Below are 67,672 nucleotides of genomic sequence, written 5' to 3' on the forward strand. Positions count from 1 at the left end.
GTACCAGTGCAGCAATGTTTATTTTTGGGAGGGAGTGAGCAGAGCTGGGTTAGGGTAATGCTATCCTGAGTGCCCGGCTGCCTCTGCTGTGGCCTCTCTCAGCTGGACCAGCTTCTTTGCTGGCTTCTCTGTTTGTCTGTGTTCTTGCTGTTGATCTCCTGTTCTTGCTGCCAGGCTCTCTGGGGTTGGGAGTTTCAGCAGTCAAGTGTGGCACTGAACTTCTGATTCCTCCCATGCAGGTGTGTCCGTGGGAATGCAGTGTCCAAGCTTTCGTCTCACCCATGGGGCTGTGGGCAGAGCAGTCTGAGTCGTTCCCTGAGGAAAGAGCTGACTCTTGCTTACTGAACCACCACCATTAGGATACTCGGATTGTTCCATGAGGGTTCTTTCCTAGCTGTGAGCTTCCCTCATGGATATAAATCTCTGCTATCACAACTTGGTGCTACCTGGATGACCGTGGAGAAATACAGAGATGCTACAGCCAAGGGAATGCTTCTGGGTTTGTGAAATGAGCCGTGTGTGTCCTGGGCTGACAGTGGGGTGCTGAGACCTTACAGAAGGGTGAGACATTGAGTGGTGTGAGGTGGATCCCTCTGTGCTCAGAAGGGTGAGGTGGCTTTTGAAGGTAACAAGGGAGAGTGATCCCCCTCCATCTCAGAAAGGTGCAAGCCCAGAGCTGCTGGGGACAAGAGCAAAGTAGAGGGCAGCACCCCTCCCTCTGCACTAAGCCACAGGTAATGCTCTCCCTGAGTGCAGCAGGGATGCTGAGGGTTTCTGACATCCAAGAACACTGTCCGGGGTGGGAGCAAGAGTGGTAAAGGCCCAAACCTCTCTGCCTTCCTTCTACCCTCTCAGTTCCTCATCCCTGGAGGTGCAGATGCTGACAAGCCCTTTTGCACCAGGAGCAGTTCCACAGGACAAAGCTGAACCCCAGCAGTGTCCCCTGTGCCCAGCGTCCCCATGACCCCCAGCTGCAGAGCAGGGCTGACCCCTCGCAGCCAGCGGGCAGAGGCCCTGCTCCTCCCGGCACATTCAGCCGGCACCGAGCAGGGCTCCAGGCATGGAGCTGGCGGAAGGGCTGCAACTGGAAATGGAAAAGCAGTGGCAACTGTGCAGTGTGAGAACTGGCTTTGATTTTACTCAAAGAAGTCTCCTGTAACTTCTCACACTATTTTGGCTTTGATCCAGAGGCAGCAGATGTCCAACAGCAGCTCCATCACCCAGTTCCTCCTCCTGGCATTCGCAGACACACGGGAGCTGCAGCTCCTGCACTTCTGGCTCTTCCTGGGCATCTACCTGGCTGTCCTCCTGAGCAACGGCCTCATCATCACCACCATCGCCTGCGACCACCACCTCCACACCCCCATGTACTTCTTCCTCCTCAACCTCGCCCTCCCCGATATTGGTTCCATCTGCACCACTGTCCCTAAATCCATAGCCAACTCCCTCTGGGACACCAGGGCCATCTCCTACTCAGGATGTGTTGCCCAGGTCTTCTTTGTGTTGTTCTTGTTGAGTGCAGAATATTATCTTCTCACAGACATGTCCTACGACCGCTGCGTTGCCATCTGCAAACCCCTGCACTACGGGACCCTCCTGGGCAGCAGAGCTTGTGTCCACATGGCAGCAGCTGCCTGGGGCGCTGGGTTTCTCACTGCTCTGCTGCACACGGCCAATACATTTTCCCTGCCCCTGTGCCAGGGCAATGCTGTGGAGCAGTTCTTCTGTGAAATCCCGCAGATTCTCAAGCTCTCCTGCTCACACTCCTACCTCTGGGAAGTTCAGTAAAGCCTGAGTGCTCTGAGTTTGGTCACATTGCCAGTGCTTTGCACCATGTCACCATTGCGGATGGTTTGCTTCATGGCTGGGTGTTCAAAAATGTGATTATTGCACTAATTTAAACTAAAGGATGTGGTCGACCTGGACTTCTGTAAAGCCTTTGACGTGGTACCCCACAACATCCTTCTCTCTTCCCCCAGCTTTCTCTCTCCTTCCCCAGCTTTGTGGGGGTTTTGTGGGGTCCTGGGTCCCTTTTGGCGGTTTGTGGGGGGCGGCCCTGGATCCCGTTTGGGGGGATTTTGGAGGGGCGTGGGTTCCTTCTGGGGGGATTTGGGGGGCTCCTGAGTCCCTCTTGGGGGGCTTTGAGTCTCTCTTGAGAGAATTCAGAGGGTTCCAGATCCCTCTCGGGGGGTTGGGGGAAAGTAGTGGATCCCTTTAGGGGATTTGGGGGGATCCCGGGTCCCATTTGTGGGTTTGGTGGGTCCTGGGTGCCATTTGGGGGATTTAGGGGGGTCCTGTGTCCCTTTTGGGCAGTTTTGGTGGGTCCTGGGTCCCATTTGGAGACTTCTGGGGGTTTTGGATCCTTTTTCAGGGTTTGTGAGGGTCTTGAATCCCTTTTGGGGAGCTGTGGGTTTCTTTTGGGGGAATTCAGAGGGTCCCAGATCGCTTTGGGAGTTTGGGGAAGGGGTGTCTTGGATCCCTTTTGGGGGGGTATTGGGGGGTCCTGGGTTCCATTTGGGGGCATGTAGGGTGGTTTCTGTGTCCCTTTTGGGAGGTTTGGTGGGTCCTGGGTCCCTTTTGGAGGTTGAGGCTCCTGGGACCCATTTGCAGGGATTGGGGAGGTTCTGGGTAAATTTGGGTGGGGGTTGGGGGAGCCTTGGGTCCTTTTGGGAGACTCCTGATTCCCTTTTGGGGGACTCCTGGTTCCCTTTTGGGGGCTTGGAGTTTCATGGATCCCTTTTGAGGGGCATGTTTTGGGTCCCATTAGGTGTTTTAGGAGGGGTTCTCCTTCCAATTGGGGGGGGGGTGTGGGTTGTGGGGTCTTGGGTCCTTTTGAGGAGGTTCTGAATCCAGTGCAGGGTGGGGGGGAGTGGGGTGTGTCCTGGATCCCTTTTGGGAGTTTGGGAAGAATCCTGGATCCCTTTAGGGGGGATTAGGCATGCCCTGGATCCAATTTGGGAGTTTGTGGGGGTCCTGAGTCCCGTTTTGGGGGTTTTGATGGTTCCTGGTTCCCATGTGGGAGGTTGAGGGGGTCGTGGAACTCTTTTGAGGGGTCTGGGGGGGTCTTGGGTCACTTTTGGGGGGCTTTGGATTTCTTTTGAGGGAATTAAAGGGGACCCAGATCCCTTTAGGGGGTTTGGGGTTGGAGTTCTGAGGTCCCTTTAAGGAAGGTTTGGGGGGGTCCTGGGTTCCTTTTTGTGGATTTTGTGGGTCCTGGGTCCAATTTTGGGGGGTTGGGGGAGTCTTGGGTTCCTTTTGGGGAGTTCTGGGTCTCTTCTGAAGGAATTCAGGGGGTCCTGGATCCCTTTTGGGGGTTGGGGGAGGTCCTGGGTCCCTCTTCACCACCCTCCATGCTGCTCCTGGGGTTGGGGTGGGCAGAGGAATTGGGAGCCATGGAGCCACTTCAGACTGGGAGAAAGTGGGAGGAGAATGGCTTTAATATTTGGCCCTTGTTGCTCCCAATCCAAAGCTTTCTGAACTGTCAATAAAGTAAATCGAACTTCAGCAAGTCCACACCTCTGTGCCCGTGACAGTCATTGGTCTCTGAACCTCCTTTGCTTTCTCTTGACCCCTGAGCCGTTCTGGTTCATTTTCTCCCTCTGTCCCGTTGGTTCTGGGCTTGGAGGGAGCAGCTGCGGGGGGTCCGGCTGCTGGCCAAGGTTAACCCACCACAGGACACATCAGGGCTGCCGTGTCCAGTACGGGGCTCCCCGCACAAGGAAGACCCTGCCCAGCCTGGAGAGAGTCCTGCTGAGGCCAGAAGGATGGCTGGGGCTGGAGCACATCATGGACAAGGAGAGGCTTGTGAGATGGGTTCTGAGAAACCTTTCAGGGTACAACACTGAGCAAGGACCCAGGGCAGCTGGGGGATCCCAATGCAAGGACTTTCTCGGTGTTTGATGAGACAAAGCCATGAGCCCCTGATGGGTTTGGAGCTGTGTGAGAAAGGGCTTGGCTGAGAGACCTGCAGCGGCAAGAGCTGGGGACTGGTGTATAAGAAATTTCAGTAGGAAAAGGGTTCTCTTTTTATTGATAATGGTTGTAGAGTTGGATATCAGGCCTGCAGCAAGGCAAGGGGTGAGGAGGGGAGTGTGCAAGTGGAGAGAGAACAGCTCTGGGAGATCAAGCGCTTGTGCCCGGCAGCACTGCCGTGCTGGGATTCTTTTCCCCTCCACCCACGACCACAGGAACTGTCCCTGCAAGTCCAGAAATGTCTCGCAGGAAATATATCAGGAAACAGAAGTCGTTGAGCATCCCTTTATTTTGTTTAAACACACAGAGAGCACAGCTCCTCATTTACACAGACAATGAGCAAGAAAAGAGAAGAAAACAGTGAATTAAAAACAGGATGACAAGATTATAAAGGGGGGATGAAAGGGGGTTTGGGGGGTGCTAGAGGGGTTTTGAGGGGGAATAAAGGGGGTTTGGAGGGAACAAAGGGAGTTTGGGGGGCATAAAAGGGGTTTTGGGGGGATAATAGAGGGTTTGGGGTGATATAGGGGGTTAAAGGGGGTTAAAGGGGTTTTGGGGTGATATAAGGGAGTTTAGGGGGAATAAAGGCGTTTGGGGAGAGAAAAGGGGATGTGGGGTCAAAAGAGAGGATTTGGGGGAAATAAAAGGGGAATAAAGAAGGATAAAGGGGACTGGGAGTATAAAAGGGGGTTTTGGGGGGATAAAAGGGAGTTTGGGGAGCGATAAAGGGAGTTTAGGGGACTAAAAAGGGGGTTTTATCCTTTTATCCCCCCAAAACCTCTTTAATGCCTTCAGACTCCATATATTGCCCCCAAAGGAGGCTTGGGAGGGATCCATATGGGAAAATCCATTCACCATCGCACAAATCAAGGAACAGACCCGACTCCAGGAGCCAAGGATGAGGCTGAATGAGGTAGAAAGCCTCAGCCCTGGTCGAGGACCCGAAGCAGGAGGGGCACCGGCCCCCACGATCAATCTTGGACCCCAGGCTCGTGCACGTCCACCTCACAGGGAGGTGATCCAGGTGGCACTAGAAACAGGTTTGCTGTTGCTGGGACGATGGCTGCGGGCAGGGTGAGGCCTCTGGTTTTCCTGCCACGAACAGTGGCTGCAGGAGTTGGGTCTGGCTCCACAGAGCCCTCTCTGCAGAGAGAAAAGGTGTGTCTGAGGCCTCAGCTGCAGATGTAGGATGGGGAATCTCCTGCACGACACGGAGCTGGCTCGGCTCTGCACCCCAGGCTCAGAGCTGCCGGCACAGCGTGACCGAGGGGGACACCGGCACCTGATGGCACCTCCGAGCAGGGGGATTCCTGCAGGCACGTTCCCTGTCAGGAGCGGGTGCTGGTGCGCGTCTCGCTTTCCAGGGGAAGCTCAGCCCCTGCTCTTTCCCATCCTGACCTGGCTTTGCCCACGCCGGTCACTCATGTCCAGGCAGGATCTGCTTGAGCCGACCTCGGCTCTGGTCAGAGGAGGCTCCCGGGAAGAAGGCCCAGGAGTTCAGAGGCCAATTAAAGCACCCAACAGCGGCTGAAATCTCAGCAGAGTGTTTTGGCCAAGACGTCATTCACCGCTGCCCAGCAGCCTGAGTAGAAACGCTTTGTGGCTACGAGCAGCCCTTGCAGGAAGCCGTGGGGGCAATCAGTGACTCACCGTGTTCTCTTCCTCCACATCCAGATCACGACACTGCACACCAGGATCACAATCACGAGGGAATGCAGGGCTCCTACTGCACCCATCATGAAGTGCAGTTGCACATCTGGGGGCCCTCTGACACTCTTGGTCGTCTGAGACTTGACAACACTTGGGGTTGTCTCACCGAGCACACCTGGAGGAGCCATTGGGAATGTCAGTCCGTGCTGTGACCCTCTGGAGAGCTCACCCAACAAAACTCAGGTGGCCAGGAGAGCACATGGGGAGCACCGATCCTTGTCCAGTTTTCCTTTCAGCTACATGGACAAAAGCCGTCCCTGCAGCAGGGAGGGCCACCCCAACGCTCTCTCCTCCCTGATGGGTGACACCGGGTCACTACGGGACAGCAGCTACCGGGCGTGCCAGTGGCCGGCATCGCCTCTGCTCCTTTGGCAGGGACGGGCACTGAGCCACTGCTCCCTGTTCGAAAGACAACCTTCTGAACAGCCTCTGTGTCCATCTCTAGAGAAAGAAAGCAGGAGCTGGATCAGATGGAACTGTTCCCCTCAGGGAGGTGGCATTTTCAGCAGGCGATGTATCTCAGGACAGACACCAGGCTCCACACGTCCAGTTTGCAGGACTTGTCTTCAACTTATGCTCCCCTGTAAGACTGCTCAGGACCTGGATTCTCTTGGAAAGAATAATCTGATCAGTATGGTGGGCTTCCCCGGGCTGGGACAACACTGCCAGGAGTCCGAGAAAGGCAAAGCCTCAGCACAGCTCCAGCACAAGGCGACAGTAAACACCTTCCTTCAAAGGGGACACGGAGATCCTGCAGCCACTTCTGCTGCGAAAGAGCCCTTCGCAGAAGCACGTCCCATCCTGCCACCTCCATCCCACGGAGGGGTCACAAACACACGCAGTGGACTGAACCCCATCTCTGTCACCATATCCAGGGCACTTTCACCATCAAGACCCCACTGATCCCCAAGCCAGAGGGAAACCAGTTCTGTAAAACACATCCAGGAACAGAGAGAAAAGCCACCTGAGACCAAATCCACAGCCCTTCATGGTCACTGCCCTCAAGGCAGCTGTGCGGCCTCAAGCTGGGTGTCCAGCTTCCATCTGTCCCTGACCCTGAGGTGTCACCCAGAGTTCTCAGCCACCAAGGAGAAGAGGGGCTGGACCCGTTGGTGAAGCTGGGGCTGCTCCGATCCTGACCAGCTCTGGCCAGCTCTGCCAGACTCAGTACCCTCAAGCTGCCTGTGTGTCCTCTCGGCCACCCAGGGCTTCTCTCCCCTCCGGTGACCAACAGCAAGGGCTGAGCACCCACAGCTTCTGCAGGCTGGATGTCAGCCTCTGGCCAGGACAGCTCTGGCCAGGGTCAGCTCAGCTGGGGCTCTTTTATCCCCCAAACCCCTTTTACGCCCCCAATCCCCCTCTATTGCCCCCCAAGCCCCCTCTATTGCGGATCAGATGGAACAGTTCCCCTCAGGGAGGTGACATCTTTAAGAGGAGATCCTCAAAGACACTGGCCAGGTCGACGAACAAGGGCTGGGCTTTTGGGGCTGCACCCACCACTGCTCCAAGCAGCAGCCACGCCTGCCCTGTTGGAGACCAAGCCATGGCACGTGATCTTCTGGCCCGAGATCTTCTGGCCCGAGCTGCACGAGGTGGGTTTGGTAGAGATGCACCACGATGCCACAGCCCGTCCTTCCCAGGGCAGGGGAAGCGGCTGCAGCCAGGCCAGCGGGGAAACAGCCCTTGGGAGAACACTCCTCTGCTCAGGCTCCGAGGGTCCCGCAGAGACAGCTTTGAAAGGCAAAGCGCCCCAGGGCCATCACCGAGCCGTTCCCTCTCTGCCCTTCCAGCTGCCTGCACATTGGCCACAGAAAGAGCGACTCCCATTGCACAAGGCAAGAAGATGAAAAGGGAAAGGCTCCTTCCTCTCACTGACTGACCCCAGGGGTCGCTCACAGGCTCGAGGGCGGGATCAGGCCAAGCAGTCAGGAAGCCGTCATCTGTGAGAGGATCTGAAGGGAAATTGCAGAGGAATGAGCTCTCGTTTCAGTGTCCACATGTTCTTCCAGGGCAAGGGTCCTCAGGAACTCACCCCCAGGCTGCGCTACGGGCTCCAAACCAACTTCCAGCTGAGCAGCTGGAAAACCATTGAAACCGCCCTCACCTAGAAGAGAGCACAGAGGAGAGAAACATGGTGTGAGTTCGAGGGAGTCGTGCCCAGCAGGAAGGGCTCAGTCAGCGCCTGGCAGCAGCGGTGCTGGGTCTCACACCTTGCGGAGGCTGCGAGCGATGGTGCAGCCGCTGCTGCTGGTTGTAGTTCCAGTCGAGAGCTGGGGCAGCTGCTGCCCCAGTGCTACTGGTACGGCTCAGAGCTGGTCTGTGCAGACCTCGGGGCACAGATCGGATGGGTGGGCACGTGCTCTTCTCCACGTGTGCGCATCGGCCACAGAAGAAGAACTTTGCATTGCACACGGAAAGGGCCAGCTCCCACCTTTCTGATGGGTGACACCAGGCGACCACGGGACAGCAATTACCTGGCTGCTGGTGGCTGGCACCAAACTCAGCGCAGCTGTTACCACAACGGCAGCAGAGACTCTGGACCATCCCCGTCGCTCAGAAGCTCCTGCAAGGCCTGACAGTGCGTGTAGGTGCAGCGAGGCTCTGGCTGATCCCTTCCTGCTAGCGCAGGATCTGACTTGTCCATCCAGCTCTCTAACCCTCCACTTCCCAAGCCCTCTGGTTACGAGGGCTGCATACTCACTGTGTCCTGCTTTCTTCATCTTTGCCAGGAGTTCCTCCAGGATTTCTGATGCCTGCTGCAAAGATTTCCCTTGTTTGGCTTTGTACTTTGCTCTTTGAAGACCCGAACAGAAAGGATCCGGTTAGGTTTCTCACTAATAAAAACACCCCTGAGAATTTCCCATCACACCCTGTGATCACTCACAGCTGAACCAAAGGGCGTGAGCCAACGTGAAGCCTGCCTCCCTCTCCTCCCCATGCCTGGATCTCGTTGTGTCATTTCTGTACTCAGTGGTGCCTCCAGCATTGAACCCCCTCATCTACAGCTTGAGGAACCAGCAGCTCAAGGATGCAGTGTGGAAACTGAAATCTGGATGGTTCTCTGAATCAATGAACCTCTCATCACCTTCTGCATAGCCGTTATCGTGCATCTCACGGCAGGCCCAGACTGGTTTCTGTATTTGTTGGTGGTGTTGCTGGTTTCTTCCGTTGTGATCATCTTGTCATCCGGTTTTTAATTCACTGTTTTCTTCTCTTTTCTTGCTCATTGTCTGTGTAAATGAGGAGCTGTGCTCTCTGTGTGTTTAAACAAAATAAAGGGATGCTCAACGACTTCTGTTTCCTGATATATTTCCTGCGAGACATTTCTGGACTTGCAGGGACAGTTCCTGTGGTCGTGGGTGGAGGGGAAAAGAATCCCAGCACGGCAGCGCTGCCGGGCACAAGCGCTTGATCTCCCAGAGCTGTTCTCTCTCCACTTGCACACTCCCCTCCTCACCCCTTGCCTTGCTGCAGGCCTGATATCCAACTCTACAACCATTATCAATAAAAAGAGAACCCTTTTCCTACTGAAATTTCTTATACACCAGTCCCCCGCTCTTGCCACTGCAGGTCTCTCAGCCAAGCCCTTTCTCACACAGCTCCAAACCCATCAGGGGCTCATGGCTTTGTCTCATCAAACACTGAGAAAGTCCTTGCATTGGGATCCCCCAGCTGCCCTGGGTCCTTGCTCAGTGTTGTACCCTGAAAGGTTTCTCAGAACCCATCTCACAAGACTCTCCTTGTCCATGATGTGCTCCAGCCCCAGCCATCCTGCTGGCCTCAGCAGGACTCTCTCCAGGCTGGGCAGGGTCTTCCTTGTGCGGGGAGCCCCGTACTGGACACGGCAGCCCTGATGTGTCCTGTGGTGGGTTAACCTTGGCCAGCAGCCGGACCCCCCGCAGCTGCTCCCTCCAAGCCCCGAACCAACGGGACAGAGGGAGAAAATGAACCAGAACGGCTCAGGGGTCAAGAGAAAGCAAAGGAGGTTCAGAGACCAATGACTGTCACGGGCACAGAGGTGTGGACTTGCTGAAGTTCGATTTACTTTATTGACAGTTCAGAAAGCTTTGGATTGGGAGCAACAAGGGCCAAATATTAAAGCCATTCTCCTCCCACTTTCTCCCAGTCTGAAATGGCTCCCTGGCTCCCAATTCCTCTGCCCGCCCCAACCCCAGGAGCAGCATGGAGGGTGGTGAAGAGGGAGTTAGCAGTCAGTGAAGAACATCTCTGCAGCTCCTTCCTCCTCGCACTTCTCCCCTATCCCAGCGTGGCTCCTCTAGATGGGATCCCACCGTATTTGCGGTCGGGGCTCCGTGTGGTTCATTCCTTTCTCTCTACTCATGGGGCAGTATGAGAGCCCTGAGAGCATCCGTGGACCTTCATGGCCCTGACCAGCATCTCCTGGGCCTCCACCCACCCCTCTGTCCATGGACCAGGAGACACTGAAGCCAGGCCTGATTTTCAGCCCCAGCTTGATCTGAGCTGTAGGTATGCGGGTCTCCAGACACAGACACGGCCTTGGACCTTGTTGAGTCCATGGACCTTGTTGAGTCAGACCTGCAGAGTCACTTCCCAGCCTGGTTCCTTATGGGGTGAGCAACGGAGTGACACTGTGGCCCTCCCTGTTCCAGAGCCCAGCTGTTTTGTGGAGGCCCAGGGCCATACTTCTGCCTTTCTTCCCATCCCTTGGTCAGGTTTTTAGAAGGGAGGAAGGAAAAGCAGGTGAAGTTGGAGGCCCCCAGTGACTGCAAAGGGAGCAGAGCCATCAAACCAGAAATCATGTAAAGGCAATGCTTGTCTAAAACTGTTCTCTTCCTTTCTTGGAGGCCTTGTGTCTTCCGCAGGAACCTTGAGGTGTTGTGTTCCATCCGCCTCTTTTTCTTTTAGCGTTTCCTTTGACCATACCCAAGCCATTGTGTTTGAATTCTCTTTCCAGCCTGATGTAATCCATGATCTGGAGATGGGACAGACGACTGGAAGGAGAATCCCACTCCTCTGGAGAAGAAGGTGGATATTCCCAGGAATCTGAGGAACCACGGCTGACCAGTAGCTGCGTCCATGGAACTGGTCAAGTGCCTCATCTCTTTTTTTGTATTTGGGGCTTAGACGCGTGGTTCCTGTGTGAACGTAATAACACCTCCAGCTCAGCTCTCCACAGTTTCCCTGTATCCAGGCATTTTGGTCTATGGCTTTGCATACATTGAATATTATTGATATAGGGCTTTTGGAACTGATAATTGCTGTCTTTTCTATTAAAATCCCTTTTCCTCCCCTAATTTCCAAGTGCCATTTGCTGGGATTCGTCCAGGGATCATAACACACAATTGATCCACTAATATTACACCGGTGATAAACAGTCAAATTCAATTTACAACTTTCAGTTTTGGTGCCTGTACAAATATAATGGGTATGGTAAACCAATGTCTGGGTAATTACATTTCTCTGTCTGGTTTCCTCGTTAGTGGGTAAACTGGTTTTAGTTCCTTACCAGTCTTGTAACTGTAAATTCAGAAATGTCTGCTTGCCTCACAAATCAATACCCTCTGGCCAAATATGACCTGCGTCACCCTTATGGCCACAACGTGCTATCACATATCCACAGAATTTACACACTTCAATATTTGCTGTCCTGTTCCATGCAAATACAAGTTTAATTGTGCACTTGGGGCACAACAACCCTGTGCAGCTACAGACTAGGGGAAGTCTGGCTGGAAAGCTGCCTGGAGGAGAGGGACCTGGGGGTGTTGGTTGACAGCCAACTGACCATGAGCCAGCAGTGGCCCAGGTGGCCAAGAAGGCCAATGGCATCTTGGCTTGGATCAGAAATGGTGTGGCCAGCAGGTCCAGGGAGGTTCTTCTCCCTCTGGACTCGGCACTGGTGAGACCGCTCCTCGAATCCTTTGTTCAGTTCTGGGCCCCTCACCACAAGAAGGACGTTGAGGCTCTGGAGAGAGTCCAGAGAAGAGCGACAAAGCTGGTGAAAGGGCTGGAGAACAGGCCTTATGAGGAGCGGCTGAGAGAGCTGGGGGTGTTTAGCCTGGAGAAGAAGAGGCTGAGGGGAGACCTCATTGCTCTCTACAACTACCTGAAAGGAGGTTGTGGAGAGGAGGCAGCTGGGCTCTTTTCCCAAGTGACAGGGGACAGGACGAGAGGGAATTACACATGAGGATGAATTACTCATCAGTGTCTTCCGTAAGGTTATTGGTGTGTCCCCTGGCGATGACCATAGAATCATAGAATCATAGAATCACCAGGTTGGAAGAGACCCTCCAGATCATCGAGTCCAACCATTCCCACTGATCTCTAAACCATGCCCCTGAGTACCTCATCCACCTCCAGGGAAGGCGAGTCAACCACCTCCCTGGGCAGACCGTTCCATTGCCTAATGACCCTTGCCGTGAAGAATTTTTTCCTTATGTTAAGCGTGAACCTCCCCTGGCAGAGCTTGAGGCCATTCCCTCTTGTCCTGTCCCCTGTCACTTGGGAGAAGAGGCCAGCACCCTCCTCTCCACAGCCTCCCTTCAGGTAGTTGTAGAGAGCAATGAGGTCTCCCCTCAGCCTCCTCTTCTCCAGGCTAAACACCCCCAGCTCTCTCAGCCGCTCCTCGTAAGACTTGTTCTCCAGCCCCCTCACCAGCTTTGTCACTCTCCTCTGGACTCACTCCAGATCCTCAACATCCTTCTTGTGGTGAGGGGCCCAGAACTGAACCCAGGATTCGAGGAGCGGTCTCACCAGTGCCGAGTCCAGAGGGAGAAGAACCTCCCTGGACCTGCTGGTCACACCATCTCTGATACAGGCCGAGATGCCATTGGTTACATGATGTCACAGTCCATTCAGTGGGTGGCTCCTTTATTCTAGTAGCGTGGGTCACCCCCGTTCAGCCGTGCGGACGGCTGTTTCTGTAACTAAAAAACAAGAAAAGCACCTTCCCACTTTGGGGTCAGGCTCTCTCCTTTCCAACACTTTACTAACACCAGTCCTCAGGTTTCTCTTACGAATGCTCATCCCTAATGGTGTTGATTGAGCAATCCACCCCAGTTTGTGCATCTCGTTCAAGCGTCTCGCGATGACTGAGATGTATTTTTGTAGCATCATCTCCTCAATACCTGGAGTCGTAATCGGCCCCAGACACAAACAAGGCAATCCAGACAACATTTCATAGGCAGGTAGGCCTGTATCCCTACGGGGTGGAGTTTGAATATTTAGTAGTGCGAACGGTAAGCATTTTACCCAAGACATCTGCGTTTCAATCATCAATTTAGTTAATTGTTGTTTAAGAGTTCGATTCATTCTCTCAGCTTGTCCTGAACTTTGGGCTATGGAAGTTCCATCTTATCCCCACCGCTCGCGTTGCTTCTTGCAACACTTTTGACGTGAAACGGGTGCCTCTATCAGAATTGATTGCATGCACCAACCCCAAACGAGGAATTATTGATTCTAATAGTGTTTTTGCAACAAATTGGGCTGTTGCTCAGGTGGCTGGAAAGGCTTCAACCCAATGAGTTAGTTGATCCACTGTAACTAATACATATTTCCATTTACGTTGGGTAATTCAGGACAGTCAATCTGAACCCTTTCAAATGGTCTATAAGCCAGGTCCCAACCACCCAAGGGTGTTTTCCTCATTGCACCTTTATTTATTTTTTGGCACATAGGGCACCCTTGGGTTATCTGTTTTGCTATTTCAAAAATCTCTGTGCTTCCAAAAGATTTTAAATACCGATCGCACAATGCCCTCGCTCCCCAATGGGTTTGCTCATGCCATCTCTTTAGTAATTTTTGAGCTACCGATTTTGGCAATATTTCTCTCCCATCTGGCAAAATCCACTTGTTTTCCCGTAACATTGCCCCTAAATCTTGCATTCTCCTCATTCCCTCTGATGTAAAGGAGAAGACGTTAGTTATTTCCATGGTTTTGGTTAATTCAAGAGGATTTATCTGAATGGGAGATTCAGCCCTTCTCGCTGCTTCTCTTGCTTTTTGATCAGCTAAATTATTCCCTCATATTTGAGCTGAAAATCCCTGCTGAAGTCCTGGGAGGTAGACAATGGTGATCCCTTGGGGGCCTTTTAACGCTTCTAAAATTAAGTTGATCGATTCTTCATGGATCAAATTCTTCCCTCGGGTGTTCATAAATCCCCTTTCTTTCCAGATCTTTCCGAAGGTATGTGCCACTCCATATGCATATTTCGAATCAGCATATCATAGAACCATAGAATAACCAGGTTGGGAAAGACCCACTGGATCATTCAGTCCAACCATTCCCATCAATCACTAACCCATGGCCCTCAGCACCTCGTCCACCCGTCCCTTAAACCCCTCCAGGGAAGGTGACTCAACCCCCTCCCTGGGCAGCCTCTGCCAGTGCCCAGTGACCCTTTCTGTGAAAGATTTTTTCCTGATGTCCAAGAAAGGAACATTTTAGTTTACAGACATTTCCATTTGGGGATTAAATAGGGCAGTTGGCCCAGGATGGGGATCTGCAGCCCTTCAAAGCAGACAGGGCTCTCTGTGGACCTTGATTCTTTGTTTGGGACCTGTCTTTTTTCCAACAAGACCAGGTGGATGTGCCTGGGCGGCTTGAATTCCGTTGATGGAATCATGGGTTGGATTGGGTTGTGTTGAGTTGTGTTGAGTTGAGTTGGAAACCCATGCAGGTCCCACCACAGGCAGGGACACCTTTCGCTGGATAAAGTTGCTCCAGGAATGGAGGGGATGAGGGGGACGGGGAGGAGAGAGATGGGGAAGGGAGGGGAGGGGAGAGAAAAGAGGGGGAGCAACCTGATCCGGTGGGAGGTGCCCCTGCCCGTGGCAAGGGATTGCAACTGGATGGGCTTTGAGGTCCCTTCCAACCCAATCATTCCATGATTCTAAGGTTCTTGGCTCCAGCTTTCCTGAAACGGAGCCGTGTTCCCGTGGAACGCTGCCCCTGGGCCTGGCTCAGCCCCAGCAGCAGAAGATCCTTCGCAGAAGGCTTTCTGTTTCTTGGTTCCTCTGTCGAGGGATCAGCAGGAGCATGGTCTTTTTTGTTATGTCCCGCATTGCGGGGGAGGCACCTTTTCTGAGGGGTTCAAGGCCTGTGATGGAGAAAGCCAGAGCTGAGATGAAGCCCCATGTCTACGGAGACCTCCGAGCATCCCCTCCAGACCCCACCAGCCCCATCCAGAGAACAGCTGTGGGGCAGGAGTGCCCCACACAGCCCTCCCGAGAGCAGGACCTGGCATGGTAGAACCCCAGCCCCTGTCCCACTGGCCAACCCAACCCTGCCCCTCCTCACCTCTGCAGATCTCTAACATCTTCTCTGGGTTTCGGTCCTTCAAGGGCTGAGCAGCAACCGCTAGGGACAGAAGCTCCATCAGATCCCCCTTGCTCCCCAGCACCATGGTGGCAACGGGGACAAGGGTGTCCCCACAGAGGGACCAAGGGCTGGTGTCTCACCAAGGAAAATCAGAGCTGCCTTTCGCACTACATTCTCGGGAGCGTAGATGTACTGCAGGCTCTGGTTTACGTAGTCCTCGGCCCTCTTCTTGTCCTGCTTCAGCTGGAGAGACCACAAGGGTCAGGGCACGTCCCAGTGTCCCCCCGCTGGCCACCCCAGTCCCTCCTGCCAGTCTCCCCCGTGGCCGGGAGCTCTCCATCCCACCAAGCGTGGAGAAGAACCCTTGGGGGCTCTGTTCTTGAGGCCAGGGAGCAAGGACGCGGCTCCAGGCTGGAGCGAGGTGGGTGAGACCCACAGCCCAGACGTGGGGGGCAGCCCTCGTCCAGCCTGGGCCCTGGGGTCTGGGGGATCTTCTCACCAAGTAGTATGTGATGACCCACGTCTGCCGTGTCTTCACGCGACGTTCGGGCAGTTTCCAGCCCAGGAACTTTGCCGCAGCCAGGAGACCTTCCTCAGAAGCCTGTGGAGCAGCAGAAGGTGGGAGATGGCACCACAGCCCGGGCAAGGAGACTTGGGGTCCTCCTCCTCTCGGCTTTGTTGGTGGGGCCATGGTGGCCTTAGGAAGGTGGCACCTGCCCTGGCCCAGGTGCCTGGGAGCCTCCTCCCTGCGTCACAGCTCAGCTTTGAGATCCGTACCTCGGCCACGCTCGGCGTTGTGTCCTGTATGCAAACGATGAGCGGGAACAGGGCCATTCGCACTTTGTCCTGCATGCTCCCCTTGTGGCTCCACACCACGCTCTTCAGCTGCTCGGCGAAGAACCTGATGGCTCGTTCTCTCACCTGGTTTTGCCCCTGGCAGGGAGAAGGACAGCAGCACTTCAGAACCAAGATCTCTTTGCCCGTGGTGAGCAGGATGCTCCAGGCTTGGATTTGGTCACTGGAGGCGTGGGACAACTCGGTGGGTGCAGCTGAATGGCCCCAAACTTGTCCAAGGTCCCTCCGTGGGCTCTCCTGACCACCCAGTGCTCCCCACCAGCTCCACCAGCCACGTTAAGGACAAGTTCCCACCAAAAGGGGCCGAGGAGGAGACGGGCTGGTCCTCGGCAATGCCTGTGGGACACGCACCCCTGGCCACGCTGCCTGGGGACAAGATCTGGTCCTGTTCCCCAGAGCAGCTAGGGAAGGAGGAGCCCTCAGGGCTCTCAGAGCAGCTCTCAGGGAGAACCTGGGCTGCAAAACCCAGGGGAGAAAGGTGAGCAGAAGCCCCTGCTCCAGGTGCTGCCGTTGCCCATGCCCAGTGCGCATCTGTGGGGCTCGGGCTCTCCCGTAGCCTTACGTGAAGGAAGAGGGGCAGCAGCTTCTCCATCAGCTGCACGGTGATGGAGCTGGCCTTCTTCTTCTTTAGGTGACCTGTCATGTTTTGGAGGGTCACCAGGGCCTTCACAACAACATCTGCGTTGCTGTGCTCCAGGTCCTCAGTCAGGTCCAGCAGGAGGATCTCCATTCTTCTGGCCTGCGTGAAGAAGAGAATTTCCTTGTTGGGAAAAGCTCCATACCTGGAAAGCTCCCCAGGTGGCCACCCTGGCGGGGATGGCGCTTGGGGCCATCACCCACCGCCTGACTCCAGCCAAGACCAAGCCACCACCTTCCCCACCAGCCCAGCCGCCCTCGGCCAGGCCGCGCTCACCGTCTTGGGTCTCTGAGAGAGCGTGAGGAGACCCTGCAGAACTGCTGGGCGCAAGGCTGGGCTTGGGCGCCTCAGGGATCTCCAGAATTTGTAGAGCCCCTCAAAGTTCTCATTTTCAAAGTCCTTGCAGGCCAGGACCTGGAAGAAAGGCAGCAGCGATCGAGCGGCGGAGCAGGTGGGGCTCCCCGCTCCGTGCAGCTCTGGGTTCCACCAGCAGCTGAAGCCGAGGCCACCGGGGCTTTGGATGCGAACTCACCAGCAACTGAAGGATCCCGGTGTCCTCAGGCAAAGTGCAGAGGAGCCGAGCGTGTTGCGCCTGATGCCGGTTGAACAGCCCCAGCAAGACTCTCTCCATCACTTGGGGCACGGAGAACAGGAGCTGCCACACGGGCACGGCCGAGCTGCAAGGCAGAGCGCTCCGTCAGCAGGGCCACCTCGGCCACCGCGGCCTGACCTGGGGCAGCCCTGCAGGACAGGGACCCTGGACCCCAGCTGGGGTGGCCTGGGCAGCAGGAGAGGAGCGAGGGGAGGTTCATTGTGGGGCTGGGAGGAGCGTGGTGAGTCATGGAATGCCCAGACTTGGAAGGCACCGACAAGGGCCACCAAGTCCAGCTCCCTGCACACGACAACCCTAAAACCCACGCCGGGTGTCTGAGGGCCTTGACCAAAGGCTTCTTGAACACTGCCAGGCTTGGTGCCATGACCTCTTCCCTGGGGAGCTGTTCCAGTGCTCCACCACCCTCTGGGTGAAGGACCTTGTCCTAATGTCCAACCTAACCCTCCTCTGAGGCATCTTCCTGCCATTCCCTTGGGTCAGGGAGAAGAGCTCAGCCGCTGCTCCTCCTGCTCCCCGTGGGAGGAGCCTGCAGAGCGCGATGAGGTCTCCCTTCAGTCTTCTCCAGGCTGAACAGAACAAGAGACTTCAGCCGCTCCTCACATGGCTTCCCCTCTAAACCCTTGGCCAACTTGGTGGCCCTCAACTCTGGGCTGGCTTGGCCGCCTCTGGCTGCCGCAGGGCTTTCGTGGGGCTGGAAAGTGTGGTGGGAAGGAGGGCCCTGCTCCTCGGGCATGTCCTTCACGATCCCTTGGCTCTGGCAACCAAAGAGTCTCCGTGTCCCCCTCCCCGCAGGGGACCCCCCTCCAGGCTCTCCGGGGCAGGACCTGTCTCTGGGTGGAGCAATCTCCATGAGCGCTGAGACCACTTCCGTGAGGTGATGCTCGGTCATGAGGAGCAGAAGGGCCTCCACTTTCTGCCGAGCCAATTCCACCTTGATGCCTTTGATGTTTTCATGGATGCATCTTATAACATGGGGCACCTGGAGGAGAAACAGGTGAGGATGGAGCTGGCCCTGGAGAGCAGCCACCTCCTCGGCTCCATCCCTCTCTACTGGTTTCAGGTGGGTTCAGGTGCCCGAGACACCTGGGTTAGGAGGGAGGGATGGAGGAAGAAGGTCTGGCAGGGCTCAAGGGTTGGGCCGTCCAGCCCCAGGCCACTTACACTCATCAGCCAACACTCAGGGGCGCTCATGGCCATGTCCAACACGCATCTCGCTGCCTCCTTGTCAAAGACACTGGACTCTCTCAGTGCTTCGATGGCCACACAGACGATGTCGGTCTTCTCCACAGCATCCAGGTACCTTGCAAACATCTACAGGAAGGAGGGAAGGGAGGAAGAGATGTCCCAGTGAGAGCCCAGCAGCGCTGGAGGCAACACAGGTGTTGGGCTCATGGGGGCAGTGGGTGACCCTCAAGCGATCCAGGCCTTGGCCAGCGGGGCTGGAGGTGCTGCTGGGACCCTGGAGTGCAGCCTCGCTTGGGGACAGCAGGAACCTTCTCAGCAGGGACAGCGAGGCCACGCCAGCCCCTCTGAGTCTCCACGCCTTTGCTCCTCCAAGTCCCCTGTCAGCGCCTCAGAAGTCCCAGCGACAGAGGAGCTCCTTACCGTGGGCACGTCTCGGATGGAGAGAAAATCCATCGCAGAGCTGTCCTCAACATCCTCCTGGCTCTGTTCTCCTGCCTCATTTGCCATTGACCGGCCTGAAGAAGCAGGGAAGGGGCAGAAGGGTCAACGGGGCAAAGCAGCTTGGCCAGAAGCTCAACCCTATTGTCACCATCCTTAAGGTCTAACGATGCTTAAAGAGAAGCGGAGCTACCAGGAGATGTCGGTGTGGAGGGATAAAACCCACCACAAGGTCTCTTACTTCTTTGCTTGCGGATGAAGTTGATCAAACAGCAAAGTGTTTCCAAAGCCAGACGTTCTTTCATTTTTGAGGAATACGGAAAAACAGAGAGGTGACCAAGCAGTTGGCCCAGGATGGGGATCTGCAGCCCTTCAAAGCAGACAGGGCTGCCCGTGGATCTTGGTTCTTCATTTGGGACCTGTGTGAGGGAGGCAGAAGAGGAGAAGGGTTGAGGGCTGCATCCCTGGAGAGTCAAGGCTTTGCCGGGTGGTGCCGGCCCCGGCTCTCAGAGCAGCCAGCTGGGCAGGAGCTCCACGCAGAGAGACCTTTGGCCACTCTGGTGGGCAGGGAGGGGACGTGGTGTGGCTGGAGGGTTCCTCGCTCCTCACCTGCAGCGTGGGGTTGGTCAGCAGATGAATCAGCTTCCCAATCCTGTCCAGCGCCCTCCCGCGCACAGCTGGTCTCTTAGAGCCGGTGAAGTTCAGAAGGGTCTGGGAAGAGAGAAGGTCCCGGTGAGGCCTGGCAGCAGATTTTTCCTCCAGCAGAAGCAGCGCTGCTGAGCTCCTGGGCTGGACTCATCCAGGCCGTGAAGGCTTCCTCCGCTCTCCAGAGAAGCCTGCAGTAGGGGCCCTGCCCTAGGAGACCTGCAGCTGGCAGCCCCTGCTTCCCCGAGGAGCTGGGCACCCTCCCGGCAGCGCTGTCTCCGCCTGGCACTGAGGTGGGGACCGTCGGCTCCGGAGTGGACGCCCCCTCCTTCCAGGGAGAGGAGCAGCCCCTCAGAACCCAACTCCTTGCAGACCTGGAAGATGTCCGGCAGCTCCTGATTGAGCCTGGTGACCGGGATGATGCCCACCAACTTCTCCATCATCGCGTCCAGGACATTCAGGGTCTGCAAAGAAGACAGAGGGTTGTGGCAGGGTTTCCCGCTGTCCCCCTCAGCACCAGGATCCCATCTCCCAGTGCTGGGGCGGCACTGCCACCCGTCCCAGAACGCGGAGCACCCCGGGGAGGTGACAGGAACATGAGAAGAGGACGAAGGCACGAGGGTGGGCGAGCAAAGCTGAGCCCCTGCCTTGGACCCCTGGTGGCGTCGCAGCACGGGGAGAAGCTCGGAGGGCGTGGGGGCTCCTGTAGCTCGTTCAGCACTTACCGGGCTGCACAGGGCACGGATGGATTGAATCATATAGAAGTCTGAGGCTTCCACAGAGAACGGCAAGACCACTGTCAGGCAGGTTTGGAGCAGGAGCGTCTCCTTGCCCTCCAGCGCTCCCTGCAAGGAGCTGTGGAGAGAGACAGGGACCAGTCAGCCACTGGTGCTGGGAGCGGCGCCTCGAGGCCTCGTGCGTATGGACGTGGTCCCCGGGGGTGACCGTGAGGGATGTGGAGGTACCTCAGTTTGGTGAGAGCAGACATGGCTTTCTGCCACAGCTTCATCTGGAGCTGCTGGTGAGCACATTTCTCTTCCATCAGCTCCTGCAAAGGCCAATTGATGTGAGACCTGGCAACCAGCGGCACCCAGGGACACCAGAGCCTCGACACCCAGGGACACCAGAGCCTCACCACCCAGGGACACCAGAGCCTCGACACCCAGGGACACCAGAGCCTCATCGCCCAGGGACACCAGAGCCTCGACACCCAGGGACACCAGAGCTTCACCACCCAGGGACACCAGAGCTTCACCATCCAGGGACACCAGAGCCTCGACACCCAGGGACACCAGAGCCTTGACATCCAGGGACACCAGAGCCTCAAGACCCAGAGACACCAGAGCCTCGACACCCAGGGACACCAGAGCCTCATCACCCAGGGACACCAGAGCCTCGACACCCAGGGACACCAGAGCCTCGACACCCAGGGACACCAGAGCCTCAACACCCAGGGACACCAGAGCCTCATCACCCAGGGACACCAGAGCCTCACCACCCAGGGACACCAGAGCCTCGACACCCAGGGACACCAGAGCCTCAACATCCAGGGACACGAGAGCCTCGACACCCAGGGACACCAGAGCCTCGACACCCAGGGACACCAGAGCCTCGACATCCAGGGACACCAGAGCCTCACCATCCAGGGACACCAGAGCCTAGACACCCAGGGACACCAGAGCCTCGACATCCAGGGACACCAGAGCCTCGACACCCAGGGACACCAGAGCCTCGACACCCAGGGACACCAGAGCCTCACCACCCAGGGACACCAGAGCCTCGACACCCAGGGACACCAGAGCCTCATCGCCCAGGGACACCAGAGCCTCGACACCGAGGGACACCAGAGCCTCGACACCCAGGGACACCAGAGCCTCATCACCCAGGGACACCAGAGCCTTGACACCCAGGGACACCAGAGCCTCGACACCCAGGGACACCAGAGCCTCATGACCCAGGGACACCAGAGCCTCGACACCGAGGGACACCAGAGCCTCGACATCCAGGGACACCAGAGCCTCAAGACCCAGAGACACCAGAGCCTCACCACCCAGGGACACCAGAGTCTCACCACCCAGGGACACCAGAGCCTCGACACCCAGGGACACCAGAGCCTCACCACCCAGGGACACCAGAGCCGCACCACCCAGGGACACCAGAGCCTCGACACCCAGGAACACCAGAGCCTCACCACCCAGGGACACCAGAGCCGCACCACCCAGGGACACCAGAGCCTCGACACCCAGGGACACCAGAGCCTCGACACCCAGGGACACCAGAGCCTCATCACCCAGGGACACCAGAGCCTTGACACCCAGGGACACCAGAGCCTCGACACCCAGGGACACGAGAGCTTCACCACCCAGGCACACCAGAGACTCACCACCAAGTGACACCAGAGCCTCACCATCCAGGGACACCAGAGCCTCGACACCCAGGGACACCAGAGCCTCGACATCCAGGGACACCAGAGCCTCAAGACCCAGAGACACCAGAGCCTCAAGACCCAGAGACACCAGAGCCTCACCACCCAGGGACACCAGTGTCTCACCACCAAGTGACACCAGAGCCTCGACACCCAGGGACACCAGAGCCTCACCACCCAGGGACACCAGAGCCTCGACACCCAGGGACACCAGAGCCTCGACACCCAGGAACACCAGAGCCTCACCACCCAGGGACACCAGAGCCTCATGACCCAGGGACACCAGAGCCGCACCACCCAGGGACACCAGAGCCTCGACACCCAGGAACACCAGAGCCGCACCACCCAGGGACACCAGAGCCTCATCACCCAGGGACACCAGAGCCTCATCACCCAGGGACACCAGAGCCTCGACACCCAGGGCCTCCAGCCCCTCATAGCATTGTACAGTCATTAGGGTTGGAGAAGACCTCTAAGCTCATCCAGCCCAAACCTCAGTCCAACCCCACCGCGCCTACTAATCCACACCTGAAGCGTCACATCTCCACATGTTTTGAACCCCTCCATGGATGGAGACTTAACCGCTTCCCTGGGCAACCTCTTCCGATGCTTCTCCACTCCTTCCATAACAACGTAGTTCCAATATCCAATCGGAACCTCCCCTGGTGCCCCTTGAGGTCATTTCCCCTCGCCCTGCCCTAGCGTTGGCCTCTTCCTCCTCTCACCTTGATCTTCTCCACCACATTGTAGTTGCAGCAGAACAGGTCCAGGCCTCTTAACAAGCTGTTGTTTATGGCGGTCTGGCACAGGGATTCAACGCACTCGAGGAACATCAGCTTCTCGATGGTTTCCTGGAACAGAGACCAAACAGGGAGAGGGGGTCACCCGTGGCCAGCAGGACCGGAGCTGCGGAGATGGAGACCTGGGAGAAGCAGCTCTGCCCAGGCAGCGAGGGGCAGGGTTACCTCGTCTGTGCGGTGGAGGATTGCGTAGATGAAGTCCACTATATCCTCCTCCTTTTCATAGGTGGGCAACGACTCGGCGTCTAAGAGAGGAGGAGAGCAGGGAGGGCTGTGAGAGGGGGTGGTGGAAGGAGACAGGAGACTTTGCTGGGGACAGAACTGGCTGCCTGGCCGGGTCCTGCTCTTGGGTCAGGACAAACCCCTGCAACGCTCCACGTGCAGTTGGGCTGCCGTGCTGGACAGGACATGTCCGGGAAAGCCCTCGTGAAGATCCCTGTCCCCCAGCATCGCTGCCTCTGCCCCAGAGCAGGAGCTGGGTCCCCTCTGTTTGCTCCACCCCCGGGAGAAGTTGGAAGGGACCCACAAGGGTCCTCAATTCCTGTCCCTGCATAGGACAACCCCAAATCATGGAATGATGGAATGGTTTGGGTTGGAAGGGACCTTAAAGATGATCCAGTTCCAACCCCCCGCCATGGGAAGGGACACCTCCCAGTGGATCAGGTTGCACCATGTCCCATCCAACCTGGCCTTGAACACCTCCAGGGATGGGGCAGCAACAACATCTCCAGGCAGCCTTGGCCAGGTCCTCACCAACCTCACAGGAGAACATTCCTCCACAAGATCTCATCTCAATCTACGCTCTTCCATCTCAAAACCCTCCTACCTCATCCTGTCCCTGAACTCCCACATCAATAGCCCCTCCCCAGCTTTCCGGGAGACCCTTTCCATATTGGAAGCTGCTCTAAGGTCTCCCCAGAGCCTTCTCCTGGATGGACAACCCCAACTCTCATAGCCTGTCCTCATACAGGAGGTTCTCCAGCCCCCAGATCATCCTCGTGGCCTCCTCTGGACTTGGTCTCACAGATCTGTGTCCTTCCTGTGCTGAGACCTCCAGAGCTGGACGTACGACTCCAGTTGAGGTCTCACCAGAGCAGACAAACAGAATCCCCTCCCTGACCCTGGGGTCCAGCCCTGCCCAGCCCACCAGGACCCTTCACTCACAGATCATCATGGGCATGATTGAGGTCGCCTCACTGAGTTGTGGAGCAGAGCTGCTCCGCTGGGGAAACTCATTCTCCTGCCAGGCCAGCCTGGGTCTGTGAGGAGATCTCCTTGCCATCGTTAGGGATGGAGGTAAACGCGTAAGCAAAGAGAACGAAGAAGCTTTGCCAAACGCCTCAGCACCGCGGGGTGAGACGCGAGCTCTGCTGCCTCTCCGGTTACTGCCCAGGGACACTGAGAGCCTGGGGGCTGCGTCTCCTGTGTCCCATTGTGATGTCACAACGGGTCCCACCACAACCTTTCACACTGTCTCCAAGAGCTTCTACAATTCCAGAGCCTTCCCCTTGTGATGTCACAATGGGTCCCACCACAACCTTTCACACTGTCTCCAAGAGCTTCTACAATTCCAGAGCCTTCACATCCAGGAACAAGGGGCATCTTGGGAGGGTTGTCAATATTCCCCTGTTGCACCATCAAATCAAATCAAATCAAATCAAAGGCACTAAAGGGGTCCCAGAGAGCTCCAGAGGAGTCCTGGGGGTCCTAGAAAGACCTTAGGGTGTTCTAGAGGGTTGCTGGGGGGCTCTAGAGGGGTCCTTGGCATCCTAGAAGGCTTGTAGGAGGCCCTAAAGGGGTCCTAGGGGGCTCTAGAGGATTCCCAGGGTCTCAAAAGAGGTCCTGTGGGAAAAAGTGCTGTCCCAGAGGGCTCTGGAGGGGTCCTGACAGTCCAAGAACATTCCTAGGGGGCTCTGGAAGGCTGCTAGGGTCCCTGCAGGGGAGTTGAAGGCCATAGATAAGTACTCAGGAGCTCTAGATAGGTCTGGGTGCCTTTAGAAGAGTCCTGTGGGTCTCTATAGTGGTCCTGGGTGTCCTAGAAGGGTCCTGGAAGGCCTTAAAGGGGTACCAGGGGGTTCTAGAGGCTTCCCGGGGGCCCTAGAAGGGTCCTTGAAGGTTTTAAAGATGTCCCAAGGGGCTCTAGAATGGTCATGGGAGTCACTAGATGGGTCCTGGGGGTCCTAGAGGGGTCCTAGAAGGCCTTTAAGGAGTCCCGGTGGGTTCAAGAGGGGCCCTGAGGGTCTCTAGAGGGCTCCTGGTGGTCCTAGGAGGTACGTAGAAGGTCTTAAAGGGGTCACAGGGGCCTCTAGGGTATACCTGAGGGTCCTAGAGAGGTCCTAGAAGGCTCTAAAGGGGTCCCGAGGGTCTCTAGATGGGTTCTGAGGTTCCTAAAATGGTCCTAGAAGGACTTTAAAGGTCCCACTGGGCTCTAGAGAGGTTCTTTTCATCCTAGAAAGGAACTAGAAGGTCTTAAAGGGGATCCAGGAAGCTCTAGAGGATTCCTGGGCTTCCTAGAGGGGCCCTAGAAGGCCCCTAAGGAGTCCCAGGGCGCTCTAGAGGGGTCCTGGGTTCCTAGAAGGGTGCTAGAAGGCCTTAAAGGTGTTCCAGGGGGCTCAAGAGGGGTCCTTGGCATTCTTGAAGTGCTCTAGATAGATTTAAAGGGGTCTCAGTGGGCTCTAGAGGGTTTCTGGGGTTCCTAGAAGGGTCCGAGAAGGCTCTAATGGGGACCCAGGGAGATCTAGAATGGTTCTGGGCGCCTCTAGATGTGTCCTGGGAGTCCTAGAAGGCCCTAAAGTGGTCCCAGGAGACTGTAGACGGTTCCTGGGGGTCCCAGAAGGCCTTAAAGGGGTCCCAGGGGGCTCTGGAGGGGTCCTGGGGGTTTCTAGATGAGTCCCGCGGGTCCCAGAATCATGGAATCACTAGGTTGGAAAAGACCCACAGGATCATCGAGTCCAACCATTCCTACCAATCACTAAGCCACGTCCCTCAGATCCTCATCCACCCGTGAGAATTAATTGATAAGTTTTGCTGCAGCTGATTTGTATGTTTAAGTATCTTGTCATATAAATTTGGTTTGTATCGAGAGATAATACGCAGACAATCTCCAGACACGATGTTTAATTCTTCGGTCAAATGATAACCTGAAGGGAGCCTCCGGACGTGGTGGAAAACTCCAAAAATATAATCTTGGAGAGATTTCTATGGATCTTTGTCGAAAACTAGTAGATATACCCACTGCTTTTGTAAGAGGTTCTGCCTTTTTTAGAAGGGCATCCAATTCAGCGCTGAATTGGGAAATAAAAATATTATTATCTGTGCTTCAAAGCCTTTGTCCTCATTCACCCCACCCCGTTATTAGCGTCGTCCTCCAAAGATTTTCCTCCTCCGTGAGTAAGTGGTTCTGTTTATGCACGAGGACTCGTACCACTGAACCCCAAAGCTGCTAGAGAAGGCAGACGTGGGCAGACACCCCTGGAGGGAGCAGGAGTGTCACAAAGAATAGGTGACCAACCCTCTTAGCCCCTACAGGAAAGCCCCACAAGCTCACGGACTCCAGCATCGCTGCAATTCCTCAATGCTTGGAGAAGACATTCCGCGGCAACTCCTGGGACCAGCCCTCATTATTTTAGACGACGTCGCTAAAGGTTTGGTGGCACCTGGGGCTCGAGTTTCCTTCGAGCTTTCGCTAAAGCTCGCTCGAAAATTGGATTAATACAAGAACTATGATTTTAGTTGCCACCGTCGTAGAGCAGGTACCTCAGTCTCCAAGTCACCGTCCCCAGCTGGAACATCAAGCTCTTCAGACGGCGATTTCCTCAGCCTTTCTCGAGGACCAAGAGAAACGTGCATCCCCAGTGTTTTACAGATGGTTTTACTGCACCGAGAGACACTCAGACGGCTTCATCTCACAAACGAAACCATCCTTCAGAGGACTGAAATTTGAGGGGTTTGTCATCCTCACTTCTATTCAACATTGAGCATCTTCCACTGGAGAAGGGGAACCTACAAACTGTTAGCAAAGCAAGAAGCTGGGCCTCGTGGTGCCCGTGTGGCCAGGGGGCCAAGAAGGCCAAGGGCATCTTGGCTTGGATCAGACACGGCGCGGCCAGCAGGGCCAGGGAGGTTTTTCTCCCTCTGGACTCGGCCCTGGGGAGACCGCTCCTCGAATCCTGGGGTCAGTTCTGGGCCCCTCACCACGAGAAGGATGTTGAGGCTCTGGAGCGAGTCCAGAGAAGAGCAACAAAGCTGGGGAGGGGGCTGGAGAACAAGTTTTATGAGGAGGAACTGGAGTTGATTAGCCTGGAGGAGGCTGAGGGGAGACCTCATTGCTCTCTCCAACTCCCTGAAAGGAGGTTGTGGAGAGGAGGGAGCTGGGCTCTTCTCCTAAAAACAGGGACAGGACGAGAGGGAACGGCCTCAAGCTCCACCAGGGGAGGGTCAGGCTGGACATCAAGAAATAAAAAATCATGGAAAGGGTCACTGGGCGCTGGAACAGGGAGGGGGTTGAGTCCCCTGCCCTGGAGGGGTTTGAGGGACGGGTGGACGAGGTGCTGAGGGACACGGGTTAGTGATTGATGGGAATGGTTGGACTCAATGATCCGGTGGGCCTCTTCCAACCTGGTGGTTCCATGATTCTACAATTCTGGGGAGTCACATATGGGGCAGGAGGAGTCACTTATGGGGCAGGAGGAGTCACTTTTTGGCCTCACATTGGACGCTGATCATGGAGATCCAGGAGGACCTGGAGAACCCCCCATGTTGGACACAGACCATGTTGATTCCATGAAAATGGGGTCGGGGCAGGGAATAAACGGGATTCGCTGCTTCTCGAGGAGCTGAAGCCGCTCGCAGAGCTCCTGGTGGGATGAGAAGAGGACTCGGAGCATCGAGACGAAGCCTTTAATCTCCAGCCTGGAGGCCCCAGAGGGGGTGGAGAACTTCCCACCTCCTATGAGAAGCTCCAAACCCTCCCTGGAGGAACCAAAACCACCTGGTTTGGCCCCAAATTGTCCTTGGGGTCACTCTGAGGTGGAGATTCTGACTTTATCTTCTAGAGGTTGAACTTCATGTCCAGGATGGCCTGGTGGAGGTCGGAGTCCAGGGGGACGTAGGACTTCTGGGAGTCGTGGCGGAAGAACAAGGGGTCAGAGATGGCCTTGGGGTCGAAGCCTTCACGGACCAGCTTGACCTTGAGCTGCTTGAAGGTCCCGGTGATCTCCAGGGCGTCCTGGGGAGATGGGGATGGGGAGAACATGGGGATGGATGGAGGAGGATCCATGGATCTAAGGGCTGAGGTTCTGCTGAGGGACATGGATCCAAGGGCTGAGGTTCTGCTGAGGGACATGGATCCAAGGGCTGAGGTTCTGCTGAGGGACATGGATCCAAGGGCTGAGGTTCTGCTGAGGGACATGGATCCATGGATTCCTCAAGTTGAGCTGGGAGAGGTTTAAATTGGGTTCTGGGGATGGTTCCTTCACTGAAAGGGTCATAAAGGACCTGGAAGAGGATTTCTGGGGCCGTGGTAGAACCTTGATCCCTTCTGAAAGCCCTGGAGATGTGGTGGGGTCGAGAGTTTTGGGTTTAGGGTTGGACTTATGACCTTCAACATCTTCCAACCTCAACATTTCCATGATGGACAAAGCTCCTCGGCCTTGGGAGCTTCATCCCAAGGATCCTTTGGACGAGGAAGCCCACAAACCCCAGGAGAACCCAGGGCCACCAACCTGGATGCGGATGAAGCGAGGGGCGGCGTAGCCGGGCAGCATCTCCTGGGTGAAGGCAAAGAGCTTCTTGCCCTGGAAGGTTGTCCCGGGCCTCAGGCGGACAGCGGCCATCCCGCACTTGCCCTCACACCCTGCAAGGAGGCCACAGGGGGCTGGGGGCCACCACGATCCACTTCTACTCGTCCTGGTGGCCACAGGGACCATCACCAAGACCTGGTGGTTGCCCAGAACCCCACCAGCTGCTCCTTTTCTCCAACCAATCCCAGTTTTACTCTTCCTGGAGGCCACATGGACCATGATGAAGGCACCAGGTGGACCTAAAACCATCTTGGATGACTGCGTTGACCATTTTGGCCTCCTTGGTGGCCACTTGGACCACGACGGGACCTCCCAGTGAGTCCCAAACAGCACCAGGTGCTTCTTTTGGGGCATCTGAGGCTCTTTTTGCTCTTCCTCGTGGCCACATGGACCATCACCAAGACCTGGTGGTTGCCTAGAACCCCACCAGCTGCTGCTTTTCTAGAACCAACCCCAGTTTTACTCTTCCTGGAGGCCACCGGGAGCATCTCAAGGCTTCTTGGTGGCCACTAGGAGCATCTCAAGGCTTCTTGGTGGCCACTGGGACCATCTCAAGGCTTCTCGGTGGCCACTGGGACCATCTCAAGGCTTCTCGGTGGCCACTGGGACCATCTCAAGGCTTCTTGGTGGCCACTAGGAGCATCTCAAGCCTCCGTGGTGGCTCCTTATGTGGATAAAACATGAGCAGGTTCTTCTTTTGATGCGATTGACTCACCTGGCACAGCCACCCCGTACACGTTGACCTCCTGGATGAAGTCGACCATGGCCAGAGCAGCTTCCACCTCGGTCGTGGCCACGTTCTCCCCTTTCCACCTGGAGAAGACACGAGGTGAAGCCGTGAGGGTGGGATTTGGCTCAGAGGAAGGTCTCGTGAGAGCCACCAACTCACCGGAAAGTGTCCCCCACGCGGTCCTGGAAGTAGATGAACCTTTCGTGGTCGATCCGGAGGAGGTCGCCACTGTTGAAGTAGGAGTCACCCCGGACCAAGACGTCCCTCAAGATCTTCTTCTCGGTCTTCTCAGAGTCCCCCGCGTAGCCGTGGAACGGGGTGTTCTGGGTGATCTTGACGACCAGCAGCCCCGTCTCCCCTGGGAAAGAAGGATGGAAGCTCATCAGAAACCTCCTTCCGTGGTGGGGAAGGTCCTCTCCATGCCCACCAGGGATGATTTTCCTGGTTCTTTGAGGGATCTCTGGTGGCTTCCCCCATGAATCCTGTTCCTGTTTCTTTCTCTGAGCGATCTCTGGTGGCTTCCACCATGAATCACGTTCCTGATTCTGTCATTGAGGGATCTCTGGTGGCTTCCACCATGGTTTATGTTCCTGTTTCTTTCTTTAAGGGTTTTCTCACCAGGGTTTTGAGGACCAGGAGATGTTTTTGATGGATCTCAACCCCCCGCCTTCCCCAAAACACCCTTGGAAACTCTTCTTACCGGGCTGGACTTTGATGCAGAGACCTCGCTGGTCCCGCTGGGGCTCGTCCTCCTCCACGTTGTACTTGATCAGCTCGAAGGGCGCGAAGGGCTGGGGGACAGAAGGAGACAGACGCCTTTCTCAGGGCTCTGAGGGGACGTCCAGGTCTCCACAGATGCCCCCAAATGAACCTTTGAGTCAACGGAGGCCAACGAGGTAGAAGGGGCGGCTCGGGGGGTCTTGGAGACCCTCCTTGGTTCATCAACCCCACCTTGAGGAACCTTCTGGATGTCCCAAACCATCATCATCCCCTTGAGGCTCCATCATCACCACCCTGAGGCTCCATCATCATCCCCTTGAGGCTCCATCATCATCCCCTTGAGGCTCCATCATCACCACCCTGAGGCCTCCATCATCACCCCCTTGAGGCCTCCATCATCATCCCCTTGAGGCCTCCATCATCACCACCCTGAGGCCTCCACCATCATCACCACCCTGAGGCCTCCATTATCACCACCCTGAGGCCTCCATCATCACCCCCTTGAGGCTCCATCATCACCACCCTGAGGCCTCCACCATCATCCCCCTGAGGCTCCGTCATCACCACCCTGAGGCTCCATCATCATCCCCCTGAGGCCTCCATCACCACCACCCTGAGGCCTCCCCCCTCACCTTGAGGAAGACGTTGTCCCTCCCGATGGCGCCGACCCTGCCGCTGTAGTTGATGAAGCCGGCGTTGCCCTCGGTGGCCCCGTAGAACTCGCGGATGGTGATGGCCCCGAAGCGCTGGAGAAACTCCCTCCACACCTCAGCTCGCAGCCCGTTGCCCAGCGCCAACCGCACCCCGTGCTCCCGGTCATCTGCTCGCTGGGGCCACCACGACGGGGGTCACCTCCGTGGCCACCCCAGGGCCTCAGTGGACACCCCAGGGCCTTGGTGGCCACCCCAGGGCCTCAATGGTCACCCCAGGGCTTTGGTGGCCACCCCAGGGCCTCGGTGGCCACCCCCGGGGGGTCTCCAGGCGGTGGGACCTGCCTTTGGGGTGTTGCAGAGGTAGCGCAGGAGCTCCCCCACGTACTGGATGACGGAGACTTTGTAGAAGCGACAGTCGTCCCAGAACTGGGAGGCGGAGAACTTGGCCCGGAGGACCATGGTGGCTCCTGGGGGGACACGGGGAGAGTGGTTACCCACCCCCTTTTCTCTTCCTTTTTCTCCATCACTCGTTCCATCTAGAATGTCCTCCCATCCATCCATCCCTCCATCCCTCCTCCCCTCTCAAATGTCCATCCATCCATCCATCCCTCCTTCCATCTCCTTCCAAGTGAAATGTTCCCTCTCTCCCTTCTTCCTCTTCCACACGTTCCTCCATCCCTCCATCCATCAAACCAACCAGGCCTACATCCATCTGCGACGTCCACCCATCCACCTCTCCTCAACCATCTATGGACACAATTCCCTCTCTCCCTTCTTCCTCATCCCTCCATCCCTCCTTCCATGTGTCCTTCCATCCATCTCTCCATCCAACTGAAATGTTCCCACTCTCAGTTCTTCATCTTCTACACGTTCCTCCATCCCTCCTTCCATCTCCATCCAAGCGAAACGTTCCCTCTCTCTGTTCTTCAACTTCTAGATGTTCCTCTATCCATCCATCCCTCTGAAACGTTCTCTCTCTCTGTTCTTCATCTTCCACACGTCCCTCCATCCCTCCTTCCATCCATCCATCCATCCCTCCTTCCATCTCTCCATCCATCTGAAATGTTCCCTCTCCCGTTCTTCCTCTTCCCCGCGTTCTTCCCTCCACCCATCCCTCAAACCATCAAACCATCCATCAAACCAACCATCAAACCATCCATCTGTCCGTCCATCCGTCTGCAACGTCCACCCATCCATCTCTCCATTCCTCACGCATCGACAGACACCGCTCCCTCGCTCCTTTCTCCAACTTCCACGTGTTCCTCATCCCTCCTTCCATCCTTCCCTCTCAAATGTCCATCCCACCACCTCTCCATCCATCCAAAACGTTCCCTCTCTCCATTCTTCATCTTCTACGTCTTCCTCCATCCAACCACCCCTCCCTCCCTCCTTCCATCTGAAACGTTCCCTCTCTCCGTTATTCCTCTTCCCCACGTTCCTCCATCCCTCCCTCCATCCCCACGTTCCTCCATCCCTCTCTCCATCCCCACGTTCCTTCATCCCTCCCTCCATCCCCATGTTCCTCCATCCCTCCCTCCATCCCCACGTTCCTTCATCCCCACGTTCCTCCATCCCTCCCTCCATCCCCACATTCCTCCATCCCTCTCTCCATCCCCACGTTCCTCCATCCCCACGTTCCTCCATCCCTCTCTCCATCCCCACGTTCCTCCATCCCCACGTTCCTCCATCCCTCCCTCCATCCCCACGTTCCTCCATCCCTCCCTCCATCCCCACGTTCCTTCATCCCTCCCTCCATCCCCACGTTCCTCCATCCCTCCCTCCATCCCCACGTTCCTCCATCCCTCCCTCCATCCCTCCTTCCATCCCCACGTTCCTCCATCCCCACGTTCCTCCATCCCTCTCTCCATCCCCACGTTCCTCCATCCCTCCCTCCATCCCCACGTTCCTCCATCCCCACCTTCCTCCACCCCTCCCGCCGTGGTCCGTGGTCCTCACCGAGGTGGATGCAGCCCCCGAGGCCGATGAGCAGCGCGGCCGCGTGGTAAAGTGGCAGCGCCGTGTACACCACGTCCCCCGCCCGGACCCCGCACAGCTCGGCCATGGAGGCCACCAGCAGCAGCTTCGTCTCCGTGATCACTGCGGCCTTCGGGAGCCCTGGGGAGGACAACGCAGGGTGGGAGAAGGTCCTACTGGAGCTTCTCGAGCAGGGTGGGAGGATAAAACCCTGCCCTGAGGGGTGGATCTCAAGAACTCGGAGGAGGAACCGCGAGGAACCTCATCCAGATGCTCGTGTGGGTGGAGGTGGGATCTGGGGTGGGTTCTGGGTTGGAGGAGGGAGGTCCCACCCCTTTGGGTTGGACAAGGAGGGGACCAGAGGGTGGGGAAGGTCCCACCTGGAGCTTCTCGTGTGGGGTGGGGGGATAAAACCCTTCCCTGAGGGGTGGATCTCAAGAAGTTGTTGGAGGAACCGTGAGGAACCTCATCCAGACACCCGTGTGGGTGGAGGTGGCACCTGGGGTGGGTTCTGAGTTGGATTCTGGGTTGGAGGAGGGAGGTCCCAACCCATCCCAACAAGGAGATGTGGTGGGTCTCCATCCCTAGAGCTCTCCAGGCCTGAGGAACCATGAGGAACCTCATCCAAACACACCTGTGGGTGGAGGTGGGACCTGGGGTGGGTTCTGGGTTGGAGGAGGGAGGTCCCACCCCTTTGGGTTGGACAAGGAGGAGAACACGTGCTGGGGAAGGTCCCACTTAGAGCTTCTCATGAGGGTTGGGAGGATAAAACCCTTCCCTGAGTGGTGGGTCTCAAGAACTTGTAGGAGGAACCATGAGGAACCTCATGAGACGCACGTGTGGGTGGAGGTGGGACCTGGGGTGGGTTCTGGGTTGGATCCTGGGTTGGAGTAGGGAGGTCCCAGCTCTTTCTATCAAGGAGAGGACCCAGAGACTTGATGGGTCTCCATCCCTAGAGCTCTCCAGGTCTCAGGAACCATGAGGAACCTCATTGAGATGAAGATGTTGGTGGAGGTGAGACGTGGGGTGGGTTCTGGGATGCATGAGGGAGGTCCCAGCTCTTCCCAACAAGGAGACGTGGTGGGTCTCCATCCCTAGGTTTCTCCAGGACGTTCTCCACCCCGTCCCGCTCACCGGTGGTGCCCGAGGTGTAGATGAAGGCGGCTCTGGAGTCGGGGGTGACGTGGGCTCGGTGGTGTGAGGGCAAAGCCTCCTCAGATGCCTCCAGGATGGCCGGGAGCAGAGCCTCCACCCCCGGGGTGGGAGACCGGGAGCTCAGGTAGAAGACACGGACCCCGTCGCTCTGCAGGGCAGGGAGAACGTCCTCCAGGGCCTCCTGGAGCTCTGGGGGGGAGAGGGACACGGGTCCCGTGGAGCTTCAAGGTGGATTCGGGGCTCAGGAGGGGCCTGAGGGGCAACTGGGGGGACGGGGAGCTCGGGGAGCAGAGGTGGGCGCTCCAAAGATCTCAGGTGGGAACCCAAAACACCTCAAATGGGACCCAAGGAACCCCAAAAGGGACCCAAGGAACCCCACAAGGGACCTGGATGAGGTGGGGACACCAGGAATCAGGGATGGGAGCTCCAAGGATCTCAGGTGGGAACCCAAAACACCTCAAATGGGACTCAAGGAACACAAATGAGATCCAAGGAACCCTAAAAGGGACCCAGGGAACCCCAAAAGGGACCTGGATGAGGTTGGGACACCAGAACCATGGACGGGAGCCCCAAGGATCTCAGGTGGGAAACCAAAACACCCCAAAAGGGACCCAAGGAACCCCGAAAGGTCCCCAAGGAACCCCAAAAGGGACCTGGATGTGGTGGGGACATCAGGAATCAGGGACGGGAGCTCCAAACATCTCAGGTGGGACCCAGAACACCTCAAAAGGGACCCAAGGAAACCCAAAAGGACCCAAATGAACTCCAGAAGAGACCCAAGGAACCCCAGAAGGGACTTGGATGAGGTTGGGACACCAGGAATCATGGATGGGAGCTCCAAGGATCTCAGGTGGGAACCCAAAACACCTCATAGGGCCCCAAGGAACCCTAAAAGGGCCCCATTGAATCCCAGAAGAGACTCCAGGAACCCCAGAAGGGACCTGGATGAGGCTGGGACACCAGAACCATGGACAGGAGCCCCAAGGATCTCAGGTGGGAACCCAAAACACTTCAAAAGGGACCCAAGGAACCCCGAAAGGTCCCCAAGGAACCCCAAAAGGGACCTGGATGTGGTGGGGACATCAGGAATCAGGGACGGGAGCTCCAAACATCTCAGGTGGGACCCAGAACACCACAAAAGGGAACCAAGGAACCCCAAAAGGACGCAAATGAACTCCAGAAGAGACCCAAGGAACCCCAGAAGGGACCTGGACGAGGTCGGGACACCAGAACCATGGATGGAAGCTCCAAGGATCTCAGGTGGGAACCCAAAACACCTCATAGGGCCCCAAGGAACCCTAAAAGGGCCCCATTGAATCCCAGAAGAGCCCCAAGGAACCCCAGAAGAGACTCCAGCAACCCCAGAAGGTCCCCAAGGACCCCCAGAAGGGACCTGGATGAGGTGGGGACACCAGGAATCAGGGATGGGAGCTCCAAGGATCTCAGGTGGGAACCCAAAACACTTCAAAAGGGACCCAAGGAACCCCAAAAGGGACCTGGATGAGGTGGGGACATCAGGAATCAGGGACGGGAGCTCCAAGGATCTCAGGTGGGACCCAGAACACCACAAAAGGGACCCAAGAAACCCCAAAAGGACCCAAATGAACCCCAAAAGAGCCCCAAGGAACCCCAGAAGGGACCTGGATGAGGTTGGGACACCAGAACCATGGATGGGAGCTCCAAGGATCTCAGGTGGGAACCCAAAACACCTCATAGGGCCCCACTGAATCCCAGAAGGTCCCCAAGGAGCCCCAGAAGGGACCTGGATGAGGTGGGGACACCAGGAATCATGGATGGGAGCTCCAAGGATCTCAGGTGTGAACCCAAAACACTTCAAAAGGGACCCAAGGAACCCCAAAAGGTCCCCAAGGAACCCCAAAAGGGACCTGGATGAGGTGGGGACACCAGGAATCAGAGATGGGAGCTCCAAAGATCTCAGGTGGGAACCCAAAACACCTCATAGGGCCCCAAGGAACCCTAAAAGGGCCCCACTGACACCCAGAAGAGCCCCAAGGAACCCCAGAAGAGACTCCAGCAACCCCAGAAGGTCCCCAAGGACCCCCAGAAGGGCCGCGTCCCCCCTCACCGGGGTCGCTGAGCAGCACGGTGGCCTGGGCCGCCCTCAGCGCGTGCCTCAAGGCGGCGCCGCGCACGTGGACGTTGACGCAGGCCATGGGGCAGCCCAGCTTGGCCAAGGCCAACCAGGCCCACACGTAGGAGGGTCCGTTGGCCAAGAAGACGGCCACGGGCTGGCCCCGGCGCAGCTCCAGCCGCTCCCAGAAGGTCCGAGCCGCTTGGTTGCTCCTCCGGTCGACGTCCTGGTAGGTGAAGACCTCGTGGCGGAAGAGGAGAAGCGGGTGGTGGGGCCGGCGCCGCACGTGGCCTCGGAAGACATCGAGGAGGGTGACGGGAGGTCTTCTGCTCAGGCGTCTCCGGCACCGCAGCGAGGCGGCCGTCAGCTGCACGAAGGCCACCAGGTCGAGCCAGAAATAAGGAGGTGGAAGCAGCAGGAGAAGCCAAACCACGGCGGCCACCACGGAGGCCACCGCAGCGAGAGCCGCCCAGCCCGGCATCGTCAACCCAACGGGGACAAAGTCCGACCCCCCGCGGACCTTGAACCGTGAGGGGGGGGTTGTTTGAGGTGGAGACGGAGAGAAGCTCCTCCCAGAGGCCTCCTGAGCTTTGGACCTTGGGGCCGATCAGAGCTGAAGGGGGATGAGATGGGGGCCTCCAGGTTTTAGAGGTTCTCGAGGTGGTTCGTGGTCCTTCCAAGCTTCCTTCCTTCCTTCCAGCTCCATCTAAAGCCCCTCAGGTCTCCGTCCAGGCCCAACGTCTCCGTCCAGCCCCATGGATCCAGGTCCCTCAGCAAAACCTCAGCCCATGGATCCATGTCCCTCAGCAGAACTTCAGCCCATGGATCCATGTCCCTCAGCAGAACCTCAGCCCATGGATCCAGGTCCCTCAGCAGAACCTCAGCCCACGGATCCATGTCCCTCAGCAGAACCTCAGCCCATGGATCCATGTCCCTCAGCAGAACCTCAGCCCATGGATCCACCTCAGAGTGACCCCAAGGACAATTTGGGGCCAAACCAGGTGGTTCTGGTTCCTCCAGGGAGGGTTTGGAGCTTCTCACGGGAAGTTCTCCACCCCCTCTGGGGCCTCCAGGCTGAAGATTAAAGGCTTCGTTTGATGCTCCGAGTCCTCTTCTCATCCCACCAGGAGCTCCTTGAGCAGCTTGAGCTCCTCGAGCCGCAGCGAATCCCGTTTATTCCTCACCCCGATCCCATTTTCCACCTGGGAAACCCCCCCAGGGGCTTCTCCCCCGACCCCAGCCCCATGTGAAGATCTCGAGGAGCTTCGTGTCTCCTCGGAGGCACCTCCAGGTGGAGCCGTGAGGTGAAACCGACCTCCTCCCCGCTGCCCTCAGCCCCGACGAGCCCCGAATCGCTCGATTTTCCACAGAGAAGAGAAAAATCTTTTATTTACAAACCTGGGAAAGGGAAGAGGAGAAGCTGGGAGCCACCAGGATGGCTCCACGGGGACCCTGGGGGATCCCAATCCTGGTGGATCCCATCCTGATGTCTCTTCTCCTTCTGGATTTCGGCTCCAGCCGGTGGTGGAAATCAGAGCACGGAGAGGGAAGGAGAAAACAGGTAGGAAGGAGCTTCCAGAAGAACGTTGGATCCACCACGTAATCTTCACTCTCCACCTTCTCCGAGCTCCTGCAGCTCCACCAGGCGCTGGAGGCTCCTTGGGGAGGTTCCTGATGGATCCAGAGCTGCTGTTCCTGGGGTTTCCAAGCTTAGAGCTGGCGCTGGGCTTCTCCACAGGGTTCCCAGAGCAGGAGCTTCAAGCTGGGGGGCTACCAGGATGGTGGCTTTGATCCTGGTGGCTCCAGATCCTGGTGGCTCTTCTCGTTCTGGGTCCCAAACCCGGAGGCTCCAGATCCTGGAGGCTCTTCTTGTTCTGGATCTCAATCCTGGAGGCTCCAGATCCTGGCGGCTCTTCTTGTTCTGGATCCCATCCTGGTGGCTCCAATCCTGGTGGCTCTTCTCGTTCTCGATCCAAATCCTGGAGGCTTCGATCCTGGAGGCTTCGATCCTGGAGGCTTCGATCCTGGAGGCTTCGACCCTGGAGGCTCTTCTCATTCTGGATCCCGATCCTGGAGGCTCCGATCCTGGAGGCTCTTCTCCTTCTGGATCCCATCCTGGTGGCTCCAATCTTGGTGGATCCCATCCTGATGTCTCTTCTTCTCCTGGATTTCGGTTCCAGCCAGAGGTGGAAATCAGAGCAGGGAGGGAAGGAGAAACCAGGTAGGAAGGAGCTTCCAGAACGTTGGTTCCACCACAAGATCTTCACTCTCCGCCCTCTCCGAGCATTTCCAGCTCCACCACACGTGCCGGAGGCTCCTTGGGGAGGTGCCGGGCCTCGAGGTGTCCTCGTCGTTCGCGCTGGAGCTCCCCGATGCGGATGCGGAGCCGCTGCTCGCGTCGCTTGCAGGCCTGGAGCTGCCGTTGGGCCTTGTCGAGGGCATCTAAGGCGGCTTCGGCGCGCCGTTTCCAGAGCAAAGCGCTTCCCACCTGGTAGCTGTGCTCGTTCTGGATGTAGGCGCCGGCCCGGGGCGGGAGACGCAGCATGAAGAGAGAAGGAGAAGCAGGACGAGGAGAAGAAGAAGAAGCTGGAGGAGCTTCTTCTGGAAGAGCAGGGCTGGGTTTGGCTTCTTCATCTGCCATGGCCACCAGGAGGTTCTCCGGGAGAGCCCCCGAGGGGCCGGGAAGGGCCGGGACGCCCCCGTGGTCGCCGGCTGGGGGGGCCCCGGCCTCCTCGCTCTCGCGGGGGAAGCAGGAGACGTCGGAGGAGAAGGGGGGAGCCGGGGGAGAAGATGGAAGGTCTTGTCTGGGGAGAGAGAAAGAGAAGGAGTTTGAGGAAGATCTCAGAATTGAGATCACGGAACGGGTTGGAAGGGACCTTATGGACCATCCAACACCTGGAGAGAGAAGGAATTCAAGGGAGATCCCAGAATTGAGATCATGGAATGGGTTGGAAGGGACTTTATGGATCAACCAACGCCTGGAGAGAGAAGTTCTTAAGGGAGATGCAAGAATTGAGATCATGGAATGGGTTGGAAAAGACCTTATGGATCATCCAATGCCTGGAAAAAGAAGTTCTTTCGGGAGATCCAAGAACTGAGATCATGGAATGGGTTGGAAGGGACCTTATGGATCATGCAACGCCTTCTTTTTGATGGGAATGGTTGGATTCCATGATCTGGTGGGTCTTTTCCAACCTGATTCTCCCACAAGAACCATCACAAAAACCTCTGCCAGCTCTCTCAGAGCTCCCTTAGATCCTAGAAGGTCGCTCTGAGGTTTCTGGGACTCCCCTCCATCACCTGGAGGGGTTTTGGGAGGTTCCTGGACTCACCTGGAGGGGTTTTAGGGGGTCCCTGGACTCCCCTCTATCTCCTGCAGGGGTTTTGGGAGGTTCCTGGACTCACCTGGAGGGGTTTTAGGGGGTCCCTGGACTCCCCTCTATCTCCTGCAGGGTTTTTGGGGGGGGGCCTGGACTCCCCTACATCTCCTAGAGGAGTTTTGGGGGGTCCCTGGATTCACCTCTATCTCCTGGGTGGGTTTTGAGGGTCCCTGGACTCACCTGGAGGAGTTTTAGGGGGTCCCTGGACTCCCCTCCATCTCCTGGAGGGGTTTTGGGGCGACCCTGGAGTCACCTGGAGGAGTTTTGGAGGGTCCCTGGAGTCCCCTCCATCTCCTGGGAGGGGTTTGGGGGTCCCTGAGGGGTTTTGGGGGGTCCCTGGACTCCCCTCTATCTCCTGGGCAGGTTTTGGGGGTCCCTGGACTCACCTGGAGGGGTTTTAGGGGGTCCCTGGACTCCCCTCCATCTCCTGGAGGTGTTTTTGGGGGGCCCTGGACTCCCCTACATCTCCTAGAGGGGTTTTGGGGGGGCCCTGGACTCCCCTCCATCTCCTGGAAGGGGTTTTAGGGGTCCCTGAAGGGGTTTTGGGGGGTCCCTGGACTCACCTCCATCTCCTGGTGGCCTGAAGAGGTTTCGGGGGGTCCCTTTCGGGGGGCGAGGGCTTCAGTTTTGGGGTTCGGGGGGGTCTGGGGTTGGTGGCCTCGAAGACGGTGGGGACGGCTCCTTCCTTCAGGCGATGGTAGCCGCTGCGGGAAAAAGGGGAGGGAGGGGGGTCAAGGAAACACCCTAAAAACTTGAGGAGGGGTCCCCAAAAATCCAGGGAGGAGGCTCCTAGGGCTGTGGGTGCCCTCAGGGGGTCCCAAAAACTCAGGTTTTGGGGGGCCCCTAAGCTTTAGGGGGGGGGAAAAAAGCTTCGTGGTGGCCCAAGGGGACTTTGGGGGGGCCCAAGGGGAGTCCCCAAGGTTTCTGGGGTGTCTTAAAGCCATGGGGGGACATATAGATGGGTCCCCAAAGCCCTTGACACCCCCCCCAATGCCCTCAAGGTCCCTAAAACACCTTGGAAGGGGAAACTGAGGCACCGGGGAGGGGGGCGGGGGGGGGGAGTGGAACAAACCATTTAATTCTGGGGGGGGACAGAGCTGGAGCTGGAAGAGTCCATTTGAAATCAAATTGGGGGAACACAGTGTAAATGGAGCTGGAAAAGCTCGTTTGAAATCAAATTGGGGGGGGACAGAGCCTAATTAGCACTGGAAGAGTTCATTTGATATCAAATTAGAAGAGAACAGAGCATAAATGCAGCTAGAAAAGTCCATTTGAAATCAAATTGGAGGAGGTGGTGTTAATTAGGCCAATCCATTTAGAGAAACGGAGCGAGGGGGGGTAAGAGGCCCTCGTTAGTTGCCTCGTTAGGGCTGACGAAGCACCTGAAGCCGAGGATCTCGAAGCAGCTCTTCTCAAAGTGCTGGGAGCAGAAATAAATGTATTTGGAAGCCGGATCCCAGCGGCCTTCACCCGAGGCATCGCGGCGCCGGCTGTTCTCCAGCCACAGGGCCCGTCGGGGGGTGTCCTTGGGGAGCCTGGGGGGGGGTGGAAAACAGAGATGGGGGGACACACAGATTAGGGGGGGACAAACAGAGGAGGAACACGCTTATCAGCTGCAAAACGGTGGCTTTAAACCCCCCACCGAGTCTGTTTTGGAAGACATTAGAGGGCAACACCCCCCCCGCTAGGTGCAAATGGAACAATCTGGGTAGCAACAAGTAATAGGGATGGACTGAACCATTGAGAAAAAGGGGGGGGGACAAGAATAATAATAAATGGGGGGCAAAGCTGGGATAAACTATTGATTAAGAGGGTGGTTGATTCAAACTATTATTAAAAGAAACGGAAACTTGGTTTAAATGGTTGCTAAGCTGAGGTTAATTGGTTCAAATCATCGTTAAGGGAGGGTTAACTGGGTTTAAACCTTTAGAAGGGTGGGTTAGCTCTGTTTAAAGCATAAAAAGAAGGGGTTAACTCGGATTAAACCATCGCTAAGCGGGGGTTAATTCGGATTAAACCATTAAAACGAGGTGGGGGGACACCCACCGGTGGAAGGAGATTCCTCGGTTCCGGGTCTCCTGAGTGTCCCGAGTGCAGCAGCCGGCGGCAGAGCAGTGACGGGGCATCTGCGGGGGGGCAAAAAAAGAGGGGGGTGGGAGTAGGAGCAGAATTAGACCCCCTCCCAAACCCCAAAAGCCCCCCCCCTTTCTCACTGGTGCCCCCCAATGCCCCCCTGCCCCCCCCAATCGACCCCACATGCCCCTCAATGCCCCCATCCCAGCTCCAAGAGCCCCCCAGGTGTCCCCAACACCCCCTCACTGCCCCCCCTCCTTCCCTAATGCCCCCACCCCCCACCCCAAGAGCCCCCCCCGTCTCACTGGTGCCCCCCGATACCCAACTGCCCCCCCACATCGAGCCCACATGCCCCTAGAGACCCCCACCCTCCACAGGTACCCCCCAGTGCCCCCCACGACCCCAAGAGACCCCCACCTGCCCCCCCAAAGGCCCCCCTTTCTCACCAGTGTCCCCCAATGCCCCACTGCCCCCCCAATGGACCCCACATGCCCCCCCAAGTCCCCCCCACCCCCAAAACCCCCCCACAGCTGCCTCCCCCGACGCCAACTGCCCCCCTAAGCCCCCCCCTTTCTCACTGATGCCCCCCAATGCCCCACTGCCCCCCCAAATCGACCCCACATGCCCCCCAGGACCCCAAGAGACCTCCCAGTGCCCCCAACACCCCCCCAATGCCCCCCCACGACCCCAAGAGCCCCCCAAAGCCCCCCCCTTTCTCACTAGTGCCCCCCAATGCCCCACTGCCCCCCCCAATCAGACCCCCAATGCCCCCCCCAGCCCCAAGAGCCCCCCCAGGTGTCCCCACCCCCCACCATACCCCGATGACGTCACGAGGGGGCGTGGCCGTCGCTAAGGGCCCTCACAGAGGCCTCAGTTGCCGGGGGGGGGGGGCGGGGCAGAAAGCGCAATCCCGGAGCCACCAAGGAACCAGCCCCTCCCCGGTTCCCATCCCCAACCCCTCATGGGGTTCCCGGTACCGTCTCCCCCTTATTTTTAGCCCCCTCACCCTTTTTTTTAAGCCCCCCCCCCCCCCCAACAACCTCCGGGCCGCCCCTCACCTCCGCGCTCCCATCCCGCCACCGCCCGCGCCCCCCCCCCCCAAGTCTCGCGAGATCTTCCGGTCCCACCTTAGCACAAAGTCTCGCGAGATCTTCCCGCCCCCCAAGTCTCGCGAGATCTTCCGGTTCCACCTTAGCACAAAGTCTCGCGAGATCTTCCGGTTCCACCTTAGCACAAAGTCTCGCGAGATCTTCCCGCACCCCCCCCCCAAGTCTCGCGAGATCTTCCGGTCCCACCGTATCACAAAGTCTCGCGAGATCTTCTCTCCCCCGCTCCTTAGCTCCCCCTCCCTCACTCACATACGTCAAATCGCCTCAAATTTCTCCTTAAACTCCCTCAAAACCGTGACTTTCACCCCAAATCTCCTCACAAACGCCCCAAACAGCACCTTTCACATAAAATCTCCTCAAATTACCCCTCAAACTCCCCAAAACTACGATTTTTCACCCCAAATCCCCTCACAAATGCCCCAAAACAGCGCCTTTTATGTCAAATCTTCCCAAATTTCCCTTCAAACGCCCCAAAATCACAACTTTCACCCCAAATCTCCTCAGAAAGGCACAAAAATTTCACTTTTACCTCAAATCTCCCCTCACAAACTCCCCAAAATGCAACATCCACCTGAAATCCCTCCCAAACACCCCAAATATTAATATTTTACCCCACATCCCCTCATAAGGTCGCCAAAAATGCACTTTTCCCCTCAAATTTCTGCATAAAATCTTCTTTAAAATCACTTTTTACCCCAAATCCTGCCACAAAAACAAAAAATAAGCATTTTTACCTCAAATTTCTGCACAAAATCTGCAAAACCTCTCCAATTTCTGCACAAAATGTGCAAAAACTCAGTTTCCACCCCAAATCCCCTCCCAAACGCTCCCAAAAATGCACTTTTCCCCTCAAATTTCTGCACAAAATATGCAAAAACTCAGTTTTTGCCCCAAATCTCCTCCCAAACTCTCCCAAAAATGCACTTTTCCCCTCAAATTTCTGCACAGAATCTGCAAAAACTCAGTTTTTACCCCAAATCCCCTCCCAAACTCCTCCCAAAATGCACTTTTTGCCCCAAATCTCCTCCCAAACTCTCCCAAAAATGCACTTTTTACCTCAAATTGCTACACAAAATCAGCAAAAACTCAGTTTTCACCCCAAATCTCCTCCCAAACTCTCCCCAAATGCATTTTTCCCCTCAAATTTCTGCACAAAATCTGCAAAACCTCAGTTTTCACCCCAAATCCCCTCCCAAACTCTCCCAAAAATGCACTTTTTCCCCTCAAATTTCTGCACAAAATCTGAAAAACTCAGTTTTTACCCCAAATCCCCTCCCGAACTCCTCCCAAAATGCACTTTTTGCCCCAAATCTCCTCCCAAACTCTCCCAAAAATGCACTTTTTACCTCAAATTGCTACACAAAATCAGCAAAAACTCAGTTTTCACCCCAAATCTCCTCCCAAACTCTCCCCCAAATGCACTTTTCCCCTCAAATTTCTGCACAAAATCTGCAAAACCTCAGTTTTCACCCCAAATCCCCTCCCGAACTCCTCCCAAAATGCACTTTTTGCCCCAAATCTCCTCCCAAACTCTCCCAAAAATGCACTTTTCCCATCAAATTTCTGCACAAAATCAGCAAAAACTCAGTTTTTACCCCAAATCCCCTCCCGAACTCCTCCCAAAATGCACTTTTTGCCCCAAATCTCCTCCCAAACTCTCCCAAAAATGCACTTTTTCCCTCAAATTTCTGCACAAAATCAGCAAAAACTCAGTTTTTACACCAAATCCTCTCCCGAACTCCTCCCAAAATGCACTTTTTGCCCCAAATCTCCTCCCAAACTCTCCCAAAAATGCACTTTTCCCCTCAAATTTCTGCACAGAATCTGCAAAAACTCAGTTTTTACCCCAAATCCCCTCCCAAACTCCTCCCAAAATGCACTTTTTGCCCCAAATCTCCTCCCAAACTCTCCCAAAAATGCACTTTTTACCTCAAATTGCTACACAAAATCAGCAAAAACTCAGTTTTCACCCCAAATCCCCTCCCGAACTCTCCCCAAAATGCACTTTTTGCCCCAAATCTCCTCCCAAACTCTCCCAAAAATGCACTTTTCCCCTCAAATTTCTGCACAGAATCTGCAAAAACTCAGTTTTTACCCCAAATCCCCTCCCGAACTCCTCCCAAAATGCACTTTTTGCCCCAAATCTCCTCCCAAACTCTCCCAAAAATGCACTTTTTACCTCAAATTGCTACACAAAATCAGCAAAAACTCAGTTTTCACCCCAAATCTCCTCCCAAACTCTCCCCCAAATGCACTTTTCCCCTCAAATTTCTGCACAAAATCTGCAAAACCTCAGTTTTCACCCCAAATCCCCTCCCGAACTCCTCCCAAAATGCACTTTTTGCCCCAAATCTCCTCCCAAACTCTCCCCAAAATGCACTTTTCCCCTCAAATTTCTGCACAAAATCTGCAAAAACTCAGTTTTTACCCCAAATCCCCTCCCAAACTCCTCCCAAAATGCACTTTTTGCCCCAAATCTCCTCCCAAACTCTCCCAAAAATGCACTTTTCCCTCAAATTCCTGCACAAAATCTGCAAAAACTCAGTTTTTACCCCAAATCCCCTCCTGAACTCCTCCCAAAATGCACTTTTTGCCCCAAATCTCCTCCCAAACGCTCCCAAAAATGCACTTTTTCCTCAAATTGCTACACAAAATCTACAAAAACTCAGTTTTTACCCCAAATCCCCTCCCAAACTCCTCCCAAAATGCACTTTTTGCCCCAAATCTCCTCCCAAACTCTCCCAAAAATGCACTTTTCCCCTCAAATTTCTGCACAAAATCTGCAAAAACTCAGTTTTTACCCCAAATCCCCTCCCGAACTCCCCAAAATGCACTTTTCCCTCAAATTTCTGCACAAAATCTGCAAAACCTCAGTTTTCACCCCAAATCCCCTCCTGAACTCCTCCCAAAATGCACTTTTTGCCCCAAATCTCCTCCCAAACTCTCCCAAAAATGCATTTTTCCCCTCAAATTGCTACACAAAATCTGCAAAACCTCAGTTTTCACCCCAAATCCCCTCCCGAACTCTCCCCAAAATGCACTTTTTGCCCCAAATCTCCTCCCAAACTCTCCCAAAAATGCACTTTTCCCCTCAAATTTCTGCACAAAATCTGCAAAACCTCAGTTTTCACCCCAAATCCCCTCCCGAACTCTCCCCAAAATGCACTTTTTGCCCCAAATCTCCTCCCAAACTCTCCCAAAAATGCACTTTTCCCCTCAAATTTCTGCACAAAATCTGCAAAATCTCAGTTTTTACCCCAAATCCCCTCCCAAACTTCTCCCAAAATGCACTTTTTGCCCCAAATCTCCTCCCAAACGCTCCCAAAAATGCACTTTTCCCCTCAAATTCCTGCACAAAATCTACAAAAACTCAGTTTTTACCCCAAATCCCCTCCCAAACTCCTCCCAAAATGCACTTTTTGCCCCAAATCTCCTCCCAAACTCTCCCAAAAATGCACTTTTCCCCTCAAATTTCTGCACAGAATCTGCAAAAACTCAGTTTTTACCCCAAATCCCCTCCCAAACTCCTCCCAAAATGCACTTTTTGCCCCAAATCTCCTCCCAAACTCTCCCAAAAATGCACTTTTTCCCTCAAATTTCTGCACAGAATCTGAAAAACTCGGGTTTTACCCCAAATCCCCTCCCGAACTCCCCAAAAATGCACTTTTTCCCCTCCAATTTCTGCACAAAATCTGCAAAATCTCAGGTTTTGCCCCAAAACCCTGGGGGGGGGGGGGGTCGAGGGGCGTGGCTAAGGGGCGTGAGGGGGCGTGGCTATGATGCTCGAGGGGGCGTGGCTTAGCCAGAGGGGGCGTGGCCACGTGGGTCGAGGGGGCGGGGCTTGCCGAGGGGGCGAAGATGGCAGCGCTGAGCGGAGACCTGGGGCTGGAGCGGGGTGAGGGGGGGGAGGGGGGGGGAAAGGGGGGTGAGGGGGGCGATTTGGGGGTGCAGAGGTGGGGGGGTTGGATGGGGGACGGGGGAGATGGGGGGAGGAAATGGGGGGGAGGGGTTGGGGGTGGAAGGGGGGGCTGGGAAAGGGAGGGGAAGGGTGAAAAGGAGGAGGGGTGATGGGGGGAAGGGGTTAAATGGGGTGGGGGGTGGAAACGGGGGGCGCTATGGGGAGCTGGGGGGCGCTGTAGGTCCCTGTTGGTCCCTATGGGTCGCTATGGGGCCCTGTGAGTCCCTATGGGTCGCTGTGGGGTGCTATGGGGTGCTATAGGGCTTATTGGTGGGCTATGGGGCCCTATAGGTCTCTATGGGCTCTGTGGGGTCTCTATGGGATTTCTATTGTTCCCTATGGGGCTTTATGGGTCTCTGTGGGGTCTCTATGGGGTCTCTATGGGGCTCTATGGGGCTCTATGGGCTCTGTGGGGCTCTATAGGTGTCCATGGGTTCTAGGGGTCTCTGTGGGTTTCTATGAGTTGCTGTGGGTCCCTATGGGGATCACTGTGGGGTCTCTATGGGTCGCTATGTGGGTCGCTATGGGTCGCCGTGGGTTGAGCTCCGGAGCTGCTGGAGCGGGGGGTCCCTATGGGTCTCTATGGGCTCTCTGGGGTCGCCATGGGTCTCTATGGGTCGCTATGGGGTTTCTGTGGGTCCCTATGGGTTTCTATGGGTCTCTATGGTCTCTATGGGGCCCTATGGGTCTCTATGGGTCTCTATGGGTCTCTATGGTCTCTATGGGTCCCTATGGGTTTCTATGGGTCTCTATGGTCTTTATGGGTCTCTATGGTCCCTATGGGTCTCTATGGGTCTCTATGGGTCTCTATGGGTTTCTATGGGTCCCTATGGGTCTCTTTGGGTTTCTTTGGGTCTCTATGGTCCCTATGGGTCCCTGTGGGTCTCTATGGGTCTCTATGGGTCTCTGTGGGTCTCTATGGGTCCCTATGGGTCTCTATGGGTCCCTATGGGTCTCTTTGGGTTTCTTTGGGTCTCTATGGTCCCTATGGGTCCCTGTGGGTATCTATGGGTCTCTATGGGGCTCTGTGTGTCGCTATGGGGGTCTCTATGGGTCTCCGTGGGTCCCACAGACGTGAGGCGAGCTCTGGAGCTGCTGGAGCGGGGGGGTCCCTATGGGTTCCTGTGGTTTCTATGGGGTCTCTATGGGTGTCTATGGGTTTCTATGGGTTGCTATGGGTCATTATGGGGGTCGCTGTGGGTCACTGTGGGTCTCCGTGGGTCCTGCAGACGTGGGGCGAGCTCTGGAGCTGCTGGAGCGGGGGGGTCCCTATGGGTCCCTATGGTTCCTATGGGGTCTCTATGGGTGTCTATGGGTTTCTATGGGTTGCTATGGGTCGCTATGGGGGTCGCTATGGGGTATCTGTGGGTCGCTATGGGGTATCTATGGGTCGCTGTGGGGTATCTATGGGTCGCTATGGGTCGCTATGGGGGTCTCTGTGGGGTATCTGTGGGTCGCTATGGGTCGCTATGGGGGTCTCTGTGGGGTATCTGTGGGTCGCTATGGGGTATCTATGGGTCGCTATGGGTCGCTGTGGGGTATCTATGGGTCACTATGGGGTATCTATGGGTATCTATGGGTCGCTATGGGGTATCTATGGGTCGCTGTGGGTCGCTATGGGGTATCTATGGGTCGCTATGGGGTATCTATGGGTCGCTATGGGTGTCCGTGGGTCCCGCAGACGTGGGGCGAGCTCTGGAGCTGCTGGAGCGGGGGGTCCCTATGGTTTCTATGGGGTCTCTATGGGTTGCTATGGGTCGCTATGGGTCGCTATGGGGTATCTATGGGTATCTATGGGTCGCTGTGGGGTATCTATGGGTCGCTATGGGGTATCTATGGGTCGCTATGGGTCTCCGTGGGTCCCGCAGACGTGGGGCGAGCTCTGGAGCTGCTGGAGCGGCTGCAGCGAAGCGGCGAGTTCCCCCCCCAGAAGCTGCAGTCGCTGCAGCGCGTCCTGCAGAGCAAGTTCTGCTGCGCCATCCGCGAGGTCAGACCAGTCAAACCAGTGCTCCCAGTAACCCCCAGTAACCCCCCAGCGCCCCACGGTACCCACCCAGGGCCCCCCAGTATCCCTCCCAGTCCCCCCAGTATAAATCAATGCTCCCAGTAGCCCTCAGTAGCCCCCCAGTGCCCCCCAGTAACCCCCTAGTGCCCCCCAATATCCCCCTAGTGACCCCCAGTATCCGCCTAGTGCCCCCCAGTATAAACCAGTGCCCCCCGCTATAAACCAGTGCCCCCCAGTATCCCCCAGTGCCCCTCAGTATCCCTCCCAGTCCCCCCAGTGCAAACCAGTGCTCCCAGTAGCCCCCAGTAACCCCCCAGTGCCCTCCAGTATCTTCCTAGTGCCCCCCAGTATCTTCCTAGTGCCCCCCAGTATAAACCAGTGCTCCCAGTAACCCCACAGTGCCCCACAGTATCCCCCCAGTGTCCCCTAGTATCCCTCCCAGTCTCCCCAGTATAAACCAGCACCCCCCTGTATCCACCCAGCATCTCCCAGTATCCCTCAGTATCACCCAGTGACCCCCAGTATCCCTCCCAGTGCCCCCCAGTATCCTCCCAGTGCCCCCCAGTATCCTCCCAGTGCCCCCCAGTATCCCTCCCAGTGATCCCCAGTACCCTCCCAGTGTCCCCAAATATCCCGCAGTGTCCCCCACTATCCCCCCCAGTATAAACCGGTGTCTCCCAGTATCCTATAGTGTCCCCAAATATCCCTCCCAGTCCCCCCAGTATCCCCCCAGCGCCCCCCAGTACCCTTCCAGTCCCTCCAGTATCCTCCCGGTGCCCCCCAGTATCCACCCAGTGCCCCCCAGTATCCACCCAGTGTCCCCCAGTACCTCCCTAGTGCCCCCCAGTATCCCCCTAGTGCCCCCCAGTAGAAACCAGTGCCCCCCAGTGCCCCCCAGTATAACCCAGTTCCCCAGGTCTACGAGCAGCTCTACGACACCCTGGCCATCGCGGGGTCCCCCGAGATCCGCGCTCACGCCACCGCCAAGGTACCTGCACCCCAAAACCCCCCTGCACCCCAACCCCCCCGCACCCCAAAACCCCTCATGTCCCCCCACACACCCCTGTCCCCCCAACCCCCCCTCTGCACCCCAAACCCCCCTGTACCCCAAACCCCCCCGCACCCCAAAACCCCCCTGCACCCCAACCCCCCCTGTACCCCCCAGCACCCCTGTACCCCCCGCACCCCAAAACCCCCCTGTACCCCAAACCCCCCCTGCACCCCAACCCCCTGCACCCCAACCCCCCCTGTACCCCCCCGCACCCCAAAACCCCCGCACCCCAAACCCCCTGCACCCCAAACCCCCATGTCCCCCTGTCCCCCCTGTCCCCCCATGTCCCCCCCAAACCCCCCACATCTCCCCATGTCCCTCTATCTCCCCATGTCCCCCCAAGTCCCTGTCCCCCCATGTCCCCCCACACCCCCCCATGTCCCTATAACCCCCCACGTAACCCCAAGTCCCCATGTCCCCCCAAATCCCCCCATGTCCCCTCAAGTCCCCATGTCCCCCTGAGTCCCTGTCCCCCCAAGTCCCCATGTCCCCCCATGCCTCTCGTCCCCCCATGCCCCCCCGTACCCCCATCTCCCTACAACCCCTCATGTCCCCCCAAGTCCTTATGTCACCCCACGTCCCCAATGTTCCCCCATATCCCCCCATGTCCCCCAAGTCTCCCCTGTCCCCCATAACCCCCCATCTCCCCATCTCCTCATGTCCCTCCACGTCCCCCCACATCCCCCCATGTCCCCCCATAACCCCCCAAGTCCCTATGTCCCCCCATCTCCCCATAACCCCCCATGTCCCCAAGTCCCCATGTCCCCCCATAACCCCCCATGTCCCCCTATGTCCCCCCAAGTCCCCCCACACTCCCCCATGTCCCCATAACCCCCAAGTCCCCCCATGTCCCCCCATGTCCCCATAACCCCTCATGTCCCCCTATGTCCCCCCATGTCCCCATAGCCCCTCAACCCCCTCATGTCCCACACGCCCCCATCTCCCCATGACCCCCCATTTCCCCCGTCCCACCATGTCCCCATAACCCCCCATGTCCCCCCATAACCCCCCAAGTCCCTATGTCCCCCCATCTCCCCATAACCCCCCATGTCCCCAAGTCCCCATGTCCCCATAACCCCCCATGTCCCCCTATGTTCCCCCCAGACCCCCCAAGTCCCCCCATCTCCCCCATGTCCCCCCAAGTCCCCCCACACTCCCCCAGGTCCCCGTAACCCCCCATCTCCCCATAACCCCCCAGGTCCCCATATCCCCCCATGTCCCCCCAAGTCCCCATGTCCCCCCAAGTCCCCACGTCCCCCTAACCCCCATGTCCCCCCCAAATCCAGGCGACGGTCGCCGCCTTCGCCGCCAGCGAGGGCCACGCTCACCCGCGGGTGGTCGAGCTCCCCAAAACCGAGGAGGGCTTGGGGTTCAACATCATGGGGGGCAAGGAGCAGAACTCCCCCATCTACATCTCCCGCGTCATCCCGGGGGGGGTGGCCGATCGCCACGGGGGCCTCAAGCGGGGGGACCAGCTCCTCAGCGTCAACGGCGTCGTGAGTTTTGGGGGGCTGGGGGGGGTTATAGGGGGGTTTGGGGGGGCTGCGGTGGGGTTGGGGGGGGCTGCAGTGGGATTTGGGGGAGCTGCAGTGGGGTTTGGGGGGCTGCAGAGGGATTTGGGGGGCTACAGTGGGATTTGGGGGAGCTGCAGTGGGGTTTGGGGGGGCTGCAGTGGGGTTTGGGGGTGCTGCAGTGAGATTTGGGGGGGCTGCAGTGGGATTTGGGGGGTATATGGGGGCATTCAAGGGGAAATTTGGGAGTTTTGGGGGGGCTATGAGGGGGCTGGAAGGGTTTGGAGGGGCTGCAGTGGGATTTGGGGGGGCTACAGTGGGATTTGGGGGGGCTGCCATGGGGTTTGGGGGGGCTGCAGTGGGATTTGGGGGGGCTGCAGAGTGATTTGGGGGAGCTGCAGTGGGGTTTAGGGGGGCTGCAGAGGGATTTGGGGGGGCTGCATATGGGTTTGGAGGGGCTGCAGAGGGATTTGGGGGGCTGCAGTGGGGTTTGGGGGGCTATAGTGGGGTTTTGGGGGGGCTGGAGAGGGATTTGGAGGGGCTACAATGGGATTTGGGGGGCTGCAGTGGGGTTTGGGGGGGCTGCAGTGGGGTTTGGAGGGGCTGCAGAGGGATTTGGGGGGCTGCAGTGGGGTTTGGGGGGGCTACAGTGGGATTTGGGGGAGCTGCAGTGGGGTTTGAGGGGCTGCAGAGGGATTTGGGGGGCTGCAGTGGGGTTTGGGGGAGCTGCCATGGGGTTTGGGGGGGCTGCAGAGGGATTTGGGGGGCTGCAGTGGGATTTGGGGGGGCTACAGTGGGATTTGGGGGGGCTGCAGTGGGATTTGGGGGAGCTGCAGTGGGGTTTGGGGGGGGCTGCCATGGGGTTTGGAGGGGCTGCAGTGGGTTTTGGGGGGGCTGCAGAGTGATTTGGGGGACTCCAGTGGGGTTTGGGGGGGCTATAGTGGGGTTTGGGGGGGCTGCATATGGGTTTGGAGGGGCTGCAGAGGGATTTGGGGGGCTACAGTGGGATTTGGGGGTGCTGCCATGGGGTTTGGGGGGGCTGCAGAGGGATTTGGGGGGCTGCAGTGGGGTTTGGAGGGGCTGCAGAGGGGTTTGGAGGGGCTGCAGTGGGATTTGGGGGGGCTGCAGAGTGATTTGGGGGACTGCAGTGGGATTTGGGGGGGCTGCAGTGGGTTTGGAGGGGCTGCAGAGGGAATTGGGGGGCTGCAGTGGGATTTGGGGGGGCTGCAGTGGGGTTTGGGGGCTGCAGTGGGGTTTGGAGGGGCTGCAGTGGGATTTGGGGGGCTACAATGGGATTTGGGGGGGCTGCAGTGGGGTTTGGGGGGGCTACAGTGGGATTTGGGGGAGCTGCAGTGGGGTTTGAGGGGCTGCAGAGGGATTTGGGGGGCTGCAGTGGGGTTTGGGGGAGCTGCCATGGGGTTTGGGGGGGCTGCAGAGGGATTTGGGGGGGCTACAGTGGGATTTGGGGGGGCTGCAGTGGGGTTTGGGGGGGCTGCCATGGGGTTTGGAGGGGCTGCAGTGGGATTTGGGGGGGCTGCAGAGTGATTTGGGGGGGCTACAGTGGGATTTAGGGGAGCTGCAGTGGGATTTGGGGGGGCTACAGTGGGATTTGGGGGGGCTGCAGTGGGGTTTGGGGGTTTATGGGGGTGCTTGGGGGGATAGTTTGGGGTTTGGGGGGGCTGGGGGGGTTTATGAGGGGGTTTGGGGGGCCTACAGTGGGATTTGGGGGGTTTAAAGGGGAGTATTTGGGGTTTGGGGGGGCTGGAGGAGTTTTTGGGGTGTTTGGGGGGGGCTACCATGGGGTTTTGGGGTGCAGGTCAAGATATGGGGGTGCAGGGCACAGTTTTGGGGTGCAGGGCAGGGGGTGTAGAGCAATGCAGGGTCTGGGAGTGCAGCTGGGGGTGCTGGGTTTGGGGGTTCAGGTTGGATTTGGAGGGTTCAGGTCGATTTTTGGGGTTCACCTCAGGGTTTTGGGGTTCAGGGCAGGTTTTGGGGTGCAGGGAAGCGCAGGGTCTGGATCCGGAGCTGGTTTTGCCGCGCTGGAGCTTTGGCTGCGGGTGTGAGGTTTTGGGGTGTTGGGGATGGATTTTGGGGGTTCAGGGCAGGATTTTTGGGGTTCAGGCTTGATTTTGGGGGTTCAGGGAAAGATTTTGGGGTTCAGGCTGGGTTTTTGGGGTTCAGGGCAGGTTTTGGGGTGCAGGGAAGCGCAGAGTCTGGATCCGGAGCTGGTTTAGCCGCGCTGGAGCTTTGGCTGCGGGTGTGAGGTTTGGGGGGTGTTGGAGTTAGATTTATGGGGTTCAGGTGGATTTTTGGGGTTCCCCTGGGGGTTTTGGGGGTTCAGGTGAACTTTTAGGGTTCAGAGCTGGGTTTGGGGGTTCAGAGCAGGTTTTGGGGTGCAGGGAAGCTCAGGGACTGTATCCAGAGCTGGTTTTGCCTCGCTGGAGCTTTGGCTGCGGGTGTGAGGTTTTGGGGTGTTGGGGATGGATTTTTGGGGTTCAGGTTTGATTTTTGGGGTTCAGGCTTGATTTTGGGGGTTCAGGGCAAGATTTTGGGGTTCACCTCAGGGTTTTGGGGTTCAGAGCAGGTTTTGGGGTTCAGGGAAGTGCAGGGTCTGGATCCGGAGCTGGTTTAGCCGCGCTGGAGCTTTGGCTGCGGGTGTGAGGTGTGGGGGAGATTGGAGTTAGATTTATGGGGTTCAGGTGGATTTTTGGGGTTCAGGCTTGATTTTGGGGGTTCAGGGCAAGATTTTGGGGTTCACCTCAGGGTTTGGGGGTTCAGAGCAGGTTTTGGGGTGCAGGGAATCTCAGAGTCTGGATCCGGAGCTGGTTTAGCCGCGCTGGAGCTTTGGCTGCGGGTGTGAGGTTTTGGGGGGTTGGGGATGGATTTTGGGGGTTCAGGGCAGGATTTTTGGGGTTCAGGTTTGATTTTGGGGGTTCAGGGAAAGATTTTGGGTTTCCCCTCAGGGTTTTGGGGTTCAGGGCAGGTTTTGGGGTGCAGGGAAGCGCAGGGTCTGGATCCGGAGCTGGTTTAGCCGCGCTGGAGCTTTGGCTGCGGGTGTGAGGTTTGGGGGGTTGGGGATGGATTTTGGGGGTTCAGGGCAGGATTTTTGGGGTTCAGGTTTGATTTTGGGGGTTCAGGGAAAGATTTTGGGTTTCCCCTCAGGGTTTTGGGGTTCAGAGCAGGTTTTGGGGTGCAGGGAAGCGCAGGGTCTGGATCCAGAGCTGGTTTTGCCGGGCTGGAGCTTTGGCTGCGGGTGTGAGGTTTGGGGGAGATTGGAGTTAGATTTATGGGGTTCAGGTGGATTTTTGGGGTTCAGGTTTGATTTTGGGGGTTCAGGGCAAGATTTTGGGGTTCACCTCAGGGTTTGAGGGTTCAGAGCAGGTTTTGGGGTGCAGGGAAGCGCAGGGTCTGGATCCAGAGCTGGTTTTGCCGCGCTGGAGCTTTGGCTGCGGGTGTGAGGTTTTAGGGAGGTTGGGGTTGGATTTTGGGGGTTCAGGTGGATTTTTGGGGTTCAGGTTTGATTTTGGGGGTTCAGGGCAAGATTTTGGGGTTCACCTCAGGGTTTTGGGGTTCAGAGCAGGTTTTGGGGTGCAGGGAAGCGCAGGGTCTGGATCCGGAGCTGGTTTTGCTGCGCTGGAGCTTTGGCTGCGGGTGTGAGGTTTGGGGGAGATTGGAGTTAGATTTATGGGGTTCAGGTGGATTTTTGGGGTTCAGATTTGATTTTGGGGGTTCAGGGCAAGATTTTGGGGTTCACCTCAGGGTTTTGGGGTTCAGGGCAGGTTTTGGGGTGCAGGGAAGCGCAGGGTCTGGATCCAGAGCTGGTTTTGCCACGCTGGAGCTTTGGCTGCGGGTGTGAGGTTTTAGGGAGGTTGGGGTTGGATTTTGGGGGTTCAGGTGGATTTTTGGGGTCCCCCCCCGGGTTTTTGGGGTTCAGAGCGTGGAGGGGGAGCAGCACGAGCGGGCGGTGGAGCTGCTGAAGGCGGCTCAGGGCTCGGTGAAGCTGGTCGTTCGCTACACGCCCCGAGTGCTCGAGGAGATGGAGGCGAGATTCGAGAAGCTGCGCAGCGCTCGCCGCCGCCAGCACAGCAGCTACTCGTGAGCACCCCGAAACCCTGCACCCCGAAATCCTGAACCCCAAAAAACCCTGCACCCCGAAATCCTGAACCCCAAAAAACCCTGCACCCCAAAAATCCTGTGTCCCAAAACCCCTGCACCTCAAAAATTTTGCACCTCAAAATCTGCACCTTGAAAACTTGGACCTCAAAATCTGCACCCCCAAAATCCTGCACCCCCAAAACCCCTGCACCCCAAAAATCTGCACCCCCAAAACCACTGCACCCCAAAATCCCTGCACCTCAAAAATTCTGCACCACGAAAATCCTGCACCCCAAAAATCTGCACCGTGAAAATCCTGCGTCCCTGAAACCTGTGCCCCAAACCTCTGAACCCCAAAGCTGCACCCCCAAATCCTGCACCCCAAAACCCCTGCACCCCAAAATCTGCGCCCCAAAAACCCTGGACCCCCAAAACCACTGGGCCCCAAAATCCCTGCACCTCAAAAATTCTGCACCCCAAAAATCCTGTGTCCCAAAACCCCCTGCACCCCAAAATCCCCATTGTCCCAGAAACCCTGCACCTCAAAACTTGGACCTTATACCTGCACCCCAAAAACCCTGTGCCCCAAAAACCCTTGGACCTCAAAATCCCTGCACCCCAAAATCCTGAACCCCCCAAACCTGCACCCCAAAAATCCTGAACCCCAAAAAACCCTGCACCCCAAAAATCCCGTGTCCCAAAACCCCTGCACCTCAAAAATCTTGCAGCTCAAAATCTGCACCTTGAAAACTTGGACCTCAAAATCTGCACCCCCAAAATCCTGCACCCCCAAAACCCCTGCACCCCAAAAATCTGCACCCCCAAAACCACTGGACCCCAAAATCCCTGCACCTCAAAAATTCTGCACCACGAAAATCCTGCACCCCAAAAATCTGCACCGTGAAAATCCTGCGTCCCTGAAACCTGTGCCCCAAACCTCTGAACCCCAAAGCTGCACCCCCAAATCCTGCGCCCCAAAACCCCTTGCACCCCAAAATCTGCACTCCAAAAACCCTGGACCCCGAAATCCCTGCACCTCAAAACCCCTGCACCCCAAAAATCCTGTGTCCCAAAACCCTGCACCTCAAAAACCCTGAACCCCAAAAAACCTGCACCCCAAAAACCCCTGAACCCCAAAACCCCTGTGCCCCAAAACATGCCCCCTGAGCCTCTGAACCCCAAACCTGCACCCCAAAACCTCTGAACCCCGAGACCTCTGAACCCCAAAACCCTGAACCCCCAAACCTGCAACCCGAAACCGCTGAACCCAAACCCCCATGCACCCCAAAACCTGCACCCCAGACCTGCGCCCCCAAACCTGCACCTGGAAGCCTCGGAACCCCAAAACCCGCACCCCAAAACCTGCACCTCCAGATCCCTGCACCCCAAAACCCCTGCGCCCCCAAACCCCTGTGCCCTGAGACCTGCACCCCAAAACCCCTGCACCCCCAGACCCCTGCACCCTGAGACCTACACCCCAAAACCCCTGCGCCCCAAAACCCCTGTGCCCTGAGACCTGCACCCCAAAACCCCTGCACCCCCAAACCCCTGCGCCCTGAGACCTGCACCCCAAACCCCTGCACCCCAAACCCCTGCACCCCAAAACCCCTGCACCCCCAGACTCCTGCACCCCGAGACCTGCACCCCAAAACCCCTGCACCCCCAGACTCCTGCACCTCGAGACCTGCACCCCAAAATCCCTGCACCCCCAAACCCCTGCACCTCGAGACCTGCACCCCAAAACCCCTACCCCTCAAAATCTGCACCCCGAAAACCCTGCACCCCGAAAACCCTGCACCCCAAAACCAAACTGACTTGCTCCCCACCCAGCCCCCCCAAACTGCCCCCTCCCACCCCCCTGACCCCCCCAGCCCCCCCAAACTGCCCCCCCACCCCCCTGACCCCCCTTTTTCTCCCCACAGGTCGCTGGAATCGAGGGGTTAGACCCCGCCCCCCGACCCCCAACCCCCTCTGGACGCCCCCCGGGGTCCCCCCAAACCCCCCCTTCTCGGCACCCCCAGACCCCCCCCCTCGGGGCTCTTTTTGGGGTGCTCCTCCCCCGCCTTGTACAGTATTTATTGCCCCCTATTTAAAGCAGGTCACGCGTGTTCAGGCGTGTTCTCGCGTGTCGCTATGGCAACCAGGGATGGGGGGGGGGTCCGGGGGGTCCGAGAAGGGTCCTAGAAGGCCTTAAAGGGGTCCCAGGGGGCTCTAGAGGGTTCCTGGGGTCCTTGAAGGGTCCTAGAAGGCCCTAAAGGGGTCTCAGGGGGCTCTAGAGGGTTCCAGGGGTCCTAGAAGGGTCCTAGAAGGCCCTAAAGGGGTCCCAGGGGGCTCTAGAGGGTTCCAGGGGGTCCTAGAAGGCTCTAGAGGGTTCCAGGGGGTCCTAGAAGGCCCTAAAGGGGTCCCAGGGGGCTCTAGAAGGTTCCAGGGAGTTCTTGAAGGGTCCTAGAAGAGTCCTAGAAGGTCCTAAAGGGGTCCCAGGGGGCTCTAGAGGGTTCCAGGGGTCCTAGAAGGGTCCTAGAAGGCCCTAAATGGGTCCCAGGGGGCTCTAGAGGGTTCCAGGGGTCCTAGAAGGGTCCTAGAAGGCCCTAAAGGGGTCCCAAGGGGCTCTAGAAGGTTCTTGGGGGTCCTTGAAGGGTCCTAGAAGGCTCTAAAGGGGTCTCAGGGGGCTCTAGAGGGTTCCGGGGGTCCTAGAAGGCCCTGAAGGGGTCCCAAGGGGCTCTAGAGTGTTTCAGGGGTCCTAGAAGGGTCCTAGAAGGGTCCTAGAAGGCCCTAAATGGGTCCCAGGGGGCTCTAGAGGGTTCCAGGGGTCCTAGAAGGGTCCTAGAAGGCCCTAAAGGGGTCCCAGGGGGCTCTAGAGGGTTCCAGGGGGTCCTAGAAGGCTCTAGAGGGTTCCAGGGGGTCCTAGAAGGCCCTAAAGGGGTCCCAGGGGGCTCTAGAAGGTTCCTGGGGGTCCTTGAAGGGTCCTAGAAGGCTCTAAAGGGGTCCCAGGGGGCTCTAGAAGGTTCCAGGGAGTTCTTGAAGGGTCCTAGAATGGTCCTAGAAGTCCCTAAAGGGGTCCCAGGGGGCTCTAGAGGGTTCCAGGGGTCCTAGAATGGTCCTAGAAGGCCCTAAAGGGGTCCCAGGGGGCTCTAGAGGGTTCCAGGGGGTCCTAGAAGGGTCCTAGAAGGTCCTAAAGGGGTCCCAGGGGGCTCTAGAGGGTTCCAGGGGTCCTAGAAGGGTCCTAGAAGGCCCTAAAGGGGTCCCAAGGGGCTCTAGAAGGTTCCAGGGGGTCTATGAAGGGTCCTAGAAGGGTCCTAGAAGGCCCTAAAGGGGTCCCAGGGGGCTCTAGAGGGTTCCAGGGGTCCTAGAAGGGTCCTAGAAGGCCCTAAAGGGGTCCCAGGGGGCTCTAGAGGGTTCCAGGGGGTCCTAGAAGGCTCTAGAGGGTTCCAGGGGGTCCTAGAAGGCCCTAAAGGGGTCCCAGGGGGCTCTAGAGGGTTCCAGGGGGTCCTAGAAGGCCCTAAAGGGGTCCCAGGGGGCTCTAGAGGGTTCCTCGTGGTCCCAGAAGGGTCCTAGAAGGCCCTAAAAGGGTCCCAGGGGGCTCTAGAGGGTTCCAGGGGGTCCTAGAAGGCTCTAAAAGGGTCCCAGGGGGCTCTAGAGGGTTCCAGGGGGTCCTAGAAGGGTCCTAGAAGGCCCTAAAGGGGTCCCAGGGGGCTCTAGAGTGTTCCAGGGGTCCTAGAAGGGTCCTAGAAGGCTCTAAAAAGGGTCCCAGGGGGCTCTAGAGGGTTCCAGGGGTCCTAGAAGGGTCCTAGAAGGCCCTAAAGGGGTCCCAGGGGGCTCTAGAGGGTTCCAGGGGGTCCCAGAAGGGTCCTAGAAGGCTCTAAAGGGGTCCCAGGGGGCTCTAGAGGGTTCCAGGGGTCCTAGAAGGGTCCTAGAAGGCCCTAAAAGGGTCCCAGGGGGCTCTAGAAGGTTCCTGGGGGTCCTTGAAGGGTCCTAGAAGGCTCTAAAGGGGTCCCAGGGGGCTCTAGAGGGTTCCAGGGGTCCTAGAAGGGTCCTAGAAGGCTCTAGAGGGTTCCAGGGGGTCCTAGAAGGCCCTAAAGGGGTCCCAGGGGGCTCTAGAGGGTTCCTGGGGGTGCTAGAAGGGTCCTAGAAGGGTCCCAGGGGGCTCTAGAGGGTTCCAGGGAGTTCCTAGAAGGGACCTAGAAGGCCTTAAAGGGGTCCCAGGGGGCTCTAGAGTGTTCCTGGGGGTCCTAGAAGGTTCTAAAAGGGTCCCATGGGGCTCTAGAGGGTTCCAGGGGATCCTAGAAGGGACCTAGAAGGCCTTAAAGGGGTCCCAGGGGGCTCTAGAGGGTTCCAGGGGATCCTAGAAGGGTCCTAGAAGGCCCTAAACGGGTCCCAGGGGGCTCTAGAGGGTTACAGGGGTCCTAGAAGGGTCCTAGAAGGGTCCTAGAAGGCCCTAAAGGGGTCCCAAGGGGCTCTAGAAGGTTCCTGGGGGTCCTAGAAGGGTCCTAGAAGGCCCTAAAGGGGTCCCAGGGGGCTCTTGAAGGTTCCTGGGGGTCCTAGAAGGGTCCTAGAAGGCCCTAAAAGGGTCCCAGGGGGCTCTAGAAGGTTTCTGGGGGTCCTTGAAGGGTCCTAGAAGGCTCTAAAGGGTTCCAGGGGGTCCTAGAAGGGTCCTAGAGGGCTCTAAAGGGGTCCCAGGGGGCTCTAGAAGGTTCCAGGGGGTCCTAGAAGGATCCTAAAGGCCCTAAAGGGGTCCCAGGGGGCTCTAGAAGGTTCCTGGGGTCCTTGAAGGGTCCTAGAAGGCTCTAAAGGGGCCCCAGGGGGCTCTAGAGGGTTTCAGGGGTCCTAGAAGGGGTCCTAGAAGGCTCTAAAAAGGGTCCCAGGGGGCTCTAGAGGGTTCCAGGGTCCTAGAAGGGTCCTAGAAGGCCCTAAAGGGGTCCCAGGGGGCTCTAGAAGGTTCCAGGGGTCCTAGAAGGGTCCTAGAAGGCTCTAAAGGGTCCGCACATGGATGGGGGGGGGGATCCCATCTCCATGGCAACGCACATGGATGAAGGGGGGGGGGGGTGATCCCGTCTCCACGGCAACGCACACGGATGAAGGGGGGGGGGGGGTGATCCTGTCTCCATGGCAACACACACGGATGCCCGGTCCGTCGCCATAGCAACACAGACCCATCTCCATAGCAACGCACACAGGGAGGTGGAGGGGATGGGGGGGAGGCGCTCCGTCTCCATGGCAACACTGGGGGGGGGGGGAGCATCTCCATGGCAACACACATGGATGGAGGGGGGGCTCCTGTCTCCATGGCAACGCACAGGGATGAAGGGGGGGTCCCGTCTCCATGGCAACGGGTGTGGAGAAGGTGGTCCTGTCTCCATGGCAACGCACAAGGATGGGGGGATACGTTTCCATGGCAACGCAGAGGGATGGGGGGGATCCCGTCTCCATGGCAACACACATGGATGGATGAGGTGGTCCTGTCTCCATGGCAACACACAGGGATGGGGGGGATCCCGTCTCCATGGCAACGCACATGGATGGATGAGGTGGTCCTGTCTCCATGGCAACGCACAGGGATGAAGGGGGGGGGGGATCCTGTCTCCATGGCAACGCCGCTGGAGGCCGTGGACCCATCTCCATAGCAACCCGCCCAGGATGCTCGGCCGGTCGCCATGGCAACGCGCCCTCCCCACCCCCCAGCGATGACGTCACCTCTTTGGCCACTCCCCCTCCCCAAGGGGGCGGGGCCTCCTCCCCCCTCCCCAGCTCGGTTCGAGTCCCCATTGGCTGCTGCTTTTTAAGGGACCCCCCCCTTTTTTTTTATTATTTTTAGGGGGTGGGGGGGCTCTAAAGCGCTCGGGGGGGGGGGGGGGGGCGAGTGGTGGCCACGGGGCTCGCCAGGGCCTCGAACGGGTCTGGGGGCGGTGGGTAACCCCCCCCGCACCCCAAAATCCATCTATAACCACCCCCCCCCGGGGCCACCTCCCTGCGAACGGAGCAGCCGCAGCGCCGCTCAGAACCCAGGTAGGAGCAGGGCCTGAGCGCCCCCCCCCCCATCCCCGGGACCCCCCCCCCAGCATCTCCAGTAACCCCAGTGCCCCCCAGTACCTCCCCAGCATCCCTAGTGCCTCCCCAGTATCCCCAGTGCCCCCCCATCCCACCCCATTGCAACGCAGCACCCCCTACATCCCATCCCAGTGCCTCCCCCCCCCCCCAACCCTCCACCCCACCCCCCCCCCGGCTACTCTGCCCCCCTCCTACGGACCCTCCCAGCATCCCCAGCATCCCCAGTGCCCCCCCCAGTATCCCCAGTCCCTCCCCCAGTATCCCCAGTATCTCCCCCATCCCACCCCATTACAACCCAGCACCCCCCACATCCTATCCCAGTGCCCCCAGACCCCCCCAACATCCCCAGTATCCCCTGTGCCCCCCAGTATCCCCAGTGCCCCCCCCATCCCATCCCAGTGCCCCCTCCCACCCCAGGCCTCCCCTGGAACCCCCCCAACATCCCCAGTATCCCCAGTGTCCCCCCCAGTATCCCCAGTACCCCCCCCAGTATCCCCAGTGTCCCCCCAGTATCCCCAGTGCCCCCCTCATCCCATCCCATTGCAACCCAGCCCCCCCCATATTCCACCCCAGTGGCCCCCCACCCAACCTGGATCCCCCCCTGCACCCCCAGTATCCCCAGTGCCCCCCCCCGTATCCCCAGAACCCCCGTAGTAGCCCCAGTGCCCCCCCAGTATCCCCAGTATCTCCCCCATCCCACCCCATTGCAACCCAGCACCCCCCACATCCCATCCCAGTGCCCCCCTCAGATCCCCCCCAACATCCCCAGTATCCCCTGTGCCCCCCCAGTATCCCCAGTGTCCCCCCCATCCCATCCCAGTGCTCCCCTCCAACCCCAGACCTCCCCTGGAACCCCCCCAGCATCCCCAGTGCCCCCCAGTGCCCCCCAAACCCCCTGTACCCCCCATTGCACTCTATGGCACCCCCATTGCCCCCCCCCAGACCCCCTCTGCACCCCAAAACCCCCAGTGCCCCCCTGTGCCCCCCCAAACCCCTATGCCCCCTCATTGCACTCTATGGCACCCCCATTGCCCTCCCCAGACCCCCTCTGCACCCCAAAACCCCCAGTGCTCCCCAGTGCCCCCCCAAACCCCCTGTGCCCCCCCATTGCACTCTATGGCACCCCCATTGCCCCCCCCCAGACCCCCTCTGCACCCCAAAACCCCCAGTGCCCCCCTGTGCTCCCCCCATTGCACTCTATGGCACCCGCATTGCCCCCCCCGACCCCCTCTGCACCCCAAAACCCCCATTGCCCCCCCAAACCCCCTGTGCCCCCCCATTGCACTCTATGGCACCCCCATTTCCCCTCCCCAGACCCCCTCTGCACCCCAAAACCCCCAGTGCCCCCCAGTGCCCCCCAAACCCCCTGTGCCCCCCCCATTGCACTCTATGGCACCCCCATTGCCTCCCCCAGACCCCTTCTGCACCCCAAAACCCCCAGTGCCCCCCCAAATCCCCTGTGCCCCCTCAGTGCACTCTATGGCACCCGCATTGCCCCCCCCGACCCCCTCTGCACCCCAAAACCCCCATTGTCCCCCCAAACCCCCTGTGCCCCCCCATTGCACTCTATGGCACCCCTATTACCCCCCCAGACCCCCCTCTGCACCCCAAAACCCCCATTGCCCCCAGTGCCCCCCCAAACCCCCTGTGCCCCCCCATTGCACTCTATGGCACCCCCATTGCCCCCCCCAGACCCCCTCTGCACCCCAAAACCCCCAATGCCCCCAGTCCCCCCCAAACCCCCTGTGCCCCCCCATTGCACTCTATGGCACCCCCATTGCCCCCCCTAGACCCCCCCTGCACCCCAAAACCCCCAGTGCCCCCTGCACCCCTCCAACCCCCCCCCCACCCCCTTCCCCTTCCCCTTCATCCAGAGCCCCCCCTCCTTTTTTTTTTTGGGGGGGGGATGGGGGCCTCCCATGCCCAAGATCTATTTGGGGGGCGGGGGGGACACCCCGAAACCTTTGGGCCCTGAGGCCCCTGCTGCATGCGGGGTGCATCCAGGGGGTGCTGAGCCCCTCGTGCTGCATGCGGGGAGCAGCCAGGTGGCATGCAGGGTGCTGCAGGCCCGGGTGACGCTGAAGCCGTGTCCCTGGTGCAGTCAGGCTGCATGCAGGGAGCGTGCAGGCACAGCCAGGTGCATGCAGGGTGCAGCCAGGTGCGTGCAGGCACAGCCAGGTGCATGCAGGGTGCAGCCAGGTGCGTGCAGGCACAGCCAGGTGCATGCAGGGTGCAGCCAGGTGCGTGCAGGCGCAGCCAGGTGCGTGCAGGGTGCAGCCAGGTGCGTGCAGGGTGCAGCCAGGTGCGTGCAGGCGCAGCCAGGTGCATGCAGGGTGCAGCCAGGTGCGTGCAGGGTGCAGCCAGGTGCAGCCAGGTGCATGCAGGGTGCAGCCAGGTGCGTGCAGGGTGCAGCCAGGTGCGTGCAGGCACAGCCAGGTGCATGCAGGGTGCAGCCAGGTGCGTGCAGGGTGCAGCCAGGTGCGTGCAGGGTGCAGCCAGGTGCAGCCAGGTGCATGCAGGGTGCAGCCAGGTGCATGCAGGGTGCAGCCAGGTGCATGCAGGTGCATGCAGGGTGCAGTCAGGTGCATGCAGGGTGCAGCCAGGTGCAGCCAGGTGCATGCAGGGTGCAGTCAGGCACAGCCAGGTGCATGCAGGCGCAGCCAGGTGCATGCAGGGTGCAGCCAGGTTGCACTCGGTGTGCATAGAGGCCTGTGTGGTGCTGCAGCCACGTCCCAGGTGCATGCAGGTGCATGCAGGTGCAGCCAGGTGCGCGCAGGGTGCATGTAGGTGCATGCAGGGTGCAGCCAGGTGCGTGCAGGGTGCAGCCAGGTGCGTGCAGGTGCATACAGGGTGCAGCCAGGTGCTTGCAGGGTGCGTGCAGGGTGCAGCCAGGTGCATGCAGGGTGCAGCCAGGTTGCACTCGGTGTGCATAGAGGCCTGTGTGGTGCTGCAGCCACGTCCCAGGTGCATGCAGGTGCAGCCAGGTGCGCGCAGGGTGCAGCCAGGTGCATGCAGGGTGCATGTAGGTGCATGCAGGGTGCAGCCAGGTGCAGCCAGGTGCATGCAGGTGCATGTAGGTGCATGCAGGGTGCAGCCAGGTGCAGCCAGGTGCATGCAGGTGCATGTAGGTGCGTGCAGGGTGCAGCCAGGTGCGTGCAGGGTGCAGCCAGGTGCTTGCAGGGTGCGTGCAGGGTGCAGCCAGGTGCATGCAGGGTGCATGTAGGTGCATGCAGGGTGCAGCCAGGTGCAGCCAGGTGCATGCAGGTGCATGTAGGTGCATGCTGGGTGCAGCCAGGTGCGTGCAGGGTGCAGCCAGGTGCTTGCAGGGTGCGTGCAGGGTGCAGCCAGGTGCATGCAGGTTACATGTAGGTGCATGCAAGTGCGTGCAGGGTGCAGCCAGGTGCGTGCAGGGTGCATGTAGGTGCATGCAGGGTGCAGCCAGGTGCGTGCAGGTGCATGCAGGGTGCAGCCAGGTGTGTGCAGGGTGCATGTAGGTGCATGGGGGGTGCCTGCAGGTGCCTGCAGGTGCATGCAGGGTGCGTGCAGGGTGCAGCCAGGTGCATGCAGGGTGCAGCCAGGTGCATGCAGGGTGCAGCCAGGTGCATGCAGGTGCGTGCAGGGTGCAGCCAGGTGCATGCAGGGTGCATATAGGTGCGTGCAGGGTGCAGCCAGGTGCAGCCAGGTGCGCGCAGGGTGCAGCCCGGTGCATGTAGGTGCGTGCAGGGTGCAGCCAGGTGCGTGCAGGTGCATGCAGGGTGCAGCTGGGTGCAGCCAGGTGTGTGCAGGGTGCAGCCAGGTGCACGTAGGTGCATGCAGGTTACATGTAGATGCATGCAAGTGCATGCAGGGTGCAGCCAGGTGCATGTAGGTGCGTGCAGGGTGCAGCCAGGTGCATGCAGGGTACATGTAGGTGTGTGCGGGCGCATGCAAGGTGCATGTAGGTGCAGACAGGTGCATGCAGGGTGCAGCCAGGTGCATGCAGAGTGCATGTAGGTGTGTGCAGGTGCATGCTGGGTGCAGCCAGGTGCATGCAGGGTGCAGCCAGGTGCATGCAGGGTGTAGCCAGGTGCATGCAGGGTGTAGCCAGGTGCATGCAGGGTGCAGCCAGGTGCATGCAGGGTGCATATAGGTGCATGCAGGGTGCAGCCAGGTGCATGCAGGGTGCAGCCAGGTGCATGCAGGTGCATGTAGGTGCGTGCAGGGTGCAGCCAGGTGCATGCAGGGTGCATGTAGGTGCGTGCAGGTGCGCACAGGGTGCAGCTAGGTGCGCGCAGGGTGCAGCCCGGTGCATGGAGGTGCATGCAGGGTGCATGTAGGTGTGTGCAGGTGCATGCAGGGTGCAGTCAGGTGCAGCCAGGTGCGTGCAGGGTGCAGCCAGGTGCATGCAGGGTGCATGTAGGTGCGCGCAGGGTGCAGCCAGGTGCATGCAGGGTGCATATAGGTGCATGCAGGGTGCATATAGGTGCATGCAGGGTGCAGCCAGGTGCGCGCAGGGTGCAGCCAGGTGCGCGCAGGGTGCATATAGGTGCATGCAGGGTGCATATAGGTGCATGCAGGGTGCAGCCAGGTGCGCGCAGGGTGCATATAGGTGCATGCAGGGTGCATATAGGTGCATGCAGGGTGCGTGCAGGTGCGTGCAGGGTGCATCCAGGTGCATGCAGGTGTGTTCTCGGCAGCAGGATGATGTGCGAGGTGCTGCCGACGATCAGCGAGGACGCGCGGCGCAGCTCGGGCTGCGGGGAGGAGCCGGGGCTGGAGCAGCTGATGGTTCAGATGCTGCGGGAGCGCGAGCGGCTGCTGGAGACGCTGCGGGAGGCCCAGGAGGGGCTGGCGACCGCCCAGCTGCGGCTCCGCGACCTGGCGCACGAGAAGGACGCCCTGCAGCGCCAGCTCCAAAGCGCCCTGCCGCAGGTGCGCCTGGCTAGCGACTGGGGGGGCGTGGCTAGTGACTTTGGGGGCGTGGCTAGTGACTTTGGGGGCGTGGCTGGTGAGTTTGGGGGCGTGGCTGGTGAGTTTGGGGGCGTGGCTGGTGAGTTTGGGGGCGTGGCTAGTGAGTTTGGGGTCGTGGCTGGTGAATTTGGAGGCGTGGCTAGTGAGTTTTGGGGCGTGGCTAGTGAGTTTTGGGGCGTGGCTAGTGAGTTTTGGGGCGTGGCTAGTGAGTTTGGGGTCGTGGCGGTGTGTTTGGGGGCGTGGCTGGTGAGTTTGGGGGCGTGGTGGTGAATTTGGAGGCGTGGCTGGTTAAATGGAGGCGTGGCTAGCGAGTTTGGAGGCGTGGCTAGCGAGTTTGGAGGCGTGGCTAGCGAGTTTGGGGGCGTGGCTAGCGTGTTTAGAGGCGTGGCTAGCGTGTTTAGAGGCGTGGCTAGTGAATTTGGAGGCGTGGTGGTGAATTTGGAGGCGTGGCTGGTTAAATGGGGGCGTGGTTAGTGAGTTTGGGGGCGTGGCTAGTGAGTTTGGGGGCGTGGCTAGTGAGTTTGGGGGCGTGGCTAGTGAGTTTGGAGGCGTGGCTGGTTAAATGAGGCCGTGGCTAGTGAGTTTGGGGCCGTGGCTAGTGAGTTTGGGGCCGTGGCTAGTGAAATTGGGGCTGGCTAGTGAGTTTTGGGGCGTGGCTAGTGAGTTTTGGGGCGTGGCTAGTGAGTTTGGGGTCGTGGTGGTGAGTTTGGGGGCGTGGCTGGTGAGTTTGGGGGCGTGGTGGTGAATTTGGAGGCGTGGCTGGTTAAATGGAGGCGTGGCTAGCGAGTTTGGAGGCGTGGCTAGCGAGTTTGGAGGCGTGGCTAGCGTGTTTGGGGGCGTGGCTAGCGTGTTTAGAGGCGTGGCTAGCGTGTTTAGAGGCGTGGCTAGTGAATTTGGAGGCGTGGTGGTGAATTTGGAGGCGTGGCTGGTTAAATGGGGGCGTGGTTAGTGAGTTCGGGGGCGTGGTTAGTGAGTTTGGGGGCGTGGCTAGTGAGTTTGGGGGCGTGGCTAGTGAGTTTGGGGGCGTGGCTAGTGAGTTTGGAGGCGTGGCTGGTTAAATGAGGCCGTGGCTAGTGAGTTTGGGGCCGTGGCTAGTGAGTTTGGGGCCGTGGCTAGTGAAATTGGGGCTGGCTAGTGAGTTTGGAGGTGTGGCTAGTGAGTTTGGAGGTGTGGTTAGTGAGATAGGAGGTGTGGCTGGTGAGTTTGCAGGCATGGCTAGTGAAATGGGTGCATGGCTCGTGAGCTTGGAGGTGTGGCTAGTGAGATAGAAGGCGTGGCTAGTATGATTGGGCGTGGCTAGTCAGCTAGAGGGCGTGGCTAGTGAGATACAAGGCGTGGCTAGTGAGATATGGGGTGTGGCCCCTGGGATTGGGGGAGTGTGTAGTGGGTTAGGGGGCGTGGCTAGTGAGATGGGAGGCGTGGCTAGTGAGATAGGAGGCCTGGCTGATGGACAAAGGAGTGTGGCTAGTGAGACTGGTGGTGTGACTTGTTCGTTTGGGGGCGTGGCTGGTGGGATGGGGGCGTGGCTGGTAAGATTGGGCGTGGCTAGTGAGGTAGAGGGCGTGGCTAGTGAGCTATGGGGTGTGGCTAGTGAGATAGGAGGCATGGCTAGTTAGATAGGAGGCGTGGCTAGGGAGATAGGAGGTGTGGCTAGTGACCAAAGGGGCATGGCCAGTGACATAATTGGCACGGCTGGTGAAGACAAGGTGTGCTAAGTGGGTGTGGCTAGCAAACTAGGGGGTGTGGCTAGCAAACTAGGGCGTGTGGCTAGCAAACTAGGCGGTGTGGCTAG

At 58.1% G+C, this 67,672-nt stretch overlaps 4 protein-coding genes across 6 annotated transcripts in view; 2 read left to right on the forward strand and 2 right to left on the reverse strand.

The window, feature by feature from the left end:
- Positions 1 to 27,628: 27,628 nt before the first annotated feature.
- LOC138732678 (long-chain fatty acid transport protein 2-like) lies at positions 27,629 to 36,184 on the reverse strand. The gene is made up of 10 exons (XM_069879322.1): positions 35,698 to 36,184; positions 33,591 to 33,800; positions 32,439 to 32,597; positions 30,825 to 30,949; positions 30,462 to 30,656; positions 29,810 to 29,900; positions 29,269 to 29,467; positions 29,095 to 29,192; positions 28,302 to 28,432; positions 27,629 to 27,805 (listed from the first exon to the last, which is right to left on the reverse strand). The coding sequence occupies exons 1-10, from the start codon at positions 36,182 to 36,184 to the stop codon at positions 27,629 to 27,631; spliced, it is 1,872 nt and encodes a 623-aa protein (XP_069735423.1).
- An 890-nt stretch (positions 36,185 to 37,074) lies between these two features.
- Positions 37,075 to 42,258, reverse strand: THAP7 (THAP domain containing 7). 2 transcript variants are annotated; one of them, XM_069879306.1, is made up of 5 exons: positions 42,215 to 42,258; positions 41,130 to 41,209; positions 40,466 to 40,618; positions 39,647 to 39,787; positions 37,075 to 38,507 (listed from the first exon to the last, which is right to left on the reverse strand). In XM_069879306.1, the coding sequence occupies exons 2-5, from the start codon at positions 41,207 to 41,209 to the stop codon at positions 37,967 to 37,969; spliced, it is 915 nt and encodes a 304-aa protein (XP_069735407.1). In that variant the 5' UTR covers positions 42,215 to 42,258; the 3' UTR covers positions 37,075 to 37,966. The 2 variants fall into 2 exon arrangements, with proteins under 2 accessions (XP_069735407.1, XP_069735406.1); XM_069879305.1 differs by lacking the exon at positions 42,215 to 42,258 and adding an exon at positions 41,974 to 42,134.
- A 3,843-nt stretch (positions 42,259 to 46,101) lies between these two features.
- On the forward strand, positions 46,102 to 56,997 carry LIN7B (lin-7 homolog B, crumbs cell polarity complex component). 2 transcript variants are annotated; one of them, XM_069879303.1, is made up of 6 exons: positions 46,102 to 46,160; positions 48,092 to 48,210; positions 49,145 to 49,216; positions 50,566 to 50,775; positions 54,725 to 54,885; positions 56,808 to 56,997. In XM_069879303.1, the coding sequence occupies exons 1-6, from the start codon at positions 46,124 to 46,126 to the stop codon at positions 56,827 to 56,829; spliced, it is 621 nt and encodes a 206-aa protein (XP_069735404.1). In that variant the 5' UTR covers positions 46,102 to 46,123; the 3' UTR covers positions 56,830 to 56,997. The 2 variants fall into 2 exon arrangements, with proteins under 2 accessions (XP_069735404.1, XP_069735405.1); XM_069879304.1 differs by lacking the exon at positions 54,725 to 54,885.
- A 3,855-nt stretch (positions 56,998 to 60,852) lies between these two features.
- Positions 60,853 to 67,672, forward strand: part of LOC138732679 (liprin-alpha-3-like) — a gene marked incomplete at its 3' end in the record, with an annotated part of 11,211 nt that continues 4,391 nt past the window's right edge. Inside the window, exons 1-2 of the mRNA XM_069879323.1 lie at positions 60,853 to 60,888; positions 65,640 to 65,841. Of these exons, the coding sequence (XP_069735424.1) occupies positions 65,695 to 65,841 (147 nt within the window). The remainder of the gene's footprint in view (positions 60,889 to 65,639; positions 65,842 to 67,672) is intronic.

The sequence above is a fragment of the Phaenicophaeus curvirostris genome, chromosome 35, assembly GCF_032191515.1.
Source record: "Phaenicophaeus curvirostris isolate KB17595 chromosome 35, BPBGC_Pcur_1.0, whole genome shotgun sequence".
Taxonomy (NCBI): Eukaryota; Metazoa; Chordata; class Aves; order Cuculiformes; family Cuculidae; genus Phaenicophaeus; species Phaenicophaeus curvirostris.

Coding starts and splice junctions, on each gene's coding strand:
- LOC138732678 (XM_069879322.1), bottom strand. CDS start 36,184: ATGCCGGGCTGGGCGGCTCTCGCTGCGGTGGCCTCCGTGGTGGCCGCC. Junction 30,950..32,438: donor CGGGGGCTGCATCCACCTCG/GTGAGGACCACG, acceptor GTGTCCCCCCAG/GAGCCACCATGGTCCTCCGG. Junction 29,901..30,461: donor GGGACAACGTCTTCCTCAAG/GTGAGGGGGGAG, acceptor TCTGTCCCCCAG/CCCTTCGCGCCCTTCGAGCT.
- THAP7 (XM_069879306.1), bottom strand. CDS start 41,209: ATGCCCCGTCACTGCTCTGCCGCCGGCTGCTGCACTCGGGACACTCAG. Junction 39,788..40,465: donor TTCGAGATCCTCGGCTTCAG/GTGCTTCGTCAG, acceptor TTTTTCCCGCAG/CGGCTACCATCGCCTGAAGG. Junction 38,508..39,646: donor CAGGCCACCAGGAGATGGAG/GTGAGTCCAGGG, acceptor CTCTCTCCCCAG/ACAAGACCTTCCATCTTCTC.
- LIN7B (XM_069879303.1), top strand. CDS start 46,124: ATGGCAGCGCTGAGCGGAGACCTGGGGCTGGAGCGGG. Junction 50,776..54,724: donor TCCTCAGCGTCAACGGCGTC/GTGAGTTTTGGG, acceptor TTTGGGGTTCAG/AGCGTGGAGGGGGAGCAGCA. Junction 54,886..56,807: donor CGCCAGCACAGCAGCTACTC/GTGAGCACCCCG, acceptor TTCTCCCCACAG/GTCGCTGGAATCGAGGGGTT.